Raw genomic sequence first — 71,169 nt, forward strand, 5'->3', positions numbered from 1 at the left:
GATTTTGTTCGGCAATAACTTTTAATATTGCTTTTAGTATTTTGACTAAATTCAAAGCATTACCTCTATCATTTACATTGTTCAGCGACATAATATTTATAATATTTATATTGAAGAGAAGAAGAATTACTTATTACAATATGTAAGAACTAAATTGCAGATTCAAAAAAAAAATATATAAAATTAGATTGGTATGTTCATAAAATGACTGAAGGGAATTCGAACCGCCACTCTACCCAAACTCAAAGGGTTGAGCAGAAAATGTTTGTTGTTCCATTTCACATCCATTGTTTGTGGTCCTAAAACCAAACATCTTTCCTATCGCAATACTTTAAAAAACAATTAGAAAATAAAAAAAAAATATGTGTAACATACGCGCTAATAATGCAATTCGATTAATAACTCCACTAATGTAAACTCATAATCAAAGCTCTCAACTATAGTCAACGCCACACACACAAAGCAAACTCCAATTCTTATTTTTATTTTTTTTTCAAATTCCTTTTTGTTTTTTTCTTTTAAAAACAAAAAATAAAATCACTAAAAAAAACATAACTATTTCTAATTTCAAACCTCCCCTACCCCAAAAGTCAACGCCTCCTCTCTCTCTCTCTCTCTCTCTGTACTTCACCTCCTCCTCTTCTTCTTCTTCTTCTTCTCTTCAGCCTCCTTTTCTCTCTATCTCTCTACCTCTCTACTTGGCCATGAAACATTACTGGAAGTGATTTTAGTGAATACCCAAATATAAAAAAATTAGCTTTTCTCTTTTATCTTCTTTTATTTTCAATGGGTAATGGGTTTGGTAAGCTTACAGTCTGTTTCACTGGAGCTGGAGAGGCTCGCCGGCGACAAGATATATCGGTGTTCTTGTCCGACCCACTGGATGAAGGCCTGGGTCACTCTTTTTGTTATGTTCGCCCAGACCCGACCCGTCTCTCCTCTTCTAAAGTCCATTCAGAAGAAACCACCACGTTCCGGACTATCTCTGGTGCCTCCGTCAGCGCCAACACATCAACGCCTCTGTCCACGGCGTTTATAGATCCTTATGTGTATAATACTATTGACAGAGCTGCAGCTTTTGAAAGCTCTACTTCTTTTGCGTCGATTCCTCTTCAACCAATTCCGAGAAATCTTGTCGGTTCAATTAATTCGGGTCCTTTGACAGGGAGTACGGGTATGGTTCCGGGTTCGGGTCCTTTGCTAGAAAGAGGGTTCCTATCTGGTCCAATTGAGGGAGGATTTATGTCGGGTCCATTGGATCGTGGGTTATTCTCGGGTCCGCTTGAGAAAGGTAGTTCTGATCAGTTTCAAAGAAGCTTCTCTCATGGCGGTTTCGCTTTTCGACGCAGATCGGCAAAGAGGTCACTGATTCGGGTATTGCAAAGAGCAATATCGAAAACACTGTATCGAGGGCAGAATTCAATCGTGGCACCTATAAAAGGCGGAGTTCTTAAAGAACCAGATTGGTTAGTGAATCCAGAAAAGCAACATAACGAGAATTTGACTGTAAGTAGCATTAATACTTTGAGTCATGATGGTAGTTTAGAAGATGATGATAGTTTTGAGAGCCAAAATCTTCATTGGGCACAAGGAAAAGCAGGGGAGGATCGTGTACATGTAGTTGTATCAGAAGAACATGGTTGGGTTTTTGTTGGAATTTATGATGGATTTAATGGTCCAGATGCTACTGATTTCCTCTCCACTAATCTTTACTCTGCTGTGCATAAAGAGCTTAAAGGATTGTTATGGGATGATAAATTTGAATCTGCTAAAATCTCTGCCCCTGTATCCTCCCCTGTTCGATTGGCTGATGCTAATCCAATTTCAACATTGGAAAATGGTTTACAAACTAGTGAAAGTGATAGAACTTGCGGAAATGATGGATGTTCAAGCCAGGACTCGAGTTTTGATTCGAGTTGTAAGAGAAAAAAGGGAGGGAAATATAGAGGAATTGCAAAGAAATGGGAAGAGAATCAAATGAGATGGAAGTGTGAATGGGATAGGGAAAGAATAGAGCTTGATAAGAGATTAAAAGAGCAATTGAATCGATCCAGGTCGGATAATGGAGCTATAAATCATACAGATGTACTAAAAGCTCTGTCTCAGGCTTTGAAAAAAACAGAGGAGTCGTACTTGGATATTGCTGATAAAATGTTAATGGAGAATCCAGAATTGTCTTTGATGGGTTCTTGTGTGCTTGTAATGTTAATGAAGGGAGAAGATGTGTATGTCATGAATGTGGGTGATAGTAGAGCAGTATTAGGGCAAAAAGCAGAGCCTGATTACTGGTTAGGGAAGAGTAGGCAGGATTTGGAGAGGATAAATGAGGAAACTTTACATGATCTTGAAGCTTATGAATGTGAAAGATCAAATTCAATTCCAACTTTGAATGCCTTGCAACTTACTGTTGATCATAGCACGAGCGTGGAAGAGGTATAAACTAGTTTGTGGTTTTTTGGTGAAAAAAAATCTATGCTTGAAAATTTTTTGACATTAGAGCTGCTTTTTTATTTGTTCTAGTGATTTGAGCCTTATTTGGTTGTATTTTTTCAGGAAATTCAAAGAATAAAGAGTGAACATCCGGATGATGTTTGTCCTGTGTTGAATGACCGTGTCAAAGGTTCATTGAAGGTCACTAGGGCTTTCGGTGCAGGTTTTCTTAAGCAGGTAATTTTATCCAGCCTAAACTCTCCAGCTCTTGATTGTTTTTTGTTAGAAGCTAAAAACGCAGTCTTGTGTATTGTTTGGAAAAAGTTCAAAAATTAATTTGGGAGTTCTGTTGATACAGCATGAAGATCATATGATAATCTTCGGTCATGATTTTAACCCCCTTGCTTGGTATAAATGAACTTCAAATGAATTAGCTTACAGATTATGTAATTTTGTTAAGTTATGTTGAATCCCATAAATTAAATTCAATAGAGAGAAATGAACATTCTCACCAAATATGAAAATATGAAATTTAAGTGAACTTCAAAACTTTTGTAGAATTCATTCGTACCAAACAAAACTGAAAATTTAACTATTGTTCAGCAACTTATAACCCTTTATCTGACTATCTGAGCAAGAAAATGTGTGCCGGGTTGAAATATTGTACAACAATATAATGTAGCTTATAACCAATTTCTGGCAGAATGGGAAAAGAAAAAAAAAAAAAAAAAGAAACTTGATTGGTTGATTTAGAAATAGCAATAGGAGTGATTAAAGGAGTGGATTGATGGGGGAAAAAGAGAAGCAATTTCAATTGGAGATTATTATAATTTACTGTTCTTGGCAAAAGCAAAATAAAATGATAGGCAATATTTTGTAAGTGAACTTTTACATAAAGCACCACGTACATTAGTAATTTTGAAGTTTGTATATTTTCTATCGAAGTAAGTGTGGTCCTGAAAACTTTATGTACAATAAGCAAATGGTTAATTTCACTTCCATTATCAAGGAGGGCAGAGCATTTGTGCAAATGTGTGTTTCTTTCTGCTCTTTTTTCAATTAAGTCTGCAAATTTCTTCTATCTTATGCTTGATTTCTAATATGCAGCCTAAGTGGAACAATGCACTTCTAGAAATGTTCAGAATTGACTACATTGGCAATTCCCCGTATATAAATTGTTTACCGAATCTCCGCCACCATAGATTAGGCCCTAAAGACAGGTTTTTGATACTTTCCTCTGATGGGCTTTATCAGTACCTAACAAACGAAGAAGCTGTCAATGAGGTTGAGCTTTTCATCTCCTTACAACCTGAAGGTGATCCAGCACAGCATCTGGTTGAGGAGGTGCTATTCCGAGCAGCCAAGAAAGCTGGTATTACTTAAATATCAATAAGAAAGCTTGTCTTTTCTTTTTTTTTTTAAGATATAAAATATCTAGAAAAATTACTGTATTGATCTCGGTATAATAATGCATTGCAGGTATGGACTTTCATGAATTGCTCGAAATACCACAGGGTGATCGAAGGAGATACCATGATGATATTTCAATAATCGTTATTTCTTTAGAGGGAAGAATATGGAGATCATGTGTATAAGTAGAGAAAAACCACAGATAGAAGAAATATAGACATCTGCAAGGAGGCGGAAAAATCAGGCATTTCCTTTTTGCCATTTTGTCTCGTTCTTTCTTTCTTTCTTTCTTTCTTTCTTTTTTTTCCTTGTCACCTCTGTAACAACAATTAAGTTTCCATGAAATGAGTGTTTTAGGAACTTAGTTGTGCAATGTAGTGGGTGATGAGGAGTGTAAAGTTGTAAAAGCAGTAGGTTCTTCTTGATGATTATATATATATATAAACTGTCATAGAAAATTGTAATTTTCTACTAATAAACGGCATTCCTTTTGAAAAGGGTTTTGTTCCATACTATCTCTACTTTTCACTTTAGGGATTGCCTTTCTTCTTCTTCTTCTTCTTTTTTTTTTTTTTTTCCTTTTAATTTGTACATTAGTCTCTTATGGGGTTGGCAACAATAGCTATCTTAGCATCTGCATCTTTAATCTTTTTATTATCTTTATTAATAAACACTTTTTTGGGCATATTGATATTGTGCTATGTGGGAATAACACAGGTCTCATTTTTGTTTATGTTGGCTTTCTCCTTTTCAGTTTAATAAAGATACATTGGTTGCCTAAAAGCTCATGATCACTTAAGACGTGTACCTCTAGTTCCAATGGCAACATGTTTCTTCATTTTTTTTTCCTTTTGGTAGACAATACCTGAAAAAATATAACCAAATGGGTTCGTTTAAGCCTCTTTCCTGGCTCATTGATTTGGTACACAATCACCGCAAATTTTAATATTATCTTTATTCGACGGTAACTTTTGAACTACGATTTAATATTTTGATCAAATCAAAATTCTATTTTTATTAATTGTAGTATTTAGTAATTTAATTTTTATTTTGTATAAAATATACAAAAGGTTAAACACTTCAGCTTTTAAATCAATTTTTTTTTACAATTGTTACCCATTAATTTTTTTCTTTCCAATCCAAGAATTATTGAGCTTGGCATTTGATTAGTAATTCAATGGCTAAGTTACTAACATCAACTGTTTCTTGGTGAATTAGCGTGCATCAAAAAGGGTATTGACCGTGCATTTATTGGAGTAAGGTGCAGTCATAAATAGGCTCCCACTTACCTAGAACCAAAGTCAAAGAAACCCATTACAGCCTTTTTCTTTCTTGAAATAAAAACCTGACATGAAAGAGCATTAGCATTAAACTCAAAAAGGTCAATCAAAGAATACTAGTACTATTAGTAACACTTTATTAGTACAATGTCTTTTTGTCAAAATAAGTGCCCTGCAACGTGAAGATCCTATAAAGGGTAAATGACTGACTGTGACTGACTGTGACTGTTACTTTAATCATAAATCTGCCCCAACTTCTAACCACTTCCACAAATTGATGGTAGTAAATGTTTTGCAGACTGCACTTAGTGAAGAAGGTGCGGAGGGTATCATTTATAACATGAACTAATAATTTTAATTCACTGTCTCCTTTCAATTCCTTATTTGATAGGTGAGAAAAAAATTTCTGATTAAGTTTTTTTTATCAGTAATCAAATAATTTTATTAAAATTTATCAAAATAGAGCGAAATTAAACCAATCCAACAGGTTTTTCTCGATACATTTAAAGAATCTAATGTTCAAAATTAATAAGAAAACTAGAGAACATCTATTGAAGTAAGAGATGAAAATTAGAAAAGAGTAAAATGAAAATAAAAAACCAATATAAATCCAAACATCCCGTCAATTAAAACCATACCAAAAATGGAAATTCAGCGCGAATACCTTTTTTCGCCAATAGAACAATGATTTCTACTTCTTTCAACATGAACAAATTTTTATTACATTAATCTGCAAAATAATTTGTTCATTCTCACATTGTCATGGCCTTTTATTTTTTTTTTTTTGAATTATCCAACAAAAAGCATTTTTAAAATAAAATTTCATGATCAATGAAAATATTTTAAAATCTGAATTCCAAAACATCTCAACTGTTGTGAAAATAGCAATAAATTCAATCTCATTAGAATCTAGAACCCCGACTAACCGGTAGAAAATACAAACAACATGACCAATATTGTTTCTTAAAACACCTCCCACAGCTGCTGCGCCGAGCTTGCCTAGAGAAGATCCAATAACATTAAATTTGCACCAACCTATTATGAATATACTGATAATGTTTATATACTTAGACTCATAATATATATATTTTTATTGATTTAGCACTTTTTAATGGATTTGGTGACTACGTACCGATACATCCTAATACGAATGGTATTATCTTTTGTTGATTTTATATTATTATTATTATTATTAAATTGTTAATTATATGAATTGAATTATTAAATATTAAGGGTGAAATATATCTACTATCTATAAACATGTAAGACTAAATATTTTGATTTTTAATTATATGTGATATTAATTTATTATTTTACAAATTAATTGTTATTTTAGTATTTATATATAAAAATATGGTGATAATTCCTTGTTAAATTTAAAAATTTATATATTAAAAAATGTCATAATGTATTAGATTTGTATTTGGTTAAAAAATTTGGAACTACCAAATTTCAATGAAATGGTATAAAATAAAATTTTAAATTCCAAAAAATATTTGGAATGGAACATAATACAATTTCAAATTTCAAAAACGAAATTGAAAGGAGGGTTATTTGATTCCATACGTACGAAATTACACCCCTAGCAGTAGGTAAATTAATTTCCCCATAATGCATGTCCTAATTTTCATCTCTCACTCTTTTTTGGACATGGTTTTAGTAAAAAGTGTGCGAGGCCCTTTTGACCAGCCATAGCACCAAGCCCATATATATATTTTTAAGGCAGAGATTTAAACTTTAGAAAAAATTTAATTGTAAGCCAAGTATCTTAGGCAAGAATCGATAAGTTCCCATAGAATTAAAAAAATTTCCGAATATAAAAATATATTATATTTTTATTTGAAACGTTTAGATGTTCTTAATTTTTAATTTGATATATTAAACATTTCGATCTATAAAATTGTTATATTAAACACTTAAATTTATAAAATCAAAATTATTAACCATAAATTTTTATATTTTTAATTATTTAATAAGCATACAAATATGCAATTCTTAATATTTTAAATAAATTTTTTTAAAAATATATATAAATGCTTAATACATTAAAATATTTAATAAATATAATTTCACAATTTACTACATTAAATAACTTAAGTTAAAAAATAAGAATAATACCACATTTTTGTAAAATATTTTTCAAATGAAGAGTGATGCTTTTACAATTTATAATCCACCTACGTCAAAGTTCTCAATGTCGAGATTTTCAAAAACCTAAAAGCTGGAATATTTGCACCCACGTAGCTATGTGTTTGACGTTTTGGTTGAACTTTGCCAAATCTTTTTCAAAAATGAAACAAAGACTTTGAATACCAATTACACTCAGTTCATTTTATTATTACTTTTGTTAAATTTTAATTGGTGACATTTCAAAAAAATAATTTAATCGATCACATATATAAATTCATCTATATATTTTTTTACGAAAATTTTTATAATATCTTAAATTTTATGCTCTTTTCATGAAAAAAAAAATATTATTTGGGGATTTTCTAGAAGGATTTTACTACCATAGATGTCCAACTCTTTTAGGTTACCATCTAATCTTTTTTTTATCGTATTTTATAAAAAATGTTGGGAGCGGAGACAAGGCATCAAATGATCAAAACAAGCCAAACTTGGCGCTCCTTGTATGTAATTTCCCACAGGATCTCCCAAGACTGGCAGTAGCAAAAACTATACTGTAAAAAGGAAAAGAAAAATTCAAATTCAAACTTAAGAAGTTAGAACCGGCACTTATATAGCCCTTCTAGAGACTGTACAGATGTTGACTTCGCATCCATTCTTTAAAATGCAAAAACAAATAAAGAAAAGAAACTAATCTTTCCCATTTATTGTCTTTCTTGAATTCATCGCTCTCACCATTGTCACTCTGTTACTTATAAACATTCTTTTATTCATTATTTAAATCTTTGTTTGAATCTTTCTCCCCATTTATGATCTCTAATTTTCTTTTTCTTATTTTCTTGATTACTATTTGGTAGAGTGTAGTAGGTTATAGCACACATTTTCTTTATTGATTGGTTAGGCTAATCTTTCTGCTTACCTTCTTGAAAAATCTGAAAACTAATTAGTAATTTTCTTTTCTTTTTTCTAAATCTTGTAATAGTTTCAAACTAAAATGTCTATCTTGAGCAAAGACAATAGCAATAGCAGCAACATGGGTACACCTTCTTTCTACGAGTTCAAGAAACAAGCTTCTTTTTTCTTTAAAGAAAAGATCAAGAGTGCAAGATTGGCTCTAACAGATGTTACACCTGCAGAACTGTAAGTTTATTTTATGGTTCTGACAAATTAAGTTTATATTTTGAACTTGGATTGAATTTTTATGGGTTTTGCTTGAATATTTTAAAAGATTGACTGAGGAAGCTACAAATGGAAATCCATGGGCACCAGACTCACGAACTCTTGGATCTATTTCAAGAGCTGCTTTTGAAGTTGATGATTATTGGAGAATTGTTGAGATTCTACACAAGAGGTTTGAAGTTTTTATTAATTATTGTTGTTGTTATTTTGTTATTAAACTTCCACTAGGTTCAAATTCAGAAAATCAAAATTCAAGAATAGCACTGAGCCAAAGTTAAATTGGTTTTTGATATGTAATTATTTGTGTATGATTTTTTCTTTTCTTTCGATTAGGTTTTTAAGATTTGAAAGAAAGAAATGGAGGGTTTCTTACAATTCACTAATTGTGCTTGAACACTTGTTGACTCATGGACCTGAAAGTGTAGCTGGGGAGTTTCAGAATGATGTAGAGGTTATTAAAGAAATGGAAGGCTTTCAATACATAGATGAAAAAGGGTTTGTGATTTTCATTTTTTGAATTTTTTTTCTTTTATTCTGTATTGATAGTTCTTGGATATTTAAATTATGACAAGATAAGAAAATTTGGTCTGCAGATTCAATTGGGGGCTTATTGTTAGAAAGAAATCAGAAAGAATATTAAAACTGCTTCAGAAAGAAGTTTTGTTAAAAGAAGAAAGGGAGAGAGCAAGAAAGTTGACCAGAGGAATTCAAGGATTTGGTAGCTTTTGCCAGAGATCACAAGGAATTCTTCAAGAATCATCTTCACACGGAACGTTTGCAAGAAGCAATTCTCAGTTTAACAGTCAAGATTCTCAAGAAAATGAATTATCGCTTTCAAATCAAGAAAATTTGATACAGAAAAATGATACATCTGTTGATGCCACTTCCGAGCAGGGCAAAAGAATGCAGAACTCCAAATCTGCTAATAGTTTCAGTAATGACTGGATGCTTGAGAGAACAGAAACAAGTTTCAAAGAAAATATGGCTCCTAAAAAGGAAGAGTTACATAACTGGAATATCTCTGGAGAGGATGATAATCCACTGTTAGATGACAAGAGAGATGAAGTACAGATTGTAGAAGAAGATCACCCATTTAGTGGTACCGAGAAGGAAACAGTCGCTTCTCTCCTTCCACTGAGAGAAGGAATCCTGCAAGGATGTTAGGGTTTGAGATTTTGTTGTAGCAGATATTGCATCTGCAAAATTTCCAGAAATATCTTATCAGTGGCTAAGATTTGTTGTTGCTGTCATTTTATGTTGCAGGTTTGATAATGTTGTCTTATTGTCCTAATGTATACTAAGACAAGGCTTGTATTCATGAACTTTTACATAACGTGGTAGAAAAGCCACTTCCTGTAGTTTGTTTTATATACAAAGATTAAGCAGAGATGGCTTGAATTCATATCTATACATACATGATTAACAACAATGTAATACATACATATACATGAATCAATTTGGATTTGTTAAGATTTGCAAAGCCAGTCCTGAATTGCGAGACGGAGCGCATGGTTGGGAGTAAGATTCAAGTGACTCAGCTTCAAATTAGTCATTGGAGATGTTTCATGGCCATTTTCCAACCATCCGCGCAAGGCTTCACCCTCATAGGTGAATCCATCAGCTGCCACTTGAGGATCATGCATTATTTCCTGAAAAAATTCATTAAATGCGTAAGCCACAAGGTGCAGAATGTAACAACTCCATCCCAGGCAAAGATGACCAGGCACCTGGGCTGGGCGTAATAAGTTCATCACCAAAACAAATTTAAGAATCTAAGTCAACCATACAAGGCTTATGCTTATAGTCGACCAGAAAATGATAAAATCATGCAGGGCCGGAAGAAGGGTATCTGCATATTTTATTGTGTGTGCCTCTGCCGTGTGTAGATACAGTATAGTCAAATTGTTATCAACTTTTTTTTGAAGAAGCATTTACGTCATCTACCTACCTGAAGAATGGGGCACAAGAAGAATGATGGCACTGGTCGCTCTTCTGACACATGCAACTGCTCCAATTCCCGAACCAGAGCAGGTGTCAACTCAGGTCTCTCCCTGCTGCTCAATTCACAGAACTGTAGCCCCAAGTCTACCAATCTTCTTGACACAAAAGTTGGCCATTCTCCTGCTGCAGGATCCAAAATTGAGGCTAATTTCCCGCATGACATCATTCTACGCACCTCACCTACCAACCCAACAGGAGGTCTTCCAGTGAGTAGCTGTAGAATGATCACTCCAAAGGAATAGACATCGGACTTGGTTGTTAGAACACCAACTCTATGGAACTCTGGATCTGTGTATGGAAAAGCACTCTTTGGCTCAGTGCCTCTGCGAAAACTTGGCGAATAAAGCGTATCATCTGTTACCAGCCTGGACATTCCAAACTCGCATATTTTGCAGCTCAGTTCAGAATCAAGTAGGATATTTTGTGGTTTTAGATCACCATGGACAATCTTTTCAGGTTTAGAAGAGTGCAAGAAGCAAAGTGCACTTGAGACTTCAGCTATGATCCGTGCTCGCACCTTCCATGTCAAGGGCGAAATGCTGCTTCTCCTAAATAGGCCGTCATGAAGGCTTCCATTGGGCAAGTACTCATATACAAGAGACCCTGCTTCTGAGCACGCACCAAGTACAGTCACTAAATGAGGGTGTTGTAATTTACCAAGAACTTGGACCTGCATAAACAAATAAGGTTCCTCCAGATTTATTATTACAGATAAGAGGAAGTAGGACATCCATTGAAAGCAATATGTTTTTCACCAGGCCAGTTGCACTCTGAAGTAATGTCAATATCACAATACACAATTTCTATTTGAAGTTTTCCATGCATACTTCAATTACCCTAAAAAGTCAAGGAAACCTAGATACTAGCATATGTTGCTAATCTAATCTTGTGCACAGAAGTTTTGAAGGTTCTTTCAGTAATCAATAAATGTAAATTAAAAGCTCATGTCCAAATCATAGTCAAATGTTCGGGGACACTCAAGGCCTGCATGTTGACGAACTAAAGGGTGACACTGACAGGTGAATTTTTTAAGTCTTTGCAAAGCAAAGACCTACGAGTAATGCTGTAACTGTCAGGCATACAAGCAATTCACAAGATAGTAAATAGGTACAAACTACAGGGTCCAACAAGCAGTTGAAAGATACAAAAATCTATGGCAATGTTTTCTTCCCCAATCATGCGAGGAAACCTCAAACTCTTAACCATCATTATGATATTAGACAGAGAGAGAGAGAGAGCAGCTAACCTCCTTTTGAAACTCTGATTGGCCTTGCGTGTTATGTGGATGCAGCTTCTTTATAGCAACAGTTCTACCCAACATTTCACCCTTGTAAATGCAACCATATCCTCCCTGCCTGAGTTTGAAGGTTTCAGAGAAATTGCATGTCGCAGTTTGTAAATCAGATAATGAAAATTCTGCCAACTCAGGCAACTCTTCAACTAAACCAAGAAACTCATTACAGTTTGGAGCTGCAACATGCCCACGGTTTTTCCAACGCTCAAGCCAATGCACAGCTTCCATTTTCTGCCGTCGGATTCTCTGCTTTTCCTGTCGTAGAGATGCAATGGAAGTTTGAATAAGTTTCAATTCTCCAGCAGCTTCATCCTGTCTACGGTTTGCTTCCTGTGCACGATTGTCTAGAAGAGCAACATTTCTCATAGTCCTTTGTAACTCTTTAGTTATTTCTTCTTTCTCATTTAAGAGTTTTTCTTCTTCCTCTATTATATTCCTCAGTGCATCTTCAGCTTCTACTCCACGTTTAACTTCATTTGCATATGCAGAATCGAAGGCTTTGACCTGAAGAGAACTAGGAATCAGACTTCTGAAGATAGATAAACAAGATATCTAAAAGTCAACTATAAGACATAATTGGAAAAACATATTGGCATGATCACTAAATATGTCTCAAATCTCCAACTAGGAAGTAAGATCCCTAAACTTAACAAATTCAAATAAATATGTACAAAACTTGCTGAAGCTAATTGTGAAATGCAAGAATAGAGGCATGCAGACAGAAAAAGAATGCGAATATCTCATAACTCGTACTTTTAAGGAATGCTTTCACCAATTGACAGAAAACATGGAAAAATAAAATTGAAACTCTACATCAAAAGCATGCTGATGTTCCAAGTGTTCTTTTTCTTTTCCTCCCCTCTTTTCGTCCCCTAAAGTTAAATCCTATGTAGATATGCAATGTCCAGACCCTAATAATACCGACAAACTCAGAAAGCATAAAACATTAAAACTTATTCTTCTGAAAATTCTGAAAGTACAAGGCACGAAAAGTGAAATGGACACCGTTATTGTCATCATAGTAGATGCTTTGAGCAAGTCCTTGAAATAAAAGTGTGATGCTGAAATCATGTTTTACCTTGCTGATAACTTGCAAAATTTGGGATTCCAATTTTTTACGCCTCAGTAGCTCTTCAAATGCTTTTTTCCTTGATGCTTCTGCTTCTATCCTTAATTCTGCAAGCTGACAATATAAGTGATCTTCCTCAACCTTTGAATCAGAATCTAAAGACACCCTTCTTTCTGTGGAAGTCCCAGAGCTACTACTTATAGTACCAAATGAATTCTGGATAGAGCGGGGAAAACATGTATTAGCAGAACTTGATCTAGCATGCAATATTGGCTCTTCTGGACAGGTTGACTCACTTTGTACCCAACCACTAATTCGAGCACAACTTACACCTGCTGTTGAACTAGATCGATGATATTCTGGGTCAAATGGCAATATGCTCTTACTATACCGCAAAGATTTAGACCTTAAAGTTTCGTTACTTGCACCCAGCGAGTGATCAGATGGTGGCAAAAGACTTGGCCTTTCACAAGCTTCTCTTGTCCACACATGTTTCCCTTTGTTGATAAACCATATTTCACAGAATAGTGGAGCATCTTTGGCTACACTATTCGCTTTATTGTTGCTCTTCTTCACCTTCATGCAACTGTATTGGGAAATTAGTATTTCACACAACAAAAACACAGATAAATAAGTAAAACAAACAAATAAAACTCTACAATATCTCTACATTAAACCAGAACAGAACCATCAGCAGAACCTAATGTAGATTGTATCTATTATAGTAACAGAAAAACTAAGGTTATACAGAAGATGCTAGTCTGCTGGACAAATTTTGCTTAAGAAGACATGCATTATTTAGATATCCAATTCCTTTTTATTTACATATCAAAACAACACCAAAGCCAACTTGAACAGTCAAGTAATAAACAGAGTCTTATCTAAGGAAAAAATATCAGACCATGAGAGAGCATTGTGTTGCAACCTTATATTATCTATTAATGCATGATATACAGATAAGCACGCAATTATAAACAAAGGTTAGGTGTTACACCATTGCAACAAAATTGGCTTCATAGAAGAAGAAAAAGATCAATCATACATGTTGTCCAGGTTTAATTCTCAAGCAGTAGCCTACTTGATGGAGATGAAGTATGAATGAAAGTACAGAAGATTTATAAACCACATACCTTTCTGGTACAGCACCCATAATTAATTTCCTAGCACCATGTCTATTTATCAATTCTACTATTCCCTTATGAACTTGCTCGCATTCAGTTGTAATGATACTTGCTTCAACCTGCAAAGTAACCATGTTCCCTGAGAGTGGTAGATGAATCCATCAAGAAGATAAATGTCTTGGAAAAATCTAATGTCTTCGATATGGAATTGCATGAGTAATGATGACTAGGCTGAAACATGGAAAATAAAACTAGCAAAAAGAGTTAATGCATAAGATAACTCTTCTTGCCAACTACTAAAAAAGAACAACCATTCCGTCAGATATCTCTTCTCTGTCGACTACTAAAAAGAACAACCATTCCACAAGAACCATTGGGAACTAGACCAAAACCCAAACTAAGCTGAACTATAAACAGATTTTTTGCTCCATCCAATTCTGGTTAGGACGAAAATTAACATTCTGATGGTATTATCATCAGTATCCTTTCATGAAAAAGGTGTGAGTAATCTACAATGACCACAATCCTACCAAACCCATCCCCTTTATCCATCCTAGATTCAAATCCAGCAGTAATCAGTTGGATACTAATGTGCCATGTATTGATTTCATTTTCTTTGTGAAGCAGAAAGCTATAAATTATTTGTAAGTGAAAAAATATATTCCAGGAATTCTGTTGAAATAATCTATAAGACAAGCACAAATCAAGACAATTATATCATTTCCCTACAATAAACAAACAGCATATTTTTTATAACCATACTAATCACGTAGGCCAACAAGAAATGTGGGATACAACTAACCTTGGCTTTGTGACAGATGGCCAAGCAATTCTCTAAAAGTTTCTTTGTCAATTCCCTTTCCTCCCGTCTATGTGCTGAAACTACTTCAGCATTTGCTTGACTTGCGGGTAGTTTTCCCACTGCAGTAAAAATCTAAGAATTAATAGAACTTGAAACCACTTAGGGAAAATACATTAATTAATTTAACTTTTTCTTTTCTCAAGAAATTTAAATTAACAGAAATCTAAACTTTTTCCAATAACCAGAAAATACAGCCATTTTTAAACCTTCAAAAAACAAATTTAACCAGGAAATTCTGCATTTCTATTTTCTTGTGGAGAATTTCTGTATTTATATTAACATATAACCAAATGGAGCAACATCCTTCAGTTAACATAAATTCAAAGACAAAACAAGAAAAGCTAAATTCCACGAGTTAGAAATTCAACCAGCATTTCCAAATTCAAATAGAACACATAATTAGGCGGCCATTGAAGAAAAGGAGGAGAGATAGAGAGAAAGAGAGTTACATAGAGTTGGTATAACAGAAGAGGGCTGGTGAACGTGAAGAATACAGATTTGTTTCTTCCCAAAGAGTTTAATACTCCATTGAAGCAAATCCACAGCTTTCTCAACAGATTTCCCCACAGCTACATACACTTTCTCACCACCACCTTCTTCCACAATACCCGGCAAGTGGGAACTCCTCGCCCGGTCATACCCAACCCGGAAACTTCCAGGAGAAGAAAACCCAGAAAGTGAATCACGGGTCGGGTGCACGGGTTCGAGAAGCTCCATGCTTACAGGGAGAAAGATGACAGCTTTGAATTGGCGACAGGCAAGATGGGTTTGTTTGTTTTGTTTTATTGCAATATAGTCGTATGTGGTAAAGACAGAGGAAGAACAATCAGAAAACTGAGATTTTGTGGAAAATTTAATGTGACAAATTAATTGATTTTCTTTTCCTTTCTTTTAATATTTTCAATTTAGTGTTTGGTTTCGCGGAAAAGAACTGCTTGACTTACTCAGGTTGACTTACAAGAGAATATCTTGAATGAAAGCTGTAGGAAACGGAGTTTCTGCTATGCTCTGAGGCATCAATACCCTCAACTCAAAATATATCACTTATTACAATAAGTTAAAAATAATAATAATTGGATTTATTTTCAATAAGTTTTTATAATAGTCTTGAATTTAGTAATATAATAATTGGGTTTCGCCCTAAAATAAAAAATTAAAGCAAATCATAAAAGGATAAACTAAATACTCACTCGAAGATTATTAAATTTATAATTCTCAAAAAAATATTTTTATTATGAATTATTTTTTTGAGAAAAATTAAAAATTTTTATCAAATCAATCTTAAAATTGTTAAACGATTCGATAAATGTAAAATTCATTGTTTTTTTTATACAAGGGAGGACTAAAACCCATAAAAAAAAAAAAAAAAAAGAAGAGCCGAATTAAAAAATAATTTTTATATGACATAATCCTATAACACATTAAATAGCTAATAGAAAAAATAAATTTTGTATGATATTTTTTTATATAGCAAGTTGTAATAAATTGGATTAGAAAACTTCTATACCATTTTTTTTCTATGAATTAAATTAAGATAAGTTGAAATAACTTATTCTTACTTCACATAATCAAATGGTACAATTTTTGAAACCTTAAAACACAATTTTTATGCCATTGATCAATTTTATGTTGCAAATAATAGATTTCAGAATAAATAACTTTTAGTGACGTTTATATTTATTAAATAAGTTATATAAATTGCGATAAATCATTTTTGTTTCACTTAATTAAATGGTACTGGAAGTCATAAACCCTCGAACACGTAATTTTTGTACCTTAAATTAATAAATAAATAATTTTTGTTCTCCATTTATCTTTTTTATTTTATTTTTTTTTTTGAACTTATATTATTTTTAGTTGTTTATTCCATAAATCTAATTTCTCTCATAAACAAACCTCTCGTTTAATTTCTTTAGTACTAACTAGCATTTCAATTTCTTAGGCACTAACATGAATTGAGACAAGTATCACAGCCACTAGTGTGTTAGATTACAGTTCACATCATTAGGAATTTTGGGTTTACCTAACCGCACATTATTAATTTTTTTAATAGTAATTAACGTCAAGGATAGTAATTATATTAATCAATAAAGTGGTATAGCAGATGAAGTAGTAGGTAGGAAAATATTGCAAAGAAGCAGTGAAAAGGATGAAACATACAACATGACTGTCCATGTAAGTTTGAAAAACTTTGGAAAGTTTGAAGTTTTTGGCCTTATATTGTGGAAAATTTGCTACTTATAGTTCTTTTTTTTGGGGGGTCAAGGGAGAAATTTTGAAGTTGGAAGCTCATTATTAGGTCAGGGACTAAGATTGTTAAATTCTTAAAGAATTAAAAAAATTATAAATGATCGGATTTAAAAGTAATTAAATTTTTGCATTGCATCCAAAAGCAATTTCTTAAATATAATGATTTTATTAAATAAGTAAACAAAATCTAACGGGCATATCAAGAAAGTTCTTTTTTTTTATATAATCAAGAAGTTCACTCTTTTCATGCAGTAGAGTTTAAATATTTTTTTATTTTTTTAATAAAATATACTTCTCAGAAAATTAGACTTATATCTCATTTTTACAGAAATTGAGAATCGAGTTCGCTTACATTCTTTCTGTTTTTGCTTTTGGCAGAGCAAGAGAGAGTCTTTGGTCAAGCAGTAATGTCCATGTGATGCTTGTGCATGGAAAATCATCTTTGAATGGAAAGTTTGAATTAGGTGTTGTTTTTGATTTCCCTTTGGAGACCATTAATTAGCTAAATGTTTGACCAACATCAACTTCCACAGCTCAGCCAATTGAATTTTATATAAAAAGAATCGACCATTACATCAGGCAGACCAAAGTGATAAGTAAAGATGATTTTGCCATTTGACACTTTCTGTACTATCATCAAAGTTTATCCCCTTGTCTTAGAGTTTGTGTTTGGGCTTTTTTAGTATGCATTAAGAGAAAACTTCGCTCTTATTAATAAGGTGTTGCGATATCGATATCGATTTATATAAAGTTAAAAATATAAATTCGATCTCTAAGAAATACGTTTTATTAAGAGGGCCAAATATGATAAGGGGATTACATTTTCTGATTATACAAAAAAAAAAAAAAAAAAAAAGCTCCAATCTTCTTATACTATTATTTTATACATATAATTTCACGGTTAGATCAAGATGATATTTAGGTAAAACCTTTTCAAACTTTAATACTTTAAATTTTAAACTCTTAACCTTTCATATGCAATCATTTTCCACTGATTCAACAATTGTTTACTGAACAAATTTATTTAGTTTGTTGTTTTGGCATTATAGCACACCACCGATCATTTTTTTTTTTTTAATTATTATCCTATAAAAACAAAAGCAATGAGATACAAAATTAAGAGAAACTGAAGCTATGACCAAAACCCATATGTGATTTTGGGTTTGAATTGTGGAGCCCAATTTTCTATTCCTCTAAAAAGGCCAATCGGGCCCATGAGCCCATGAAATTGTCCATTGGAGGTACCCGAATGCCATACTGTTATGCACCTATATTTAGGTTTACTCATCACTTAACATTTGAGCTTACGTAATATAATTATACATTGATATTTTAATAATTAAAATTAAAAAACAATAGTTTCTCAAAAACATATATATTACGTTAAAAAAAGAAATTAATTAAGAATGCTACTTATAAAACAAAACACAATTTGTAGCTATCACCTCATCTTTTATTCTATATGCGTGTAACGTGTGTTCTATCTAACCAATTAAAGAAAGAATAACGTGAGTCTTCGATTGATCTTTTGAAATTCCACAACACACATTTATAAAATTTATGAATAATCATATTATATTCTTAATCCGTAAATTTGTTATTCCGAGAAAGTGACTATATTCCATTCTTATTCTGCAAATTATGTATCACTTATTTAATTAATAAATAGAGAGATGCTCACTGTCATATTATGCCCACAAGTGCAATGTATTTGGGTATCAATTGATAATAAAGATTAACAAATAATAATCATGAAACTCAGATTTTTAATTATATATACAGATTTCCTAATCTTGCCGGCTACTGCAGCTGATTAATCCAAGAAAACCTCTGTTGATCCAGATCTACTATGTATGTATGCGGGTTAACCCTAGCTAAACCTTGAAGGAAGATACTATTATTTTATTAACCAAAATCCAATAAGTTGTAATTTCGAAAGTACTATATATATATAATTATAAATATCATCAATGATTTATTTATTAATAACATTCTCTAATTGTTTAAATTAAACGAAACCCTAGAGGGAGAAGTGGCGGGAAAATTAAAAATGTGGTAAAGAATAAGGAAAGTAAGGAGAAGGAAGATGGGGAAGGAAGAGATGATTGATAGAGATGGGGACATGATGATCAGAGATGGGAAGCAAAATGATTAAGCATGAGAATGAGAATGAGATGCAATTATGTGCCATGAGAGTGTGTGTTTTGGTGTTCACTTTTATTTTTAAGCAATTATATATTATTATACCCCACATAATATTATCATAACATTTCCCAATATCATACATAATTAACTTCATAATTACTGCACAAATCTGTCTATTAATTATAATAATCACACTTGTGCCCTCTATTTTGGTGTATTTCCACTTGTTCCCTTAATACCTTACCAATGTAATTGCAATTGATATCAATTTTTTTCTAATTTTATTTTCTAAATACTATTAATATTATTTCAAGAAATTCAACTTTTCAATATCTTTTTTTTCAATAACTAATAGAATGAATAATATCATTAATATTATTTTAAAATAAACAATAAAAATTTCAGGATTGTTTTTCCTATTATTGCATAAATTGTATGTTTTAAATTTTTTTTATATTCACTTTATATTGATAAATAATTTACTTATCTCAACTTTATACTATTAAGTAAATTATAAATTTTTAGTAGCATTGAATTCATCTAAAATACATAAAATAAAACTTTGAAATGCAATGAATATTCTTTGAATTCCTTATAATAATAATAATAATAATATTTCACATTTTGTGCAATTAACTTCTGAGTAAATGACTAGTTTAATAAGAAGAGTAGTCTCTCATACAATATTTTACTAATAAAAATTAATCTCCTCTCCACATGCCATTTTGTTGCTTGCTAGCTCATTTTTCATTACTTGATTTGCCATCATTTTTATGCCCATCAATTGCTCAACATTTTAGAAAATTCATTATAATTAAAAACTTGAATTTGTATAAAAGATTTCCATTTTCCTTTTTTAATTTTGTAAACCAAGAGCAAGAACTACAACAACTATGCTAAAATAATTACATTATATAATGACTTGAATACAATATAACACTACTTAAATCTACCTATTTCATAATTGAATTATTTCATCAAATTCGAGTTTGATTCAATTTACTAAAATATTTTACTAGTGCATTTTTTTTTGAAATAATTTTGCTAGTGCAGTTTGAATAGCTTGAATCTTATTGATAGAAAAATTATTCAGAATTGATCGAGAGTTATTTAGTCATTTTCAAAATAAATAACACTTGATCAGAGATTAACATTTATTATATATTTAAAGTTTGAAATTCTCGCTCGGTATTAAGTTTTTGTCTTTTACCTAGAATAGCTATAAAAGTCTATAAATACTTATACCGAGACTCAGAGAAGAAGCATTACAATCTTTTAAGAGTTTTCTTTGAATCAAATACAATTGTTATTTGCAAATTTCATTACTATCACTTATTAATAGATATTTTGAATTAAATAAAATTTAAGTTAGATAGTACTATTGCATATATAAGTGAGAATTACCACTCCACCAAAAAAAAAAAAAAAAAAAGAAGAAGAATTACCATGTGCTCAAGCAGAATTAGAAGGACAAATTGGGACATAGAGAAAAAAGAAAAAAAAAGTTGTAGCCCAACCCCAGGCCCCAGCAGTGTGGGAAACCTGCTAAAAAATGTGCAGAAAGCCTTATCATGTCCATCATGGGGTGAAATCCAAGCAATCCAAGAATAGGACCTACACACTTTCCTCACATCTATAGAAAAGAAAAAGAAAAAGAAGAAAGAAAGACATTCTCAAATCTTAAATCTCAAATCATCATCTCTATAAATAGAATATCATATTTCATTTCAAGAGAAGAAACATTACGTGTTACAATGGCTTCCTAAATTTTTTTTTAAAAAAAATTTCAATTTCTTAACAACTCCCATTTAAATTATAATCATAGACTAACTAAATTACAACAAATCTTGTTGTGGGAATCCTAAGGCCAAAGACTCATTGGTCATTAGTTAGTTCCTACTACAAGATGAATATAATTATTATTTATGGCTGGCCAGGCCTGTTCTTTTGTAGGACCCACTCATGAGAGTGTGTATTTGTGGGGGGGGGGGGCCTACATGCATTGGGACCCATGTGAAAATACAGCTTTCTTAATTGCAAAATTAGTGGATGTATTATCTGTTTTTGTATTATTAATTTGATTTATGGGATCTGATCTGAGTAGTTAGTGAAGATCAGAATATTGTTTTTTAATTTATTGAGATGGTCAAATTTGATCCGAAAATTTTACTTATTAGCTATGGAAAGAAGAAACAATTTTATGATAAACAAATTTTTGACTTTGTAATTTGATAATCTTCATAGGAATTATTATATTTTTTTCAAGAGTAAAAACAATAATAAAAATAATAATTAAATAAAAGAAGGTGTTATGATCCACATGGAAGTAACTTTTCGTATGCTTTACTCATAAACAAACTTGATTAACCTAATTGTAAATCTATATATAGCTGATCTGTTATTTAAAATGACATCACAATTATTTGTCTTATAATTAAATATTTTTAATTAATTAAACAAACACAAATATTTCAAAGTACAAAAATGATCTTGCAGGCTTCATCAAGAGAAGGCATGCTTAATAATAATATGGGCTCTCCATCAGGCAGACGCAAATAGATATTGTCTTTTTGCAGCCACTTCAAGGGACAACATTAGCACTCATGCACAAATCAATTTTTCTCTCAAAAGGCTTAATTAGGGTATAGCAACAGATCAAAATGGGAAAACAAAATCACTTTTTAATTTCTTATTTTCACTTCTAGTTAATGGATAATGTGCCTATAAAAACATACTTAAAATCCAAAAAAAAAAAAAACATAATGTATTTTTTCTAATGTGGATTCTGGGAGGATTGATGCACCTAATCTTTTCAAAGAGGCTAGTTTTATAGTTTGATCGATGGCTTATGTTCAAGTCGCAAGCAGAGTAATTTTATTGTTATATTAAATTTATAAAGTTACCCTCTAAAAAAATAAAAATATTAATGAAGAAAAAATAAATCAAGAAAGACACTTTGTTTCTTTGGGGGGAAGGGAATTCATAATATAGGTAGTTAGCTGTGTAAACGAGCTGAGCTGAACTAGAATGGCTTGAAGCTCGGCTCAATAGAATTTAATTAGCTGGGTTTGAAATTTGATGAGCCTAAAAATTTTAGATTTGAACTCAGCTTGAAACTCGAGTTTAACTCAAAAACAATTTTAAGCTCAATTCTCAATATTCGAATAAGTTTAAAATAAATATTATATATATGTATATACATATAAAAGTTCGATAAGACTCAATAAATTTTTGAGCTGAACATCATTAAACTCAAGTTCAGCTTATTTGCAAATGAACCAGCTCGCCTCCTTTAAACTCCTATCTATATTAGTCAAAATATCGCGAGAAATAGAGAGGGCGGTGGCAAATGGCAAATAGCAAATACATGGACATAGGTTAACATCAGATGGTTTTTCTGTAGTAAAGCACGTGAAAAGATGCATCAAAATGTGTAGAAAATCAGAGGAAAAGCGATTGGCATTGCTTAAACCAGATTTTATACTAGTTTGTTAATGCCCTCACCCATATGAGTGAGTGAAAGAGACTCTCTAGTGTCCTTAATTTTAGAGCAGAAGAAAAGGGTGAGAGACTTTTTGTTTATTATTATTTCTTTATATATATTTTTTTTAAAAAAAAAAAAAAAAAAAAGTAAAGAAAGTGACAATAGATGTGAATATATGTTGCCTATATCATAAGTCTGCATTGGATCCTTCGCCCAAGTGGGTTTCTTTCTTTCACAACACTCCTTATTTTCATTCTCTCCCATAAACAAACACTTCCATATAAGCTAAATTCCAAACAAAGCTTAAAGAATTTAAATCTTTGTGTTTCTATTTGAACATCATTTCTTTTTTCTCTCTTAATTACCTTAGCTCTTCTTGTCTGTTTGTTTATTCTTATATATATTACTAGTTTTTACTGTCTTCTTCTTCTTCTTCTTCTTCCTCAGAATTCTGAGTTTTAGGTTGATCTGTTGACTGTGTTTGATTATTTGTTACCGTTTCTTGATTTTTTTTCTTGATGTTTTCTCAATTAAAGCCGCTTTCGCTAATGGGGGTATCAAATTCTGAAATGCTTATATCCGAGAAGGATTTGAATTCCATGGAATTCAATTTCCTTGTAAGACCTTCATTAGAATTTGAAGAGAAGTGTGAAATTGCATCCTCACAAGACTGTATTAATGATGATGGTAATGATCTAGAGCTAAATCCAAAAGAACGAGAACAAGAACAAGAAAAGGAAGAGGAAGAAGAAAAAGATCGTAAATGCAAGTTATTGGTTTCTGCTTTAAAGATAGAATTGCCATCTTTAGAAGAAGTCAAGATCAACCAAGACGATGATGATGGATTCAAGACTCCAACATCTTTGGATCAAAAAATTCCAATTATCCTTCCATGTCCACCTGCACCAAGAAAACCTAAATCCCTGCCGACAAATAAAAGAAAATCTCTGGCCCCACCTGGCCGGAGAGTTCTTCTTGATCTGTCAAATGAGATTGAATCTTTGTTTCCTCCATCTCTTCGAGCCGATCTTGGTGGGAAGATTAAGAAGACTAGACAAGAGAATGAATTCAAGGTTACAAGTTAATGAAGTACATGTATTTTTCTTTTTATTTTTTTGTGAAGTTAATTAGTTAATCGTTAGTTAACTATGTCTTTCTTTAACTTCCATTTCTTGATTGCAGAAAATTCCCAAAAGAAATGCTATCCTATCTATGAAAATTTAACTTTCGCGTTTTGATTTCCAATTAACTTCCTATTTTTGGTTGAGAAATTTAATGGGATATTTTGTATAGGTTAGGTATTAAATTTTTACCCGTAAAATATGTACATAATAAATGTAGATGATAGATCTGAAATGTGTAATTCTAACCTACAATGTCGAAAAGATCAAGAAAACTAAGTACAAGGTTATAATGTATTTACTTATAGGATTCCTTATGGATGGACCCCATTAGAGCACTATGTTGTTCTTGATTAATAGACTCTGAATTCGAAGATTAAGCCAAGAAAATGGATCTCGAAAAAGGATTGCATTGACTTTGTTTTAGTCAAGAAATCAATGGTTTCATTGACTTTTCTAAAAGAGAAGCAAACATTCTCTATTAGTTATTTTGCCTGTCAGTGGGGTGAGTAAATCCAAGACGGACATCGGTAATATTCCTTCTATGTGTCAAGCAAATTATATGCTCAACGGTAAAATACACACACACACATAGTGTCCCTAACTTCGATGTTATGTCCTTTTATTAGTAGTACGTACGTACGCTTGTATGAAAGGGATCATATATGGTGAAAATTGATGACAAATTTTGCAATTATATGTAAGTTTAATCCTAATTAAAGAAGGATTAATTGATAAATATATTGATAAATGATCATTTAGTGCTTTCTTTGAATTTTAAGTTTATGTACAATGTAAGAAATATTTCCTTTCTCTCTCCCTCTAAATTGCTTATAGATCTAACTAGAGCATTTTAAATAGTGTTTAGTATTTTAACTAAGTTAAAAATACTATTTTTATTATGATAATTACTTGTTTATATCCGATTTATAAACCTATTATGCATCAAACCAATGAAAATTACTTTTTTTTTTTTTTGAAATCAAATGTATTTATAATCATTCAGTGGGAAAAAAAAATATAAAGCGAGAATAATTTTTAGAAAATCTCTATTACGATTGATTTGGTTCATGAATGAGCCGATAGACTAAATCTAGATATCTTTTATTTATACTTTTAAGTGGCATCGCGTTAGAATTTGAAAGACTAAACTATGAAACCTTATTCCCTTCTATGTTTGATGAGACACAAGTAAATCAGCTAGTGTTGCATGTGAGTCCAATTGGGTCAAGTTTTTAAAATACCCAATCTGTATATACATGTCAATGGTTTTTTTGACCCAACTCAATCCATTAACTGCGTGAACTCGCAAATTATGAATAAGTTGAGTTAGGTACAGATCTAACTTAACCACTCGGGTCAAAATGTACGATAAAGAATAAAAATAGTTTTAAATAAAATATAATTATTTATAAGGAATAACCATTAAAATTATATATACTTCAAATATAATTATACAACAATTTTTACAAACTGCAATATATTTTCCAATGATGACATTTAAAAATATTTAATAATAATAATAAGCAACAATATTTGAAAATTAAACTTTATAATAAAAAATATAACCAATAAAATTTTAAAAAAACTCAGTAATATATTATACCATAACTTTTAAACTATAATATGTTCCATTAGCAACATTTCAAAATAAATTTATATTTAAGAAAATAATTTTAGAGGCAACGCTACTAAATATTTACATAATTTAGTATTTATATTCAAAATTACAAACTAAATTAAATTAATTGAAATAATTCATAATTATGCTCACATATACACATATATGACATTTTTACGAGTTGGATTGAGTCTATGGATTTACTTATTGAACCTGTGATCCAACCCAATCCATAAATTATCAAAATGACAATCTATTATATTTTCAAACCCGTCGAGTTGCGCATAAATTATCAAAATGACAATCTATTATATTTTCAAACCCGTCGAGTTGCGCTCGGTTGGATCGAGTTGCTCAAGTTTGGTCGAGTTAGAACGGATTATATGCAGCCCTAAAATCAGTTGTTAGAACAATTAATAGATAATAAAATAACTAATTTTGCCAAACAATGTCTTAGTATATACACAAACAGTTTGTCTAAATATAAATATTAAAATTATATTTTAATATATTATACCCACGAGAATAGTTCAAGTGTAAAACATATTTAAATTTAATGGACAATTTTTATAAAATTAGTCTCATATTAAAAAAAATGTGGAAATTCTCGTGGAAATAAAAAAAAAGTCATCCTCTTTTGTAATTAGGGATGCCAATAGGGTCGGACGAGAATCTGCGTCCCCATGCATTTAGTTCAAAAACCTTTTATCTGTATCCGATGTATTTATCTACTGGTTGTGATATTGCTCAACGTGTGCGCGAATATTTATAAATTATTTGAATTATAAATATTATTATAAATTATTTTATTATTTCATTATATTATTATTTTAAAAAGTTTTTAATCTATAACTTCATAATTGGAAGTACTTTTGATAAAATGTTAGGAAATAATAATAATTAAAATTTTTCTTCAAAAAAAATTAGCAATGTTTTTAGATAGAAAATATAACTATTTTCATTAGTTTATTAGTGCCTCGCAATGGAGTAGAATATTAAGAAATAAATTATAAATTTTTTATTTGTATTATTTTATATTTATGGATTATTGTCAGTTGCGTAACAAAACATAATTTTTTAACATGAAAGACAAAAAAAAAAAAAAAAAAAAAAAAGCCTCATTTTAAACTTAATTTATTTTAAATCCATTTAAAATAAAGATTATAATGGTAAAGTTGTTATATTTTAATAGAAAACGAAAATCAATCGTATAGATATATGTTATAAAGAATCTTTTGTGTTATTTCTTGTTGTCTAATACCTCAGCACAAAGTTGATACCAAAATAAGAATTCAATGTAGGAAGATACCATAACATGAAAGAGTTATAAAAGAACTATATAAAATTCAAAATAACTGGATACAATTAATATATTTTGGATTTTATTATATCACTTATCATATTTATGATAACCTCTAATCCAAATATAACGTCAGTTTAAAAAATATATATGAAAAAAAAATATTTGAATATTGATATATTAATTTAAATATTGATATATTCATCAAATAACTAACTCAGCCAAACTTTTCATGATTACAACGTCAAAAGTCATATGAGCAATAAAAAAAACATAATTTGATTGGAAAATTTTCTAATAAAAGCTTGTTGAATCTCGTTACTACTGTCAGTTGACTTTCTCCATTGATTGTTTCTCGCAACTTACCCTTCCGAACAATTTTGTAAATAGTAGATCTTGTTACTACTGTCAATTGATGGCATTCTTCAACTTACCAAGAACATTACTGAAAATAGCGGCTGCTGGCTGCGTCCAGTTCACCGTAAAAAAAAAAGAAAATGAAATTCTATGAGTATTATGAGAAAGGTAGATAGAAATTAGAACAAAACTAAATAAATATAGAAGAAGTTAGCAAAACAATTTCGTTGATAGAAGCACAAAAATTAAATAAATTAGAAAAAGGAAAAGAAGAGGAAAGAAAGACCAAAAACGCTACCTGGAATATAATTGAGAAAGAATTTATATTGCATTCGAATTTGAGAAGTTGAGACAAAAAGAGAAAATTTGTATTGTATTTGAATTAATATTCTTGTTCCTATCTAACTATCACCTTCAATATGTTTAATTATTTATAAATCATAATTATCTATATTTACTTGTTGAAAAATATATATTCAATGAAATTGTAGAAAATTTAAAAAAAATCTAAAATTCTTAAAAAAAAAAAAGATAAATCCAATACTGAACAAAAAAAATGAAATATTGAATTATCTCTTTGTTTCGGCTTTTATATATATATATATATATATATATAATTAATTAAAAATAATTTCATAATTTAAATAAGAACAGTTTTAATTTTTATTGAATTAAAAAAAAGTAAAACAACAATAATTATTTAAAGGGAAAAGTACTTTTTAGTTTCTTAATTTTGACCTAATTAATTAACTCGTCCCTCTATTTTAATAAACTTTATAAGTAGTCCTGAGATTTAGTTCCGTCAAACTATTTCATTCTTTCGATCAAAAAAAGTCATTCCAACCGTTAGTCAATTTAGAAAAGTGCAGTCTAAAGTGAGAGAAGAAAATTAAAGACAAAATTAACCTCATATCCAAATTATACCTGAATCAGCGAGCCCCTAAACACCCAAATTTCAACCTTAGATTAAATCTCAACAAAATTTCCAATGATTTTGCTCAACCAACTTAGGTAATCAGTATTGAGAAAGAATTTGAAGCTTACCTTATCAAAAAAAGCTACCAAAATCTCTTGGTATAATCGGAGATGGATTGCTAATTCTTCACTCCCTGTTTGACACAAGAAGGATCAGAAGAAGCTGGTTTGTGGCGTGAAGAGGAAGCCGACAATGGGCTCGGGTAACAGAAACAAGCAACTAGCCATTGGTTGGTCGGGAATGAAGAAGTAGTTATTATTTCACCTCTTTAGTCGATTTCGTGTAACAAAGCGAGAGAAAATCGATTCTTATGTAAGAAATAGGAATAAGAGATCGAGGTTTTTTGGATAAAAGCTGATTTTGTCAAGTCCTAGCCAGAGAGGAAAACTGTTGCAACAATGACAGCTTTGGTCCTCTTAATAAAATGGCAACAACAGTTCAAAGAATAGAGAAATCGGTGAGAATTTTTTGTTTAAAAGGACGTAAAGCTTCAATTTGTAGATTGCCGTCGTCGATCGATAATGGAGGAGTGTGAAGTTCTTCTGGTTCTGCGCAATTAGGAAAAGAAGAAAATGAGAAATTGCGCTTTTCAAGTGAGGATATTTTAGTCTTTTCAGTCTTGTTTAACCTTTAAAGGATGAAATAGTTTAACAGAGTTAAATCTCAGTAACTATTTATAGAATTTATGGACACAGAGAGACAAATTAATTAATTAATTTAAAATTCAGGGATTAAAATATACTTTCCCCTTATTTAAAAATTCTCCATAAATGGATAGATAAATCCATAAATCGCATAGTAAATTTGAGTTGGCAGAGCCAGATAGAAAATCCTTACGAGTTGTCTATGCGGATAAAATAAGTAATGCATTCGCACTCCGTTACGTTCCCTTATTGAGTCCCGTTTCATTTTGCATTCGAAGTTGTGAACTTAGTAATACTAGTTTTTGGTACATATAATATTAACTTGCATATATATTTTTTATATAATTACATAACTAAGTTATACCTTAATATAGGTTAAACATAAAAAAAAATATCCAAAACTTTGCAAATCACTCTAACACGACGTTTATATTCCAGAAGTTTTCATTTTAAAACTTAAATATACCAGCATTCTATTTTCAAATTAAAATTAGAATTTAAAATAAAATAATATAAACATGCTACCTGCAATATTAACTCAAAGGCTTGCAAAGCACATCATTTTATGCCTCTTTCGTGCTTCTTCTCTCTCTCTTTCGTTCTCTTGTGCTGGGGTTTTAAAGCAGAGAAAACAACGTCATTGAGTAAGCAATAAATCCCAATTCATTTAAAATCATAGATCTTAAATTAATTCGCTCCAACTCACCATCAACATCAATTCCAGATCCCATATTAGAAAACTTTGAATGGAACCCGAATTTCAATGCGGATACTCCACCATCGAAACCAGAATTAGATCAGCAAAACCTTCATCTCCACCATCAACTATCATCTTTGATTTTTTGGACGAAAATGATTTGAAGGTATTTTTGCTAAACAATTGCTGCTCGAAACCCCTAAAGCCATTGCATCTACCACTCTAATAGATAATCAAAGCACGAATCTGAAACCGGTATTAATCAAGAAAAATCCTATACAGAGTTTTCTTTTGCTTATTATCTTCCTTTTCATCCTTCACATGCAGTATATTTCTTCCTTTTATTGTATTTTATTGTTTAGAGCTTTCTTTTATTTTATTTTATTGTTTAGAGCTTTCTTCGTTTGTTGACTGTTACCATAACAGTGTTTTTCCCACACTGCCCTTTTACTACCCATTAACTAGCCACCTGTAAGATTACTGTTGCCATAACAGTAATTTGACAATTTAACCATTTTATTTTTTTATTTATCCAAAGATATTTTCCCTTTTAATTCTTTTATTATTCCTTAATTACATTCTTACCACAATAATATTATTCTTATCACAATAATATTATGTTTTAATTACGTTTCTGTCCAACATTATTTTTCCACTAACTCTTTTCTTATTCTTTACTTACATTATTGTCATAGTTTTAATTTTGTTATACATTTAAAATTTATCAAATTAGTTTTTTTTTTTTTTTTGTAGAAATAAAGCTTAATATGAATTTTGCATTGCATTTTTTAATACATAATTATAAATGTGTTGAATAGTTATTTTTTTAATATATATAATTGATTTACCATAGATTTAAATATAAAAAATTATCAAGAGTTAACTTTGCTTTTATTTGTTAATTTGATTTATTTTCATATTTTTTAATTTTTTTAGACCAAACTAATCGATATGCAACATATTTTCACTCTTCTCTTATAACGTGGAAATCATTGAAATTCAAAAATTTTTAATAGTTCACCTACACACATATTACTATTAATGTTAAGTGTATGTGTATCTGTCGAATACTAACTATTAAATGTTAATAAATAATTATTCCAAGCAAATTAAAACTTGATATTTCAAACTTATGTAAAGCTTTACTAATACCATTTTAAAGCAATTTTTTTTTTATTAGTTCAATCAATAAAATAATAATATTTGACACCTTATTTAAGCCTAAAATAATAGTATCTATGTAAGTTTAATTTTTTTGTCTAAATTGACTCAAATTAAAATCTCAAAAATAAAAAATTAATAAAATTAAAATTTTATTTCATTTATATAAATTTTCCATTCTCATTTGAGAAATATTATATATATAAAACAGATTCATGTTAAAAGATTTTTTTTTACGTACATTCATATTAAGAGACTTTAATTGAATACTAAATGAATAGAATATTAATTTTTACATAAAATAATGAGCAAGTTACTTAAAACTAATAGATGCAACACTAATTTTAAGCTTTATTGTATATTTAAATATAGATGTTAATTAAAATACATGTAAAAAAAAAAATTTCTTATTGTCTATAATATTTCATGTATTTATTTTTCAATTAATTATGAATATAAATCTCTTGAATGATTATTTAAATTATAAATTAATGATGAAAATAATTTCATTAGTAATTCATTTAATTGTTATTCTTATTTTTTATAATATTTTAATATGATTTTATATTGATAATAAAATTGTACTGTTAAAAATTTTATAATAAAATTGTGTCAACTAAAGTAAAAACACACATATGGATACTGCGTGTATAGATACTATTATGGTTTCTTATATAATTATGCGTGCATTATGCCAATATGGTATTAGTTTATGAGTTGAATTATTATATACGAAGTTAACAAATGTGAATTATCGTATATAATATTATGTAATATTATAATTTATCATATTATAATATAATTTTAAAATTATATTTATAAATATATAATTTATAAATATAATTTATGATAATTAACCGTCAGATGGCTCTGATTACAAACTCTTTTACTCTGTGAGGTCCAAATTTGGGTAGTGGCCTTCAGGTATTTTGGCACATATCCTAAGAATGTCCCCAATCCATTAGTAGAAAACAATGGCATGCTTTTAGTTCAGAGCTCACTTGGGCTTTGTTGGGCCATTTAGTTCAAAACAGAAACAACTGCAGCCATTTTGAAACTATAAGTCCAACTTTTCCCCCTCAAGATGATGCGATTCTTGACATTTCTCTCTCCCAGTTAAGAACTTTTACTATTGAATTCAATGTATAAATTGCACCATTTTGGGTAATCCTTTTGGTAAGTAGTGACTATTCTTTGTATGTATTGTTTCTAATACCAATTGATAGTAGCAATTGATAAAATGGATGGAGCAATTAATGGAATGATCCGAGCAATTATATAGACCGAGCTTTACTCAAATCAATTCAAATAAATGTAATGCTCGGTCAACGAGTTATTAAGAGTAATTTAACCATGTAATTAATATCCAAGATTCTCACTCAACTTTTATGATCGGTACTCTTGCTAGGCATTTATATCTCTAGTTACAATAAAAAGCACGCTATAAATGTTTGTATCACATACCATTAGAGGGCACATTACATCTAATAGCAATTTCTGAGCATTCATGTTTTACCTCTATCACTAATTAATTTTGTTTTGTATTAAAATCATTTCTAAAATTATAGTGTTAAACAAATAAACATCACTTACATTAAATTTAAATTTTAAAAAAAAAAAGTAGTTGGATGACAATGAATTATTTGTTTTCTTTTTGTGTTTACCATATCTTCTATGATAAAATTGTTAAATAACATTATGATGAGCTGGATTTCTCGAAGGAGGAAAAGCATCCAATGATTTCGAAATTCTCTTTCGAAAGAATTGAACGAGGAGCAGTGTGAGGTGAAAATCTCATGTAAAAAACAGAAGAAAGCTTGGGCTTACACGCCAAAGGTCAAAAGAAAAAAAAAAAAAAAAAGGGTTGTGAAATGTGGACCAAAGGAAAAGGTAAAGTCATTGAGAGCAGGAGGACTTCCTCAATTGTTTAAATCCATATTGCAATCCACCAAAGCAAATACTTGAGGGATCCTCCTCTTCCTTTCCCTTCATTAGTTCATTGGATCCTCTTCTTCTATGTTCCTCCCACATCATCATTAAAACCCATGATTTTTTTTTTTTTTTGCTTGATAATTATCTAGGTAAATTTCATTTCTGATGCTTCAGTTTTATTTATTATGTCTTCACACTTTAATTGTGTTGTTTGAGTCCATAAACAGTTTCAATTTAAGGAAGTGATAGTTCATTCAAGGGGAAAAATAGAAATATTAAAAATTAATTAGAAATTTGTTAATGGTGCTTTTGAAAAAAACTGCAAAATGTCACTACGTTTCCATTTTTTGAAAAGTTTGTATAGAAAGAAAAATCAATTTTTGCACTGATCTCAATTTTTTTTTTAGGTCATTCTATTGAGTAATGTTATTTTCGAAATATAATTCAATTTTAATTTACTTTTGTCAATTTTTAGCTTATTCTTCATTTCTCTATTTTTCCCACTAATAAGTTCTCAATTCATCAATTGGAAAATTTGATGGACCAGTTCAATGTCATACAATTCATTAGATAAAACATAAAAGATTTTTAGGGATTTAAAAGTGGATTTTTTTTAACCATTTGGTACAAGAGGTGCATTCTCAATCAGCAACAAGCACGTCTACGAAGGGATAAAGAGTGCTCTCCAAATATTTAAAAGTACTGAAACTCAAAATTTCTAGTTAAAAAAGAAAACATCTCTATTATTTCAGCTAATCCTAGAGATTAAAAATGGATATTTCTTCTACAATACACTCAAAATAATTTCTGGATGTCTTTATTCTCCAAGTCCTTTCCTCTCACATGGCTTGAGACCCCTCATAACTTCTAATGGAAGGTTTGTAGTGGGGGATAGCAGGATTTGCAGGCCCTCAGTCAAACTGATGCTTATGGGTCCCGTCTCTTCCATAATATAAGGATTTTGACTCCTGACCTAATCATGCATTATTTAAGTACAATCAATATACAACCATATTCAGCAATAGTATTACATTTCAGCAGTCATGTTTAAAATTTAGTCATAAATAAATAAAACTCATGCATACAACTATATTTCGAGTGTCATTGATTTGAAAATTAGGTAAGACTAATCGATCATATTGGTTAACTAAAAATCGATTAATTGAATGGTTGAAACTTTAAAAAATCTTAAAGTTCAATGACTAGTTAGGTTTTAAAAATATTGGTTTCTTGAAATTTTAGTGATGAATAGTTCAATACAAATAGGAAATCTTATTGAAAAATTTGATGAATTGAAGAGAATGGTAGTTCTGTCATTTTAGTGCAAAGGTTGTGGCATATACTGGACCTTAGCCAATGTTTGTTTTTCTTTTTTTTTTTTTTCTTTTTTTTTTTTTTTTTTTTGTTGTTGTTGTTGAAGGCACAAAATGATTATGTTTGCTCTTTATAGTTAAAAAAAATTGGAGTAAAGCTAAGAAAGAAAGAGAAGCAAATGAACACAAATGATAAGGTCTTATTTTATCTCTTTTGACCCTTTTAACTTCCCTCACATGTAAACCAAAGTGAAGCACATCTATATTTAGAGTTTGCCCTTTCTCAGCTTCTCAAAATCTATCTCAACAAAACAGCACTTGTCTTGTAGAGAAGAAAACACCAAAGGAAATGACACTTCTTGCTTTCACATCTGGGTCCTGAAGCTGACCTCATTGTGACTTCTCCTTCTTCTATTGCTACTAAGATCAATCTCAAGAAAAGAAAAGAAAAGAAACATACATATGCATTATAACAAGTACTCTTCTTCTTGACAGGAGACATGGCTCAACAGGTATTTCTTTGTCTTCTTTTTCACTCTCTTGCATTATTCCCTCATGGGTTGTCTCTTAAACTTTCAATTTCTATTATTTATTTTGCTTTTTCTCTGAATTTCTGAATGTGGGTATGTGTTGCTTTTTGCTATAATTTCTCTGAACTATTGGGTCTAGCTTTTATTTGTCACATTGTTCTTGTTTTTTGATGATAGTACAACTTTTTTTTTTTAAATGTTTTTTATCTTTTCTGCTTGTGATGTTGAAAGTTCCTTTTTTTTTTTTTTCAAGTGATACACTGACCTTTGATTGGATTTTAGGAAGAAGGGTGGCCTCTGGGTTTGCAGCCCCTGAATGTGAGAATAGGTTTGCCTAGAAATGGTGAATTTTCTGGATCCGTATCATTCAATACTTTACTCACTGGTTCTCCAACTTCCTCAACAGATTCTTCATCAGATTTAGACACAGAGGTCAGTAAATATATGACACACGCGCACACACAAAAAAAATTTTATCTAAACATTTTTGCTTTTGGGTATCTAAATCGGTTCTATTTAGGATTTTTTTTACTTCCCGAAAAGACAGGATTAAGAGAGTACATTGTTTTTGTTTCTTTTAGTTTGTTTTCTTCGTGCCTAAATATGCCTAAATGTGGTTTCTTGATTTACTTTTGTTTTTAAACAATATTTTGGGCTCAATGGGATTAACAATGTATATAGACACTCATTTCAAAGAAAGACTAGTTTGGGTGAAAGGGTTATAATGAAACACAGAGAGATGATGGTTTTGACCTAAACTGTTTATCTTTTTTGTTTGCTCATGCACTTATTAACGATACATTATTTGTTAATGCAATTATTTGGTGTCCCTATCAATGCATTGTCCTAGCACTTAATAGTTTCTTTACTGTAGTTTTAGCTTCTAATATGGTCCTACTTTTGTGCTGATTATCGGAAGTATTAGTATGTAGAATACACATATAATGCGGACATAAGCAACTCACTCAAACAGTTTTGATTTGTATAGCTTTTGCACATTAGCCATTCATTTTAGAACATATCTAGTATTCTTGTTGTTGAAAGGTTCTATTAACAGTATATGTGAAGTAGATGGTCTTGAATATGCAACAAGGAAATATTACATACAAAGCAACTATGCAGAGAGAGATCTGGGATGGCTAGAAATGTTTATTGCACACAGAGCATTCGCTATATTTTCCATTTCAATTGAATTGGTTAAGAGAATCATGAACTTAACTTTCGTTCGATTAACTTGCTAAGATGCTTCTTTCTATTTTGTGATTGTATTTCACATCATAGAAAGGCAAATATAAGTAAACGTAAGCAAGGTTGATTGGCATATCCCTAAAGCCCTTGAGATATGAAGAGCAATATTTCTTATGCACGTTCTCATATAAAGCTAGCAAGTTGTGTTTTTCTAATAGAATCTAAAATAGTATTTTCTTGGCAAAGTAATTTCAACCTCAATGCTAACTCTTAGAACCGTCTTTTTGTAAAGCTTGGCTGATATATTCTCAAACTGTAACTTGAATGTCAAAGCAGATAAATTGAGTGTTTTATTTTGCTGAATTTTCTCTGCTATGCTTGATTTCAGTCTACTGGATCTTTCTTCCACGACAGAAGCATTACACTAGGGAGCCTTATCGGTGTCAAGAACATATTAGAGCTATCAAGTAAATCATCAAAAGTAAGGAAAGTAGAAGTACAGAAAGAAAAAAAGAGCAACAAAAAACCCAAAACATGGCTTTTCTCTTTATGTTCAAGAGACAGCACTGATGTTCAGAATGTGAATAATCCTCCATCTCTTGGCCACTTTCTTGCTGTGGAAAGAAGAGCAGCTAATGAATATAGAAGGAATAATCAAAGCCCCGATAATATTTATGGACTTGATGAAATTTCCTTACCTCAGCCTATACCAGAACCTAATTCACTATTTGTTAATGGTCATGTTGCTCCTCCAAGAAATGGAGGGTTAGAGAATAATGGAAATGGGCATGGAGTTCCTGTCCTGCTTTCATGCATGTGTGGACCTCTTAATGAATAAGGTTGTTCAGAACTTTCCATTGTGCTAGTAATTTATTAATAGGTTAGATGTTTATCTTGTAGTAAAGAAGATCACCATTTTAATTTCTGACATTTCTTTTTCCTTTTTTTCTTTTTAGTAATTCTTGATTGTTTGTTCTAAATTTTGATATGTATTTCAATAATTTCTATTTTACAAACTTGAAATCCATTCGTAATTTATACAAGGAAACATGACATACCCTCTATCCACTTTTTCATAGTCTATAATTTTTCTAATTTTCTTTAACTAAGGAAGTAATTAAATCACTTAAATTGCAATTCCATCTAATTACTATAATCTTAATAATTTTATCTCGAGAGAAACGGCTGGGATAACTAAGAAAAGTAGAAAAGTAATAAGATTGGTTTTAGGAAATGGTAGAAAATAATTTTTGCTCATAGATTTTGTATCAATTAAGTCTGGTTGGTTGGTATTCTGGCCAGTGTAAAGAGTGAAATGTCTTGAGTTTAAATCATTTCGACCATTAGAATTTTTACCGATTTGGTGAATCAACGATGAACTATCAGCTTTGATATTATTTCTTCTCGTTGACCAGATTTTATATCCATGGAAAGAGGGGCAAAGGCCAATATCCATAAGTTAGATTCTAAGGTCAAAAAGCATTGTGCTCTAACCTCTATATGTCATGAACTTGCAATTTTTTTTTTTTTTTTTTAAGAAAACGTATAATATTAAGATTTGGTTGCTTCTTGTCCCAAATAAATAAGAGGATGAGTTTCCAATCCAAAAATTGTGAGGCTGAAAATAAAATACAAGAAATGTGAATTTATAGTTTTAGAATTCAGACAAAATTGTCAACACAAATTGCAGGCTCCATGAGGAATAAGGTTAAGTAGCTAAAAAATAAAAAGTACCTCAACCCAATAGGGGGGGCAGTGTTTAGAATTTCAATAAAAGAGATTGCTTTTGGGTCTTTGGAGGTGTCTTTGGTCCTTAGCTTGTCCTTCAAAAGATGGACAGCATATTTTTTCACTCTTTGCAAGAGTTGGTCATTCTATTTATATTTCATAAACTTTTAAATTTTAACCTTAATCCTAATAATTTTTTACAAGCTTCATTTGTTTCCAAAAATTAACTTTTAAAAAATATTTTTCAAAGAAAAAATATTTCTAAATAACTCATTTCTATTGTTTAATTTTAATATTGAAATTTTAACTTATGAGACCATGTAAATTTTTATAATTATACAAATTTTGTATTTTCAAAATTTATTATCAAATATGAGAAAAATATTTATACAAAATGTAAATTATAGTAGTTATTAATGACCATTCACGGTGGCTGAAAATGATAGCTACAAGTGATTAATAAATTAGTAGATATGTGTTTATAAGGTTATAATAAGTTTATCAATATTTAAAAATATTCTTCTTTTGTTTACTCATTTTTGTAGCACCCAAATATTGGAAAATCTAGAAAATATTTTTTAAATAAATTATTTTTTCAAAAAGAAAAAGGAGCCTTAATAAACTATCTCAATATCATAAAATTTAATTCCACTCATTTGATTTATACTAGTATTCATATACTCAACTAAATTAAATAAATTGAAATTTGTTAATATTATGCAATTGTTGCCATAATTTCTACTTATTCTAAAATATTTGTTTTTTTAATTTTTAGAAATTAAATTTCAATAATCTTATGATAGCAAATATAAGAATTGACCAAATAAAATTAAATCGAATAAAATTTTTGAGATTTCAAAAATAACCCACAAACTATCATTCTAAAGTAAACCTTAACTTTCAATTAAAGTTTCCTGTCGGTGTCCAAACATTTTCAGCTTCATTCGATTAATATATATATATATATATATATTCTTTATTAAATTATCACATGTTTAACATAATATGAGAATTTGTTAAGTGAAATTAGTACAGAAAACTACAATATTTCATACTTTTATTAAAAGGAATTTATATTTTCTTTTTTCAAATATTTAAGTCCTACAATTTGTTTCCTTCTTCAATTTAAGATATTTCTGCTTGTGAAGTCTACATAAATAAATTAAATCCTTCTTTGGCTTATCCTGTATGACACGTTTTCAGGTTGATGTGCATTGTGAAACTTCCCCACTGCTTTGATTGGATTCCAATAGGAAAATTTCAAGCATTGAATTTTCTATTTCAAATAGAAAATTCTTTTAATAAAGAAAGAAACATCTTTTGTAGATATTTTGTTCTTCATTAAAATATTATTATAAGATCAGTCCAAAAATAAACAGTAGATGTAATCTTTTGACTCTCTGATAGCAATTGCTTCATTAAACTAATCAATAACATTTTATTATATTCAAAGAATTAATAAACACGTTATCCGATTTGTTGAAAAAAAAAATAGAAAAATGAGAAATTAAAAATTTGAAAAGTAAAAAGAAAAAAGATAAGATTTTTTAATAAATGTTGATGGTAAATTTTGACTGATTGATTGCAAAATTTCTCGGTTAATTAATTTATAATTAAACAACAATGAACACATGATACAAATAGAAAAGCAAAGTTCAAATTTTTATAATTAAAATAAAAGAAATAATACTTTCTAATACATAATTTTCAAGACCTAAACCTAATTCTTCTAAAGTACTATTAAACCATTAAACCATTGAAATAGTTCAATTTTTGTTTTTTGAGAAGTATTCGATTTTTAATTTTCACTAATATTTTCACTTTTTTTAATATAAAGTTAATTTTATTTTGAAATTATTGCATATGCCATCCACTTAATGTTAGAGAGCATGTTTCTTTGAAGATGGAAAAGAAAAACCTTTATTTTTGAATTATTTTTGGAAAAAAAAAAACTCCATCTAATAATTACAGCAAATCATAAAAGCCACAACTCTGTTTGGGACCCAAGAAAGAGGAAAAAACAAGAAAAGAGAAAAAGAAAGTGAACTGATATTAGGACCAAGGAACAGGTCAAGATTAAGGTGTCAACATCAGAACCAGGAAAGTAAAGAGTGAAAAAAGATATTATGTTGTCCGTGTATAATGTGAAAATAGTTATTTTATCTTTATATTTTGAAAAATAAATAAATAAAATTTGAAATTATATAGGCATAAAATAATAATTATTTTCTAATTAAAATAAAAAAGGAAGAAGAGATAAAAGCTACTTTGCATTAAAGCGTGTCTACACAGCAGAGACCACCGGAAGCTTACTTTTCTATACATACTCTAAATTCTAATATTACCAGATACATACAATACACCCAAACGGCCAGCCATTCTTGGGCCCCCACAACCAAGTTAGGTAAGCCTTATTTTTTCTTTTCTCTTTTGTAGGCCCATTATATCTTCCACGTGTATCTATCTTCACGTCAGATCATGTTCATTAGGTCCCACTCGTACTTGTTTTTTTCTTTTTTAATATATATAATAATATCTTTGCCATTATAAGTCATCAGCTGAAATTATGTTACCAGTGAATACATCATTCGTATATTCACACCAGAACCATCTCCCCTTCTCTCTCTCTCTCTCTATTCACAAACAAGTGAGAAAACCAACAGTAATTGACTTTTGAATTTTTTATTTGCGTTTCCCTTTTCAAGCAATTGCTATTTTTAAATAAAAAAGAAAATAACATCACATTGTAGAAATTAGTTGAAAGACTTACATTGAGTCTCCCGCGGGATACTATGAGGTCTCTTTCAGTAATAGTAACAGCAGCCATTAATCTAGAGAAAGTTGAAATATTTTACTCTGAAATGAAGAAAGAAAAGAATTTTTTCTTTGATTCACCAATTCAGGTATCTAACAATACTCAAAAATAATAGCCAATGCTACTTCAATCTCAAGTAAACAAAAGATTACAACAATATGATATGACCCAAAGCAACCATGTTACCAAACTTACCAACCCAAACCTGCAATTCACGTCTTTTGCTTATTTCCCAAATCTACATAGCAAATGGACCTCTATCTATATAGTTATATATATACCGATTGGGTCCAGCACCGACATTGATTCCTCTGATATTTTTGCTCTTCTTTAGAGCACAACTAAAGGAATCCTTGATTGCTACTTGGAATCTTTGATTGCCAAATGCTACATACTATCATCAAGGCTTATCGACCCACTCACTTTCTGCTGCGATTCTTCCTGAACCCCTGCCACCCATTTTTCCGAATGGACTCATAGCCGATAGCCCTTTGAAGCTGCTGCTTCCTTCGCTGCTGAAGTTGCGTGATTTCCTGGCTTTTCTCATCTTTGGTGAACCAATGTCTGCAATGTCCTGGTCAACATCTTCACAACTCTTGACTTTGGCAACAGCCAGCCGAACGATGGAACTTCGACAGAATGGGCACACTGGGGGATTGAGGCATGCAGTTGTTGGGTTCGGTTTGTTGTGGCAACAGAGTGCTAGTGTGCATTGTGCACACATTTGGTGTCCACATTCTTGTACTTCAATTGTGCAAACTTGTTCAAAGCATATGCAACACAGCTCTGTATCGCTCGCCTGCATTTTATACATAACATATTTGTACAACAAATATATTAGTCTCATGATTTTCTAGTCATCTGCTAAACTTGGTTCTTCAAAGGCTCCACAACCTAATTACCTCGGATATATTGTCTTCGGTCCCCACATCAGAATGCGAAGGAGATGGAAGTGAATAAGCAGTTCCCTTCAAGATGTTCTTCTCTCTCTCCCTGTTTGCATCCATTAAAGCACGTTCTAAAAGGTCTTTAGCCTCCTGATTAAGCTCACTAATGAACTTTAAAGGTGATGGCCAGACAAGAGGTTCAGCCGAAGATGGATTTAGTAGAGCTGCACAAGCTCCATGCTTATGTTTCAAAGCAACTATATAAGGGATTCTCCTGTGAAGGGAAGATTGTATCAATAACTGTTATTTTGCAAAAGATACTTGAGCCTAAAAGAAATGACTGCCAATTCATCTCTTACTAAACTAGAACAGAAAAAGAATTATTTCTTTTTGTTGGAGTAAATAATTTAATTAGACTGACTACATTAACAATAGTTTATCGGTTAACATATTCATCGAATAGGTGCAAGTAATGTCACGTTACTAGAAAAATACAATAAACGGATAAAGGAAAGATAGATGATTTAAGCATTTCTTGCCAAAATCATGGAAATATGAGAAGAACATTGAACTATACCCTGATGCATCTCTTTGAAGGCGATCAGCACCCCATGCCAGCAATTCGCGGATGCAATCTAGAGATCCTCCTCTAGCTGCCAAATGAAGAGGAGTACTTCCTGGGCAGCTGAGTAAACAGCACAATTTATCAATAAGACAAGACAGATCAAATAGTCATGTAACAGAGAGGTAAAAGAATACATTGGCGTGATCATTACCCATATCCGCCTGTGGAAGCACAGACAAGAGCTCCATTATCTAACAAGATACGCACACATTCAGGCCGTCTTTGACGAGCAGCTAAATGCAATGGCGCGGCTCCTCTACCATCTCTAATATTAACAAACCGTGCATATCCCCTAGATTCAAAGTTCTGTACGAGTTAGTACAGCAAAAACAACAATAAATTTGGAGGGAAAATTGAATCAAATCTTGGAAAACAACATATAATTACCAAGAGACAGCAACAGGACTAGATTGAGCAGCAGAGAGGACAGCTTGAAGACAATCAGAATGGCCATAGTAAGCAGCATAGTGCAAGCAAGTTCTTTCATTAAGTGAATCAAACTTCAAAATCTGATCAAATCACAAAGATCACTCTAATCAATATTTGGAACTAACATCTATTTACCTTTTAGCTATAAATAGTAGACTGAACATTTCTATTTGACAAGTACATTTGCTCCAGCTTCAATTAGCTTTTTTAGACAAGAGATTTTGCCATGCATTGCAGCTAGCATAAGTGGAGTCTGCAAAATTACAACCACCGTTAAGAAAATGGACAAGATCAAGCAATAGAGATTTCACATTCACAAATTATTTTAAAAAAAAAAAAAAAAAGGGAAACACTACCTGCTTGTGACGATTCACAACATCTGGATCCACAGATCGTTCTAAAAGCACAGATAAAATCTGCAAACAATTCAAAAACAAAAAGGCAATCAATTAGCATTGAACAAAATCACAAACCATTCACAACAACGACAAAATCCCACAAAAAAAAAAAAAAAAAAAAAAAAAAAAAAAAAAAAACTTTAAACACCAAAACAAAAACCCAACTCCTCAATTACCATAAAAAACACCAAAACTAAATTAAAAAATAAAAACAAGCAAATACTCAAAAAACCCACCTCGATCCGGCCATTGGCAGCAGCAATATGCAGTGCAGATTGACGATCATAAGCAGTAGTTTCGTGCAACAGAGATGGGTTTGCTAAAAGCATAGCCTTTACAGTATCAAAATCACCAGCCTGCACGGCACTAAACAGCCCACCATGTTCATGACTCGCTGCACAACTCAATCCTTGACCCATATTTTATAACTCACTCTAAAACCAGGTGCTGTCACCGAAGAGGCGCTGCACCTCCACCACCACCACCGTCGTCTTCCGCCACCTTCTCCGATTAAAGAGAGAGAAGAGGTGGCTAAGCTCTCTCCGCGTTTGCTCGCCTAAATGAGAAAAAGTTCCTGTCCTTAAGTAGTAGTCCTCTTAAAGGACAGTCTAGAGAGAGAATTTAGTGTTTTCTAGAGAGATAAAGTCTTAGTATTGGAGTTTGGAGCTGCCCGGAGGCTGCCCGTGTCAGTCATTCAGTCCGAGTGGGGGCAGCAGTCAGATATTTGTTCGGGCAGTTTTTAGATTCCATAAAACAGTAAACTTACATTTTCCTGTCCAAATCTGGGATTTGGATTCATCTTTGCCGTTGAAACTCGCGGTGGTTTTTTTGGACCGTTGGATTGAAAAGGGTAGAATGGGATTTTGATTTAGTGGATTATATTTTATTGTTTAGTTAGTTTTTTAGTGGTTAATTTATTGTTGAGAAGTTGGGTTTTTGGATGTATAAGCCCAATAAATGAGCGGCATGGGTTTGGTTTGGAAGTTTGTTTTACTAATTTACCCTTATGTTTTACTGAATATCACACTTGATGGCCTGTGTCTGCTAATACCTCTTACCAAGAAAATGACAGTGACACAGTGTCTGAGGTGGAACAGTACAATGACCATTAAACCCTCTCCGTAATGCATGTTAAACATAAATAATTAAATTATGTAATGTCTAATTGCATCTATGATGGCTGTATAAGAAATTTGAGGTTTTCCCTTAAAAATAACAATAATAAATAAGAAATTAGAGGTTTTATTTATAATTTACAGTATAATAAATAGTTTCTTCGTATAATTATTATTTGTATTCTTAATTAAAGATTAGGTATAAAATATTAATTAACGACATTCTTTCAAACCGAAAGCAAAGGCTGTTTTTGGTGGAAAAAAGGGAATTCAAAAATTTGAAATTGATGTTTTTGGAGTCGTAAAGGGAAGTGGATGCAAAAGCATAAAAATTAAAATCAACTTCAAAAGCAATACCCTGTCGATCGACTATAACTCAAACCTAAGAGGCCAAAATCAAAATCACACAAAGCTATTTCCTTTGGAAGAATTACTTCTTCCAGAGACATTAAGGCTTCTTTTTACTTTTTAGCAAACATTTGGAACCTCCCTTTCTATGTTTGTGATTTCCAAGCCAAAGCAAAGTATAGAATGGCTTCATCTTCTTTCTATCATCCTTGTTAAGGATCATAAATTATTTTCTATTTCCTTCTTCCAATGAAAATTATTGTGAATATTTTTTACTGTACAATGCCATGTATATATCAAAAAACATTTGGTCTATTTTCTCACATTCGAATGTTATATTTTTTTATTTTTTTATTGTTGCATTTATAGTCAATTTAAGCATACTAATCAACTTTGATTTAGTAATATCTGAATTGTATTTAGGACTATGAAATTAGAAAATTTCAACTTATTAGGTTGAAAATGAACTAAAATATCAATTTAAGCACATTCAATTAGGTTATTATTATTATTATTATTATTATTTTTGGCTCTCAAACATTCCAAATTTGGACTCGGTTTTCTGTTCATGTATTATTTATATTTACCACAAGACAAATATGTGTATACTTTTTAGCAGAAATTTAAGTCAAATTTCTTATTTATTTATTTATAATATATATTTTTGTATTTTTATTTGTACATTTAGTTTGAACGTAAATGGATGAGTCATTACATTAAGTTAATAATTAATTGTCATACATCTAAGTTAAATTATCATAATTTATTACTATTTATCTTTCTTTTTTTCTTAAATAAAAAGGGCACAAATTTCCTCATTTGCACTAAACTAGTGTTTTTAGGTTGACTTTACACCCTAAGTATAAATAAATTTTGATATCTATATAACAGATGTAGATAAATATATCACTACTTATTTGAGACATAATTGTGTGAAATAAATATGATTTAATTAAAAGATATTTATTCTTAGCACAAATCAAAATGATTAATCTGACATTTGAATAATGTGGAGATGGGGTAATGAGTCATCGAGAGGCAATTTAATTATTGATACCATAAAACTAATGGCTAAATGCATATTTTGGACCCTATTCTTTTTTAAAAAAATCTTGTGCTCCTTATACTTTGCGGGAGTCCTACAAAGTACCTTTAGTTATTTTTTTCATATTTAATAGGCACATATCCTAAGCAAATGAAGTGTGTGCAACTCAAATCCCCTTACCTAAAAAAATATAATGACATGTTATAGAGAGAGAGAAACACATCATACGCCACATCATACATTGTCATCTCCTCCTTCCTCCTCTTTCGTCTTCCTCTTCTGCTTCCAAAACCCATCAAATTGATAAAAAGAAAAAATGTATTATTAAAACCTAATATTATTCTAAACAATAATACTAAAGATGTATTATTCTAAACAATTTTTATTACTTTAATTGTTTAAACGGATCCCTATTAGTATAATTATTTCGTTATAATTATATTTTTTCACTGCATGTGTATTATTAATATTGAAATCCAACACCGTTAAGCTTTAGCCAAGCATCAATACAACATAAGTGAAAAAATGTCTGCACTCAGGCATCATTCGTAGCATCTTCAAATCTTTATACTCGCACAAATAGATCGAACAAGTAGTATTATTTCCATTTGCACTCCCATCCTTAGTGAAATGAAATTTCGAATTCGAATTTATTACCGGTTGATCAAGCCCAACACCAGAGGTTTGTAGGTCACGTTCTTGGTCATCCTCATCCTTAGCGATAAATATAATGCGAGGAAGAAGTATACCATTGGGAACAGAACATGAGGAGGAATAGGAAGAGGTGACAACATGGCAATTAAACAACCTTTCACTCTCTTCACACTCAAGTGGATACTCACGCATTGATTCCAGCATGACAAGGTACCTATTAAATACGAAAAAAATAAATAGAGGTATCTTATAAAATCCTCGCAAAGTATAAGGGGTCACAAGATTTTTTTTTTTTTTTGAAAAAGTACAAAGTCTAAAATATGCATTTGGCCTACGACTAACACTAGCACAATATATTATTTTCATAGGAAAGTGTGTATATATACGTTGAATGGAGTAAACAAAATCCTAAAAATTGGCATTATTCCCTTGCAAAATCATTGCCAAAAAAGTTAATCAATTATTTTAAAATTCTGAAGCAAATCAGATTCACTTTCATCCATACCAAAAGATAACTTAGTGCTATGTACATGTACAATATGAAAATATATTCATGTTCAAAATTTTCAAGCAAATGAAATTCACTTTTATGCACGCTAAGACATAAATTAGTGATAAGTACATATATGATCTAATAATAGATTCATGTTCAAATCTCTTTTTCCTATACTCCAAAAAAAAAAAAAGAAATTCTCTTCTTACTATTGTATTCATTCAAAGGCCTAACAAGTTGAAAAAATATTGTGCACTGCACAATAGGGGTAACTCTTCCTTTTGCTCACTAAATTGATAAAAATTTTTATAGTTAAGAGAGTTTGAATTTAAGACTTCTTACTCGCTATATAAATGAAAAAAAATAATAAGATAACGACTGATTCGCTACATATATATTATTTTGATATTTCAAAATCTTGTGAATATGTGATGATGATTTCTCTTATTCTTATAATGCCAATTTCCTAGGGAACACTTTGTCCAATCTTAGATTGAAAGAATGGTCATATGTATATATTATCTCAAACTTAGTGCATAACTTTCTCAAACCCTAAAACGAGTAAATTGAGACACATTGGAACTAGGAGACAAGAGGAGTTGGTTGGCGTTTGAAAATAGAATACTACAAATTATCAAATGGGTTCTTATACAAATCCTAGCTATTGTCAATTTTTATTAGTTTCCAAATCTCCACAATAGAAATTTAATATGGTTTGACCATGTCAACAGTCAATGAAAGCAAACTACAATGGTATTACACGGCAAATCATCACCAAAATACAAAGATTTTCTTCTTCTCTTTTCAAAAAATGGTATTTTTTTCTTCTCGTTTTAAAGTTACCATCTTTACCGATCAATTAACCGTTTAGGTCTTTGATTCTTTAATAAGAGGTAAGCCGTAAATCAATGTCTTTTTTTTCATACTTTTAATTAAATTTCTTTTGGGTAAGTGCTAATAACTTTAATATAGAGAGAGTGAAGAGTTTTATAATTTTTCTATTTACTTGTATAAATTCATTTTTTTATCTATTAAGTGCCTGAATGGACAAATATTTCTTAATTAAGTACATTTAATAAGAATTTATAACTAAAAATTTAAAATATTCAATTTTAATTACTAAATAATATCACACTTAAAATCTATTTCATTTGCACACTAAGACATAGCTTAGTGGTAAGTACATATATGAACTGACAATAGATCTGGGTTTAAATCCACCTCCCCCATTTCATTTTTATCTTTTCATTTGAAAAAAAATGAAATTTCCTTGTGATTATATTTCGTATTCTTAGAAAAAAGCATAAAAATGAAAAAATAAATAAAAAGATGAATAATTCAAAAAAAAAAAAAAAAAAGTAAACGAAGTAGAATGATGGGTTAAAATGATTTATTTTAGTACTCCAATAAGAAATTCCAATAAATTGTACTAAATGAAAAAAATATATCATCTTAGATACTTAATTAAGAAAAATAAAATAAAGACATTAAAATAACAAAAATGATAAAATTAAACTACTAAGGACTTTTTCGGCAATATTAGCTATTGCAGTAGCTACTAGTTGTTCTATTAGCGGTCAGATGTTAGCTATTAACTTTACTGATAGTTAGTTCTATTGCGGTTTAAATTATAAATACTCGGTAAAAATAATTGTCTAATTAGCTAAATTTGGGGAAAAAAATAATTGTCAAAACAATTAATTAATATGTGTGAAACTCTAAACATTAGAGTGTTTAACGTTCCTAACTCAACCTCTAAAAGCTATATTTTATTCAACAAAAAAAACCTCTAAATGCTATTATAAAAATATGTTACTTAACGGTACAATTAATAGAGATATAGTTTTCATTTGGTCATACTCTAAAAACTAGCTCAAAAATTATTGTCAAACAGGTCTAAAACTAGTGCTTCCTTTGTTAATTATAACACTCTATATACAGAAATTAGGCTTACCTAGACTACATCTATAGGTTCACCTATAAACCATCAAAATGGAATTTTTTTAAATAATTATTCTTAATTTATATTTTTTAGTGAACAATCAAAAATACATTTGTTTTAATGAAAAACTATTTTTATTTATTTAGTTCATGAGTGAGCTGATTAGTTTAGATCGGTGAATTCCATATACAAAATAAATGAGAATAAAAAAAAATGCTTTTCCCTTTTTGAGCTGCTGTATAAAGACTGAAAAGAAAAGTGAAAACGATATTTTTAAAATTAAAATCCTCTTTTCGACGAATATTCCTTTCTCTCATTCTTTCTTCAATTGGAATGCTTTATTTATTTCATTTATTTTATTTTATTGGGTATATGCTTTAATTATTTTATCTTCTGTGGATTGATATGTCGGTGCTGATATATTTTAAAGTATAATCTGTTAATCTTAACATGCAATAACATTAACTATTAGTTTAATGATTGAGTATTTGATTCTTAATATACTAAGAATGCTGTCATTTGGTTCTTGATGATTGTAGGGATTTTATTTTAAACATATCAAAAGTTCAATAATTTTTTAAATTTTGAGATAAAAATAATTATTAATAAAATTTTAATAGTACATCACATTACACTATTAAAATTACTTTAAATCATTAAGCAACTATAAATTAATCTCGATCGTTAATAGAAAATTATTGAGAGAGTTAAATATATAATGTGGTAAAGTTATCGGTATATAGTATTGATTTAAATGAATTAGATCAAATTAAAAAGAAAATAAATTATAAGGCAATTAATTATCTGATTATTCAATTTAATTATAAAGGCATATCTATATATAAGCCAAAGCAAAGAGAATCAATGGAATTGATCTGAGTGGAAAGGATTTAGATCCATCAAGAAAGAAATCAAATATCTAATTCTTGTGAATGAATGAAATTTCATTGGGAAGCGCTTTTTCTCTTATGGACTTGACATGGGACGTGTAAGATTAGAGTTCACGTTTCCATTTTTAAACTTAAAACCTAACTATTTTAATTTTTTAATAAATAAGTCTCCACTTTTTTATTTGCATTAATCATCACATCTTAACCCTAACCACTCAAAATTCTAACCTAAATATGGGTTTGACGTGTCGCGAGTAGGATTAAACTGGACGTTTGAATTTTTAAACTTAAAACCTAGCTATTTTACTTTTTCTTAACAAATATGTCTCCACTTTTTTATTTTGCATTAACAATCACATGACAATCCTAACCACCAAATCTGCTTTTTCTTTGGCCTACAACCATGCATCGTTTTGCATCTAGCCTCGCCTCCAATTTCCAAAGCCAGGTAACTCTCTCATGCCTCACAATTTTTAGTATGCAAAAACATTAAGCTTTGGTTGGTTTCAAGTAAATGAGCCTTTTTCTTTTTACGGTTACATAATATTATGAAATAATTTTCTCACATTGTATTAAATATATTCTTCTATTATTTGAATGCTTACATATCAAATATTAGAAATCAAACCAACCAAAAAGATAAATAAAAAAAAAAGATGAATTTGGATTACAAAACAGAAAATTCACATGTACTATATAGTTCAATACCCATTAGAGGCCCCCTAGTGAATTAAATTAAATAGAAGGAAGGAGAATTATTTCCAACAAAGTACTCCCTCCATCCCAAAATATAATTCATTTTTGGGAGATTATTTTGTCCCACAATATAAGTTATTTTGAGTTAATAAATGATATTTTTCAATATTACCCTTATTTATTAGATACAATAACTACCTTCACAAGTTGCTTGGTTTTGAGATAAAAGATAATCTGATCAAATAACATTTAGGGGGATTAGTTTAAGATTGTGTTAGATTTTAAAAGGATTGTTGAATTTGATAAAATTGAAGGATTTTCTAAGATTTCCACATATTCCACTAGAATTATTAGAGTTTTATGGAATTGGTGAGACTTTTTTTTATAGATTTTGATTGACTTTGATGAAATTATAATGATTTTTATATATCCTATCAAAATTAATTTTAGGATCTAATTGAACAAATTAAAAGATTTTTGTGCCTAATTGAAAAACTTAAAAATAATGAGGGACCAAAAAGCACGTCATCTTCTCCAAAATAGTTTTCTTCTTCTTAAAACCTTACCGCAGTGGACAGTTCAAAGGACTGCAATGGCCAGTGTCACCACCGGCGATCCTGTGCCTCCAGAATAGTCACAGGGTGACCAAACAGTTGTTTTGGTTCAAACCAAACCGAATTGAGATAGAAGAGACAATCAAAGGTTTTTTATCAACAGACCGAACCGAATCGAATTTGCCTTTTGAATTGAATCGAACAGAACTAAACCGGTCAGTTCAATTTTAAGCCCAACCAATGGATTTTTATGAAACAGACTTGAACCGAATAATAAATTTGGTTCAACCTGAACAAACCAACAATCGAATCTTTCTTGATTTAGTTGATCGAACTGAACCAAAATAAGTTGTTTCGATTTGATCGAAAAGTTTGCACACGCCTAGCAACCATCTCCTAGAAAATCGCAGTTTAAATATATATTTTTTAATTTAAAATGAAAATTAAAAAAAATACATCTAGCACTCAAAAATCCAACGAAATCTTTAGATTGTAGAATGGATTTGTAAATGACTTCTCTATTTATATCTAGCACTCTAAAATCCAATAAAAACAATAATTTTATAAAATTCATCCAAATCAACAATTTTTTGAATACCATTAAATTTGTGTAGAGTTTTAAAAAGTCATAATTAATATCATCAAATTTTTATGGTTTTTATAAGAGTCTGAATTGAATACCATAAAATTTGTTATAGCTTTTATAAGAGTCTGAATTGAATAGACTATTTTCTTAATTAATTAAACTATTTTCTTAATTTTGGTGAAAAATTAATTGTTACTATATAAAAAAATGGAGGGAGTAATAGTTAAAGATAACATTAATTACACTTTGATTCCTCACCCAAGAAGCCAATTCCTAGACGCAAATAAAAAACAAAAAAGAGATATTATATGGAGAATGGGCCCAATATTTGCATAGATTCTATTCAAATCCTCCATTTGGCACCTAAAGATACCTAAGGACAAAACTTTTGTGCCAATTAAAGTGACAAATTAGAATTTGTTCATCTTTGAAATAGAATCAAATTGATTCTCACATATAAGATTCTTTTAGTATCTCCATTTTTGTAGGGTCCAAGTATTTGCTATTGCGTACAAGCCATGTGTATCTTATCAATTTCCGCAAATTGGATTTGAGTTCTTCTTTATCACAATGTAGATACCGTTAACTTTCTTGAAAGTAATTACAATCTTTCAAGAACTAGCATATACTTGGCCAATGAACTTGCAATATGTGGGCTCTTGATGGAATCTATTTTAGAATCTATTTTAGAATCTTTAACAAGTGGTAGAATTTGACCAATAGAATTTGTAGAATTTGACCAATGGAGTGCAAATTACAACTTCCTTCACTATCCAACTTGTGTCTAATTAATTATTTTCTTATTTCTTACACTAGAAATGTTCAAAGGAAAATCTATCTTTGATATGCTAGTTGTTTTAGTGTTATCAAATCATAATTAATTATAAGCTTAGAGTATGAGTTGAGTCTCTCATTAGTCTTTTTCCCCCCCAAAATTGGGAGACCGAAAGTATGGAAAATATCATTTAAGAAAGAAAATTAGTTGAAACTATTATTTTCCATTTCAATCAAAAGAAAAGGAAATAATATTTATACGGGTATTGAGTCAAAGTGTTTACGTGTTAATACATAGATAAATATATTAATAATCAGATAAAGTATTAAAGAGGTCTTTAGTTCAGTTGATTCATGCAACTAATTGCATTTTTTGAAACTTTTGCCTATAAGCTACTAACCGTTTCATATTTGTATTGTCTTAAGATTTTATCAGTGATATAAAAAGAATAACTATTATTTTTTTTCAAATTAGTAATTTTATATGTTATTTTATTTTATAATTATTTAAAATAATAACCAATTATTAAATATGAAAAAAAATATTAATTACTCCCTCCATTCCAATTGATAAACATAATTTTTATTTCACAATAATTTAGAAAATTTAGTTATTTTAGTTAGAAATGTAAATTTGCACGTATTTTTTCTATTATACCCTTATTTTAATATAAGATATACTCATTAATCTATTATTAACTTTTTGTATCAATCAAGATTAATTAATTATCTAAGATTGCTCAATATACATTAAAAAGGGCTAAACCTAGTAAACACTCACATTCTCAATTTTCAAAGTGATTGTCAATAAATGAACATTGAAAAATAAAGAGTAATTAATAAAATAAAAAAGTTATTTTTAACGAGTAATATTAAATATGGGTATAATAGAAATTTAACATATTAACTAACTTACTAAAATGGTAAGCGAGCTATGATTTGGGACAAACAAATAAAGAAAGTGCGCTTATCAATTGGTGACAAAGGGGGTAATATTTTTTATTTACATAACACGTTAAAATAAAAAATAATGTATTTACCTAAAAAATTGAAAAAAGGTTGTATATGATATACAATAATTTATAAAAGTAATTAAATCTTTAATGACTATATAAATTTCAACAGCAACCACTATTAAAATTTTTCTGAACAGCCATTAAAATTTTTCTGAACAGCCAGTATTAATCAACTAATAGTTATTAACCACTAAACATCAGTGACTAGCTATCACTTATTAGTTAATGTAAACATCTAAACCAAACATACTTAAAGTCCATCTCTTTTGATCTTAAGAAAAAAAAAAAATTCAAATTTTCTATTTAGGCTAACAATTTTATAAATTAAAAAATAAAACTCATTTATCATTTGTTTCCAAAAGTCGAAAAATATTATAAAAAATTTAACTAGATTCAAGGAAAATGGAAATTAAACATGGTGGTTACAAATCAAATCTGGATGCAATTAATCTAATCTTTTAGCTTGTATGGTATAAGAGGCAGACAAACTTGTGTAAGCTAACGTGTGCATTATGAAGAAAATAAATAAGATATATTGATGATATTAATTATTGAAATATGGTGTCTAATTGTAACCACCAAAATCTAACACATACCTTGCTTTAAATTCAAAATCTAATTATTTGTTTTAAAAGAAAAAAAAAATTGATATAACATAAATATAAATATAATAAGTTCAAAATTAATATATACCTAATCTCCAAAAATATTAAAAATAAAAAACTATTTTGAAAATTGTTTAAGGTGGTTTGAAAAGTTGAACTATAAAATAAATAAATAAATAAAATAGGTAAGAGTGCGTGTAGAATGTGCATACGTAACCAATAATTCAAACACGCTTTATCTTGAATTTAATTTGAAAGCAGCCTTTAGGTTTGATTAATTTGTCATATGAAATAGTATTATTATTTCTTTATTTTTATGTACCCACCTGTCCTCTGCTCTCTGCCTGCAGATTAGTTAGCCTCAACCTTCTCTTTTTCTTAATTGGGAAATCCATATTTAATAACCCTTCTCTCGTTTTTCAGCTACCTATTCATTTTCAGGGATGACAACAAATAAGGTATTTTATGTCAATAATGTCATTTTAGGAGTTAAATATTTTTTTATATTTTAAATTTGGTCCTTCACATTTACTATTTAATAGCATAAATAACATTATGGTTGAAGGATTTAAATGGTTTAACGGAATGAAATTTCAGAAATTGATCAGTGTGTTACTAAATAAACATTAGATGATGTTGTAAGCGGTCAAACCTAAAAGCTTAAATAGTTATTTACCATATTCTAATTTTTGATCTCAATATGTGGGGTATTTTTTAAATATATAGTATGTGGTAGGTGTAATTGTTGTGACCAAAGTATAAGATAGTCTACCAAAGGTCCAGCACCTTCAAGAGGTTGAAGTATGCGGTTGGTTGCCCAGTCACTCTATCATACTAAAACAGCTAAAATTATTATTAAGAAGAATAGAAAAATAGGAATTTGATGAAAATTTTATTAACAACAATTTAAGAAACATTTGATATTGCATTGCTTATAAAAAAAATATTTGCTTTTTTTCTGAATTCAATAATCTTTACATTAGAAACATAATGTAAAATATACTTTAAATCACACTTGAAACAAATAAAATAAGTTTTCATTAAGTTGGTTGTAATTTTGATATTCATAAATTGAAAATGCTATAATCAATAAAACATTGGAAGATAATAGTTGTTGTAATAACAAGTAGAATAGCAAAGAATATAATAATTGAGACGAACCTACAACACATATATGAACAATAAAGAATATAAAAAACTTTAAATAATATATTTGTCATTATTAACAAGTTGGTTCAGATCTACAAGTTTATTTATCTAATAAATTTATGACCTAATCCAATTTATAAAATTTTAAAAATAATCGATTTAATTTAATTTAATTCATTATATTTTCAAATTTATCGAATTGGATCGGATTAAATTGAATGTTAGAATTTAATTGAATGTCAAGCACTAGCAATAAGTGACTTCAATATCACTTCATAGAATTGTATAACTACTCATCCCTATGACACATGAATAAGACTAATGTACTGTGTGAGAGGGTGAAGGCTATGTTAGGCAAAATGTCATCATCCAATCAATAAAAATGACAAAGAAGTTTCCCTTATCCATTGACACATGACACATCGAATGCTCAGGAGGCATGCACCTGATTTTTTATAAAAGCTATAAAATTTGATCCACTTGGCAATACATTTGGTTTAATATCTATTTAGGTATAGAAATATAGCTATATGGTAATCACTGGGTTGATTTTTCTTATATTAAACTTTTTTTTAGAGAATTTAATTATTTTAATTTGATTGGTTTCCTATTTTTAGGAAAAAATTGAGTAAAATCTCGAATTTTACAAATATGATTAATAGAAAGGACTTACTAATTTTCGATATATGGCTCTAAATATACATCAAATCAATAAAAATAAATTTTTTTAATTGTAATGAAAGTATTTATAGTCATTTACCGTTGTATTTGAACCATGTAACCTAGAGGAAGAGGTGAGAAAAAATAAAACGGTAATTATTTTTAAAAAATCTTTCATTTATTCATTAAAGGGCTTGAAATTTTTGATTTCTGTGAACCTAATATAAAAATTTTGAATAGTTGATGACCCATTGAGTGGTGATAAACCCTCGTGAAGGAAAAGTGAAAAAGGATTCTTTTTTAAGTAAGAAGCTTTTGATGTGAACCAATTGTTATGGATTGATCCTTTGTTGAGTAAGTAAGCTATCTCAAATCAACTTCAATATTCTAATTCTATTCACCACATCTCTATGAAACCATTGGTTATGACTTTTGGACTGTTTGGAAACTTGGCTTTCCCTATTTTTGGGTGATGTGATTTTTGGGATTGACTCTATATATTCCTAAAATAGTCAATTCTCTCTCTATATATAGGTTTATATAATCTCCTAATTAAAGCCATTGCAACCAAACTTGGTGCATGATACTATAGGATTCCAAAATGGAACCCTCTAGGTAGTTATAATTCGACAATTTCTTTTCCTTTTTTTTTTTAATTTTTGGCCAAAATTATTCCATTCTTATGTCAAGAATGATAAAATTGCTTATGGTTTTATTTGATTGAAGTGGTCCTCTTCCATTATCATTACATTACTAGGGTTGATCATCTATTTCTCAGTGAATAAAAATTCACAAAAAGTGATGTAATCATTCATCAGAAAGAAATAATTCTCCGTCCTATTTTGTTTTCATGATTTGACATATTAAGTCAATAAAAGTTATTTTACATTTTTTTACCCTTAACTTACTGAAGATATTAATAAAAGTTCTTATTTAATAAATGATCATAAAGATTATTATGAGAAAAATAATTATTTATATGTCTAAATTTAAAAACCTTACAAACATTTTGAGACATAAAAAAAAAAAAAAACAAGCAAACAAAATGCGATGGAGCCACTTTAATTTGTTTATGTCCTCATGCTTGATTTTAATATAAAGTTTTTTTTAAAAAAAAATATTAATTAAGATATATCAGCAATTAGCAAATTATAATAATTAATAAGCAATAGTGGAAATTTATAAATATAGAAAGTAATTGGATTTATTTTTTAATTGAATTCAGTACATTGGCAAGTTACTGAATAAAAATAAATAATGGTTTGAGTTCGGCATTTGAAAGCATTATTGATCCATAAGAAAGATACAAGTGTCGTTATCATATTTTATAGACCTTCAAAAGCTGCGTGTGAAAGAAAAGGTGCTACCAATTACTGTTCATAGCTTTTATTGCCAACTGGATGAAGTCATTCACTACCTAGAGGGCCAGGGCCCAACAATAACCGAATAATAAGAAGGCTCGAGTACATCAAAGTGCTTAGTAGGCCCAAAGTCAAATAATTTGGGCTTTCTATGGACTTGGAGTTGCATGTCCTCCGTTTCAAGATCACCAACACAATCCCAAGAAGCATAGGCCTGAGGGATGGCCACCGGTTTGGTTCGAACCTGAAATCGAACCATACTGTAGGACAATTGGATTTGGCGGTTTAAAATTTTAAATCGGAATCAGTAGTTTAAGGATCAATTAAGGTTCATGTGAATGTTAAAATATGAACCGAAACTGGCAGTTCTGATTCGGTTCGAACCAGAAATTTTCTATTTTTATTTTTAAAATGATAATCACTTAGCCTATTTTATACATCTCTAAAAGTCTCAATAATATTATACTACATGATATACGTTACTTAAGATTTTTTTTTTTAAAATACACTTTACTTTAAAAGTTAAAAATCTAAAAAGTAAAATGGTAAAAAAAAAAGAGAAATATTTAACCTAAACTTATATTATTTTTATTTTTTTTTTACTCTTTTAAATTGTTTGCTAAGTTTAAAATTATATTATTTTGAAGCATTTTTCAAAATTTTCTTATAATTTATTTAATTAATAACATTTAAACAAAATAAAGTGATAATTTATTTGATTATTTTGTAAAATTAATTAATTTTATTCCTATACGAGTATAAGCATTCTAAAATTTATTTAAAATAAAATTTATCAATATTTTTTAAACTCATATTAATATGTATGAAAGAAATATGTAATATTAAAATCGATTTTTTAAAAAAATATATATATATCGCCGGAAATCATTAATGAAACCGTCAATTCATCGGAACAGCACAGAAACCGAAATCCGACAGTTCAAAAGTGAATTTAAATTCAATATTTTAAAATTTTGAACGCCCGAGTAGCTGTCCGAAAATGCTATTACAATTTCTTGAGACATTATTATGCGGGTGTTAAATGATTGCAGGATAATATCTTCAGGAGAGAACAAAAAATCTCAAATTTCGAAGCATAATTGATGTAATTAGACTATAGCTCTGATTTTTCTTTTCTTCATAATGTTTTTATCTTTTTGAGATGCATTCACCGTCTTTATGATTTTGGGCCCTCTCCAATAATCATCCACTTTGCTTTACATTTTTTTATAAGCAGAAGCTTTAGATTTTCAGGTTTTATGGAGTTATAAATTGAGTTTTTATTTTATTTTTTGTTAATTATTATTTTTATTATTTGCTCAATTTTGTGTTGTAAAATTAGTTAGGAGATTTTTTTTTTTTTAAAATTAGAACAAGATTCATGTATTAGGATCATAAATTATTCAAAAATTTCATTTAAAATCTCTCAAATAAAAAAAAAAAAAATGTAGCTCTATACACATGGAATGATTATCATAATGATCTAGATCTTTACGTGGTATAGTTTGAGATCCTCGTTATGTTTTGACCTAAATAGAAAATGTTGCTATCAATTCAAGCTTTATCTTATGCTTATAAAAGCTTTATAAAAAGCAATATGGAGCCTCATAAAGCAATCATCGGTATTTCCTTCGTAGGGGGGCAACATATTAATCAACCACCACCCCTTAATTATTACTAAGATATCTATATCTATCTATTTATACAAATATTTGAGTCATAAAAGTTTATGTTGCATCATTTTAGAGTATTTAAATACTTATGTGGTAATGTTAATATATTGAATTCAAAATAATTTTTATATTTTTTAAAAAATATTTTTAATATAATTAATAGAGAATTTAATTAATATATTTAATAATATTTCTAGTTTTTAAATAATTAATAAAATTAATAATATCATTAATATTTTAAAAACTTTTCACTTCCTTTTTACAAATAATTAGCAATGTCATTAATATTTTTTTTGAAAAATTATTTAAATTAAAGCAACATAAATATAAATTAAAATAATTTTTTTAAAAATTACATTTAATTTAATTTAAAAAATATAATATTATACAATCCATGCATCACACAGGTTCAGAACTAATTCAAAATAATATGAAATTTATTTAATTAATCTAAAATTTCATCATATACATATAATAGAGATTATGCATGCATGCATGTATCATGTGTGAGTTCAATATGTGATGATCAATGGCTAATACATAAATTTCTTCACGTTTCGTTAAAATAAAATATCTTTATACACTTATGATTTTATCCTTTTACATTTTATCTTGACAAAATAATAATTTTTATTAAAATGTAAAATTATAATATTATTATAAAATTTTTAAAATTTAGGTAATTATAAAAGCAATTATAATGATAATCGCTAAAAATATAAAGATAAATTTATACATTCCGCGGATGATAAGGACAATAAAGCGATTGCACAAGCAAACAAAAAATTATTTATCGTAAACCTCAAGAGGATGAGGGCTTATGTGTAGTGCAAGAATTAATGTAAATGGAAGGTACAGAAATACTCTGCAAATTGCACCAGCATAACTTTATCGTACCATTTTCTCTTTACCAAAAGCTAAAGAACCCTAATACCATTTTTCTCTTTCGGTCAATAATTACTTTCCCAGTACCCTTTTCACAAAAGTACATCAAGACTCTCATCTTTGAAAGAATTGAGAGAGAGCCCAAATCCATAACCCTAACATCAAATTAAAAGCTTGTCAATTTAAACCATATAAGTAAGCATTTGTAGACCAAAGTTGAAAGATAAGCAAGAGAACTCATATTACATACTCTACCATGTCTTCCCTCTCAGGAAACGGAATCAATGTCAACATAAGATTGAAGCTTCTTATAGACAAGAATTCAAACAAGGTATTATGTGGAGAGGCAGGTAAAGATTTTGTAGACTTCTTGTTTGGGCTTCTGCAATTTCCATTGGGTTGCATAGTTGGTCTTCTTCAAGAAAATAAAGCTCTTGTATCAGTTGCCTTTTCCAATATCCTCCAAAGTGTTCAAAACCTAGAAGATAGCTTTTTCCCATCTCCTACAGTTAAACAATCTCTATTGGAGCCTGGAGTGGATTCTTCTCAACTTGACTTTCATCTCCTTTTCCCAAAGTTTAAACCTTTATACCATTCATCGCAATACTTTGGGAGTCCCAGTCAAAATCCAACGAAGGGGTATATTAAAGAAGATAACGCCAAGTATATGGTGATGGATAGTTTGAATATTACTCCATGGTCTGATATTTCTCTTCTTACTCTTATTAATAAGTTTAATATCAGAGAGTTTAGCTCTGTTGAAGAGAAAAATGTCGTCGTTAATTTCAACAAGGTAATTAACATTCTTCTATTTAACGACTTCTCTTATATGTTGTATATAATTGGTGACGTTCTTTGTGCATTTTGTAGAGCTTGGAGTTATTGAAGGCATCGTTGGAGTCAGAAACAGTTCTGACTGATGTGTTCCTTAGGGAAGAATGATGCTCCATTTGTGAAATGAAATAAATAGTCAAAAGATGTTTAGGTATAAGTTCATCCTCGTACGTGTAATATGTGATGATATATGTATGTGTGTGTGTGCGTGTGCGTGTGTGTGTAATGTATTTTTGGTTTGAATGCTCTTGTAGCTTTGCGAGTTTATACATAAATTAATCAAGTCATTTCCTTATAATCTTCTGGGTACATATTTCTTTTCAATAATTATGATTTAAATTTTTTTTTTAAAAAAATCATTAAATTAAATGGATCGTCATTTCTAAAGTCCAATTTGTTAGACTTGTTTACGTGCATTAAAAAAAAAAAAAAACAATTCTTTTACTTTCAGATTCTTGTTGGAGACCAATTTTAGCATATGGTTACAAGCATGAGTTGAGTTCATTAATTCAAGACTTCTAGTATTGATAAGTTAATATATCTAAAAATATTCTAAAATTATTGTAACAGGTTTCAGAAATTCATTATAAACACATAATCCAGAATCCAAGTAGAACCTAAAGTACACATTATTAAAAACTTAAAAACCGATAATCCAATATCCCTTGCTTCTAGGGTTGTAAATGAGATGAGATCAAGAGGTGCTTGAGGCTTTACTCAATAAAAGCTCGCTCGAACTCGTTTTCGTTTGATAAACTTATCAAGCTAAGTTCGTTCGAGCTCGTTCCATGAGCTTACCAAACTGAGGTCATTAACTCGCGAGCCAGCTTTATAGTGCCAAGCCGAGCTCACGAGTTAGTTCAATAAGTTAAAATTAATTAAATCTATATTAAATTGATGTTGTTTTGGTTAAAGTCATACATGGTTAGATAATAATCAATGCACATAAAGTTGCAGGCATAGCAACTCTCATCTCAAACTACAGTTGGAAATACAGAAACAGGAATATAATATTTCAAGTCCAATTCAACCATACATAGTTTATTAGAGAAGGGATTCTTTATTTTAAAGATGCACTGCAATTCATTTTCTTTTCATATCTTTTCATATGAAAAAGTAGAGATACAGTGTTTATATAAGATTTTTAATCTGTTCATAGAGAATTAAATTGGTATTAAAACATAAAAGTATTTTCTTTTTCCACACCAAGCAAATATCTATTTTGGTTTAACAATGTCAAGCTGTCAAGAAATAGAATTCCTCTAAGAATTCTCTATTATTCCTATACAGGTGTCCTTTTACATGAACCTAATTAATTTAAACAGAAGGAGGTTAGCTTAATAAATATGCTTTTTTAGCTGAGTTAAAAAAGTACCAGTGGTAACTAATTTAGCTGAAATGTATCTTCCATTCACCAACTACAGGCCCCTTTGTCACAAAAAACAAAGATTTTGGATATGCACACAAGTGAAAAAAGTGAAACTACCATGAAATGTTGCAGAGCAAAACATGTGCAAGTGCTATCAGTCTCCAACTGCAAAAAACTCCTTTACATTTTGAAGAATACCTTTATCGTATGGATTCATAAACTGCATTTGAGCAAAGCTTCCGCCTGCTTTGGCCAAAAATACCAAGATTTCGTTTGTGACATTGATGCTATAGATAATTAGCAACAAAAAATACGGTGGAATATATTTACCTGATTGGGACTGAATAATAACTTGGAACTCTGAGTATTTCTTCCAGTTTATCTGGAGAAAAAGAGTGTGTTGCTTAGAAAATTCGATATTGCAAACTCAATCTGCATGTTTATAGAAGATGACATTTTTCCTCACTCTTAATGAAACCTGAGGCATGGATTGACCAGTTGTTCAATAGAGTATGTTCAAATTATATGCATATAATAAAATACTCTTCTATTCTCTCACATGAATACTCACATACATTTGGCACTCCCTCTTAATCCAATTATCACTTAGGAACTTACCCACTCATCAGTCCTGATGTTAAAGCATATGCAATATATATGCCACGCCATAAAAACAGCCTAGTCACAGAACAGATCAATATTAGATACTCTGGCTCTGAAGAAAATTGTAGAAATTGGACATTAAGCGAACACAAACAAGACCTGCCACAGTACTTGGAGAAGGGTAAAAAGCATTGTGCTAATAACCAAACTTCCACCTAGACCATTCTACAAAAAATAATATACAGTAATTAAGGGGGAAAAAAAGAATGGCAGAGAGATAGAGAGTATCACTTGTACTGTAGAAGCACAAGATATTAATAAAAAAAGTTAGTTTATAGCACAGAATCGCCTACCTCAAACCTAGTTCCGTCAAAGATATGGGAATCTCTTGCAACTGGAAAAAACACATGAACACGAGATTTAGTTCTGTGGAATGTGGGATGTTCAATGAGTACTCAACCATAAGGAAATTTAAATGCATAAAGTCTACTTCGTGCATCATTCAAAATCTATAATACCAGAAACAAGAAAACCAAGATGTATCCTTCAAAATCTAGAGTCACATTGTAAAGAAATTCTAACTATTAATTAACATAGCCTGGAATATTGCTGTCTACATCAAACAAAGAAAGATCAACAACAGCTAGATTGAGAAAGGAAAACACATGAGAGGCAGGTTAAGCTTACACTGAAATGAACACAAAATGTAAGAAGCCTCAGTACTGAGAAATCCAAGTAGAAGAACCATGAAGAGAATATGGTTATTCTGTCCTGCACAATGCGGATATCTTAAGTATGTGAAATGGCCATTTACAAATGAAACCTGTTGGATTTGATCAATCTCAAATAGGGAATTCTAACATAATAGTCACCTATACAGTTCCCAAAAGCAGGACAATGGTGGTCAAAACCCTTTATATATGCCTTGCAGATCTTACAATATCTAACCCGCTTCAACTGGAAAGAATCCTGCGAAACAATAAAACATTAATGACTAATCATATTACGAAGAAAGCAAAGCAAGCAAATGAAAATATACAAGTTTAAAAAGTGGGGAATAAAGAGGATAGAAATTGCTAATGGCTTGAGGAGAAGGTGAGGAAAAGAGCCAGAGATCATAGCAGACCATGAATAATACAGATATCAGCCGCATGACAGCACATGAAATTTAAACTCAAGTGAACATTAAGCTGGCAATTTGCATGCAACGATTGCGAAGCACACAAATTCTAAAGCCAAAAGAAGGGACCCCTATGCTTAGGTTGAAGTGTTAAGCATTCGTTGTTGTTAACAGAAAAACTTAGCTGCTAATTCATAATACCAACAAGATAGAAACAAAAGAAGTTTAAAATTGTATGTAGCTAACATGCATTCAGATCAAAAGCATAGTGTTAGCTTAGCTTTGAGTAAATTACATTTAAACATACAAAACTATTAACACTTCAAAGGGTAAAAAAAATAATAATAATAATTGAAGCCGAAAAGCCTTGACTAATTAGCTCAATTCAAACCCACTACCTCGTTACGAGCTTCAACTTCAAGGGCTTTCATTTCATCACAATTATCTGAATAGGAAGATCCATAACTTACAAAACCAGGATCACTTGATAAGATACTGCCAGCAGGAACATTTTGCTTATTAATATATAGATGACAACAAAGCAACAACATCCTTTTTTCTCAATGCCCAACCGAACAATGGGAGAGATTAAACTACCTACATAAACCAATGAACAGCATGACAACCTCTCCACTGAACACAGCACTAATTAGATGTGGAATGGCTGCAGAACAGGTAAGAGTGTGAAAGTCATTAACACACAATAATGACTTGGAATTCTAAGTTTCTAAATTTCTAAATTTATGTAACCAGTCATGCTTGAGTAAAATTTATAACAAAATAAATACAGTATGCAAATGAACTCCAAACTTAACAGAGTACAAGCTAATAAAGCCAGATATTCAAAACTGAATTCTATATTTAATCCAAACATGGATATTCATTTGCAAATTTTTTAAGACGACATTCAATTTCAAATGAAATGAGTTCCATGTTAATATAGAAAGCAATCCCAAATTTGAATAATTTAGACAAGAAACAAAATATTATGAGCTATGGAGAATGTAAATACCTCGTCGAATGACAACCCAATAAAGGCCCCAAACGAAGAGAATATTGAAGAAGACGAAAGCTGGAGCTGATGCATAGACTCCAAGAATCAGCCTAAACCATCTCCCAAACACCAAAACTAGCAGCAAAACCACAACTGTATAATACAAAACACTTTATAGCAAATTCCAAAAAACTTGACGGACAAAAATTGAAAAACCAAAGAATGGAGATAATTGAGGAACCTGAAAGAGCGAGTTGGAGGAGCAGGGGGGAAGTAGAGAAGCAGCGAGGGACAAGAGACAGTGTAAATTGAGTAAGCAATACTAACAACAAAGAAACTGTACAGCGACAGATTAAAGTTAAAAATGGCTCCTTGTTGTTCTTCTGATCTTGGAACTGTTGCATTTTCCTGCGCCAAAAACTGCTTCCAGAGCTCTGAATTTGATTCTTGATTTATTTTTCCGCTGACTTTGATGATTCTCTTTCTCCTCTCTTTCTTTATTTCTTTCCCTTTGCTTGTTCTTCTACTTCAGCCCATTTGAGCCCAATAGACTGGAGCTCTAAATCATCAAGAAGCCTCTTTGAAGCCCATGTCAATATATGTGATTCTTTTGGTTTTAGCCTTTTAGGGGTCCCAAAATAACAATAATTATTATTATCTACTGTTTCAAAACTAGTACTCCCTCTCTTATTCTCAAAAATTTTTTAATTTTGGGAGTTGCGGCTTATCATAATTGGCATTTTCTCTAACTGTTTGGTTAGCCTTGCATGTGTAAATTTTTAAGAATTTTATTTTGTTTTTTATTTTTAAAATAACTAAATACAAATTATTTATTACCTAAAAATTTATAATTAAAAGCATATGTCCAAATATAAAAATATCAAGAGAAAATAAAATTATTTGTATACAAAACGAGTAAATAAAATCTTATAATAATAATAATAATAATAATTTATCTCATCCCTAGGATTTTCCACGTTGTTCTAGTTGATTGAGCAACAGAACAAACAAAATTTTTGCATTTGGGATAAATACAAATAATCAATTATTGGATTAATGATAAGGAATAAACTTTGATTTGGAAAACTTATATCTTAAGAATATTATTGGTTGCTTGTCTTGAAAAGGCAATAATAATGCACCAATAAAATATTTGAAAAATTCCATTAATTAGAGGGCTGCGCAGTTGATTGTTTTGAAAAAAGAAAAATCAATAAAAAAAAAAAAAAAAAAATCAGATTGAATTGTGGAAATTTGGCCGATAGTTGTGTGTGTTTATTGTCAAATTTGAAAATGAAGTGAAAGGTGATGTAGGAATAGGATGCAGACAATTTGATAAAATATAAAGAAAAAGCTGAGTCAGATATTCAAATAAAGACAAGTATACAACAAGAAACAAAAAAACATTGCCACGACTGACTGTGTCATTTAAGCTATACATATTCTATTTGACTTTGTTGGAATGCAGAGTCACCTGGAAAATTTCAATCCTATACTTAGCCTCTGTTCCAAATAGACGATTTCTTCTCATTTCTCAATTTCACATTTTCCTTTTTCTGAGTTATCAACTTTTCCGACCTTTTATTACTTCTTATCTCAAGAATTTTTTTTATACTCTTCGATATTTTATTTGCTTGTTTTTTTATGTATTTCAATATCAGATTTTTTATTTAACTCTCTCCGGTTAAGTTGGGTGTTTTGGAAAATCTATTAGTTTGAAATTAGACTCCGAAGTTTGTTAAATTTTTTCTTGATTTTATTAATAATAATAATAATAAAATATTTATTTTCTGTTCCAAAAAAAAAAAAAAAAACTTTTCCAACCTTTTACATTTAAGTTTTGGGCAGTGAAGCAAATAAATCAAGCACTTCGTCAACTATTCAAAACTTGATTCAATAAAAATCGACTCAAGTCGTGTTATCAAATTTATTTAATAAACAAGTAGAGATCTTTAGCACGCAAGTCAACTTTATCGAACAAATTTGTGAGCTAATTTGATAAACTAAAGTTTAATTAAATTTATATCAAAACAATGTTGTTCTTTAAATTGATTAATGTGTTCTTACTAATTTAATATATCTCGAACTTGAACTTGAGTTAGGTTCATTTATGATCATTGAGCTAATCTAACTCACCAAATTTGAGTTTGGAATAGCTTCGTTCTTTACAACCTAGTTTTGAGGTTTATAATAGTTTTCTAATAGTTTTTTTTATTAATCTAAATGAATTCTGAAGTAAAAATAATTTTAAAAATAGATCAAATTATTTTTTATTTAAAAATAATTGGTAATATTAAGATCTAACGAGACTATAACTATAAGAATATTTATAAAATTTGATTACAAGTTCAATTTAATTAAATTAAGTTCTATAAAATTAAATTTAGAATGCTTTCAAATTATTTATTTTTAAATTGAATTTCACCTTTGTCAAGTACATTAACTTTTGAATGTGAGAATTGATAAAATAAAATCAATTAAATTGAATTTTTATAAAATGTGTGTTTTTAAACAAGTCTTAAAATTTTTTTTATTATTTAAAATTCATGATGTTATTAAAATCAGATTGATTCATGGCTCTAGATAAATTTAGTTTCATTAAATAAAAAAAAAACTAATCAAATATTATTCTTAAGAGTTAAAATCAATTTTTTTTTATAGAATTAAAATGTATTTCTCTATCTCTTCAGCAGAAACTAATCCATTTTGGAGCTATAATTTATAAATATTTTTAATCCTCTCAATAAGTACATGTAGGAATTAAATCTGTCTAATAACGTAAATTATAAAATATGTGATTAAAGTCATTTATCATCTCGACCAATATATTATTATTAGAATTAAAATCAAGTTAAATCTGACTAAATTGATTTTAATATGACTCAATGAGGAAGAAAATATTAATATTTTTCAAAAATTGTAATTGTAAACTTTTAAAATAAATTACTTTATCTAATTTTTAAAATTAATTACAATTATATTTATTTAATCAAAATTAAAATAAAAATAACTTATTAAAATTAAACTTATTTTTTTTATTTCTCATCACCAAAAATTCAATCATAGCATTTTGATTTAAATGATTTGACTCAAAATAATTAAATCAATGTTTATTTAGTGAAGATACTCAAAAAACGAAGACAAATTTAGTGAAAATAATTAATATTTTATTAATTTTATAAATGAAAAAAAAGTGTAGAAATAAATTTATAATTGTAATGTTTTGTTTTTAACTTTTGATGTGTGCTCACGTGCAATACAATTATCGTCAACAAACAAGTGAAATTGTTAGTTAAACTCACCTGCGGGTGACGCAATGGATTCTCGCAAATTGAGCAAACAATGTCGTCTGTTACGCTAAACGCCGAAACTTGAACGAGAGTGACAAAAGGAGCAACCTGAACTGTTCTTGCGGCGGGTCACATGCACCTGCATCATCCGCTGTGATTGTCTTAGGTCCCACAAATAATACGGGACCACAACATCCGACGGTGGATTTAATATACAGCAAGACTTTCTAGTTTCTATTAACTTGGGATGGCAATTTCAATTCAGCTGGATGCATTTAACATGCTTTTTTTCAAAGATGGAACATGCCATTTTCCTAACCCAAGCTGCATGTTCATTTCATATTTTACGGGTAAATTATTATTTAATATTTTTAATTTGATAATTACTTTCAAAAAATCTTTTTAATTTGATAAATAACTATTTAGTCTCTATCTTTTAAAAATATATTAAAGTGTCCTTATAGTTTATTGATTGAAAAGTCATTTCTTTGAAAATATATAATATTTGCTGTTACTTTTAAATAAAAAGACTAAAATATCCTCTTTTTTTTTTTTGGTTATTTCAAATGTACTTCTTGATATGAATTCTTTTTTAATAGTATGATCATTCTCAACAAAAAAAAATAATAATATGAATAATTGATTCATATTATTAAAAACTAATATTATAAAACAAATATTCATATTATTAACAAATTTAATTTTTCGTTTAGCACGAAAAAATATTTATATTGTATCTACTATAAATATATTTATATTATAAATCTAGTTAATTTGAAAGTTTATTTTTTGGATGTACAAAATTCTTTGGCTTTTTTACGTCCTTTAGTTTATTAACTTAAAAAAAGTAGGATTGAGCATACTTCGGTTAAATCGCTGAATCAAATAAATTCAATTCACTTGATTTTTATATTAAATTAATTTGATACCTAATATATTGTCTTTATAAAAGTTTTAATATCAAAATATTGGAATAAGGTAGCCTATCATCTATGATTCTCAAATTAAAAGATATGCTTAGAAGAGAGTATACAAATATAAAATTATATTATTTATGTATAAATAATGTTTTTACCTAAACCATCTCCCTTTCTTTTACAAAACATTACAATGCTAATACAAATATATAGTGGTAACCTCAACTATTTCCATTTAATAATTAACACAAACCTATCAATATATTTAATTACATATAATCATAATCTATTTATATACTAAAATATTATCACATATTTATCATTTTTTTAATAAATATTATTTTAATTTATACTATCTTCATCATAGTTATTAAAATCACTTGTTTACCAATAAAATATTGGTTGACTTGGTTAATGACCTCAATGCCCGTAAAGATGACAAAAGAAGTTCGATCACCGAAAAATAAATTTTGCTGAGAGAATAAAACTTCTTTTGTCATCTTAATTATATATATATATAAAAAATGACAAAGGAAATTAAACTTCTTAATTATATATATATATATATATATATATATATATATATATATATATATATATATATATATATATATATAAATCACTTGTTTGACCTAAACCTAGAAAAGTGAGAACAAAATCGAATCATAAACTAGGATCATAAAATCATGAGATTTTACATATAATGAAAAATAATATTTAAAAAAAAATAATAATTTAAACATAAAAGTTATGTTTAATGAAAATAAAAATAATATTACAATATCAGGAAAATCGTAAACGTGTGAAATTGTAAAATCTTGCATATTATAACTTTTTATCACATGCTTAAACATATACATAAATCCCTTTAAAAAAAAAGTGTATATATATATATAATCACATATTTATCACATGCTTAATGTATAATATTTTAATTTATACTCCCAACACCATGTATGGTAAATTCACATACCATCAAGCCAATAATTAATTGCTATTTTTAAAATTTCTTACCATCAATTACTAGTTTATCCACTTTTTCTAGTGAAAAAAAAAATGATGTCGTTATTTATCTCATGTATTTTTTATTAGATCGACTTAGTTTATAGATGAAATCCAAATACCAAATATATGTTTTTTTTTAAAAAAATAAATATTTTAGCACTCTCAAATATGGAAGATTTTTATTTTGATAATACATATATCTCGATGCTCATACATATCTCAAAGGTATGCAATTTTAATTATTAGATATTTTAAAATTTATGAGGTATGAGACTTAATTTCAAATTCCTTGTTCACAGGTAAGAGTTAGGTATACTCAAATGTGGTTAGTTAATTAAAACTATTAATATTGCGAATAAATAAATAATTTGGACTGAACTTAAAGAAAAAAAAATCTAAAATTGGTTTTTCTTATACGGAAATTTTGGAGTCTCTTCACTCAATTGAGCTCAATAAAATTATTAAACCATTACCATATTAACACAAATTTGCAAGTTGATCCTTCGACTTAAATGTGATAAGAAATAAATTAATTAAAAAAAGAAATATTACCTTGCCCAATATTCTTAAAACGACTACGAGCCATACCGTTTTAGAGTTATAGTTAAAAGGAAACCGGCTTGGCTATATTGTAAAAGGGAGCCGAGCCAGAGCCGATTAGTGTCCTCCCTAATTAAGACACAAGTCACAATCGAAGAGGAGAGAAGTGACCGGCTATCTTCCCCTAACCCACCACCACCCACTCCGTGCATGTGGCCCATGTGCATCTAACAATCTCATACGCCTGCCCTTTAAATCATCGGACGTCATTGAGCCTCTCCACGTGTACGCTCCGGATCAATTCAAAGTGTGATAAATATTAAAATGAAGTCATTTCATATTTAGTTCTTTGACTTTTTCTCTTTAATTTCTCACATATTTAATCGAAGGGCATAGGAACCTCTGGCCCGACCTTTAATTTTTAGGCTGTATTGTTCAATGGCAATGCCACTTAATTTGTATCATCTGTCTCTTAAGATTGCTTAGCTGTGATCAGTATAATGCTTTATTTGGGAAAAAATATTTTAAGATTGTGCATTACCAGAATTAAATAAAGTTAATGATTTTATATTTCCATCATATTTGAGTTTAAACTCTTTAATTCCACCTATATGTTAAAAACAACTTTTTAAGTATATTTTAGTATTTTGACTCAAACACTATTTTTTGAAAAATGTTCGGTAATATAATATTTAAATTAATTTTTAGAGATTAAGATAGTATTTTCTAAAAAGTTAATATTTAAAATTTAACTTTTAATATTTTATAAAAAATTATTTATACAATTATTAATTATTTAAATAGCTGATTAATGCTAAAACAGTCAATTTCAACTAACATACCCCATAAATAAAGTTTATGGATGTAATCCACTTTAGCTGATGAAATGACTAAGCTTTTCTTACATCATTAACGTTGGACTACCTCACTTAATGGCAACTTTATAGTCCTTGACCTTCTGTTTGATTAGACTTGGCCACGGTTCCGGTTCCAGAAAAGCTGAAACCGGAACCGAACTGAAAAGATCCCATTCCAGTTCTGGTTTAGAATCGTCCAGTTTCAGTTTCGGTTTCGATTCTGATCCGATTACAAAACCGACGGTTCCGATTGGTTTTTCGGCGAATCGCATAATTTTAAATTTTAAATTTTGAATGCCGGTTTAAAAAAAAAAATTATTTGAACAAAAAAAATTAAAAAATACACCTAAAAAATTTTAAAATTTGAAACCGGTTAAAAAAAAAATTATTTGAACATAAAAAATTAAAAAATACTTCAATTAAATTTATTTTTTTAAAGACTTGAATTGTTGAGTGTTGAACATAATTATTTTTTTTTAAAAAATTTCAACTGAATTTTTTTTTTTTAAGTTTGAACATAATTTAAAAAAAAAAAAAATTGGGCTTGAACTGTAACGTCCCGTTTTTCTATTGAATCGGGTCGTTGTTTAGAGTCGAGTCGGGCTGATCCAAAACCCGGTTCGATCCATTAGATTCTAGAGTGGGCTAGAATGGGATGAAATTGAAATAAGGAAAAGAAGTGGACCTACTTGAAGGAAACAAAAGATCAAAGTATAAGGATTAGGACTTGATTTCACTAAAGTGTAAAGTTGAGGTATTGAGTTGTAGCCTTTGTACACTTGAGGTACCAATTAGATATGTTACACAGCCAACTCACTTC

At 29.6% G+C, this 71,169-nt stretch overlaps 8 protein-coding genes and 1 long non-coding RNA gene across 15 annotated transcripts; 5 read left to right on the forward strand and 4 right to left on the reverse strand.

The window, feature by feature from the left end:
- The first annotated feature begins 562 nt into the window (after positions 1-562).
- Positions 563-4,350, forward strand: LOC105628255 (putative protein phosphatase 2C 4). Its single transcript, XM_012209638.4, has 4 exons — positions 563-2,433; positions 2,554-2,667; positions 3,538-3,802; positions 3,910-4,350. Exons 1-4 carry the CDS (start codon positions 787-789, stop codon positions 4,023-4,025), a joined length of 2,142 nt encoding a protein of 713 aa, XP_012065028.1. The 5' UTR covers positions 563-786; the 3' UTR covers positions 4,026-4,350.
- Positions 4,351-7,900: 3,550 nt separating this feature from the next.
- LOC105628254 (ENTH/VHS family protein) lies at positions 7,901-9,832 on the forward strand. The gene is made up of 4 exons (XM_089719713.1): positions 7,901-8,387; positions 8,476-8,598; positions 8,760-8,921; positions 9,020-9,832. Exons 1-4 carry the CDS (start codon positions 8,242-8,244, stop codon positions 9,588-9,590), a joined length of 1,002 nt encoding a protein of 333 aa, XP_089575839.1. The 5' UTR covers positions 7,901-8,241; the 3' UTR covers positions 9,591-9,832.
- On the reverse strand, positions 9,736-15,779 carry LOC105628253 (U-box domain-containing protein 33). The gene is made up of 7 exons (XM_012209636.4): positions 15,223-15,779; positions 14,714-14,832; positions 13,921-14,030; positions 12,800-13,376; positions 11,674-12,225; positions 10,375-11,097; positions 9,736-10,075 (listed from the first exon to the last, which is right to left on the reverse strand). Exons 1-7 carry the CDS (start codon positions 15,488-15,490, stop codon positions 9,893-9,895), a joined length of 2,532 nt encoding a protein of 843 aa, XP_012065026.1. The 5' UTR covers positions 15,491-15,779; the 3' UTR covers positions 9,736-9,892.
- Positions 15,780-22,835: 7,056 nt separating this feature from the next.
- On the forward strand, positions 22,836-23,897 carry LOC105628252 (cyclin-dependent kinase inhibitor SMR1-like protein). Its single transcript, XM_012209635.4, has one exon. The coding sequence runs from the start codon at positions 23,171-23,173 to the stop codon at positions 23,735-23,737; it is 567 nt and encodes a 188-aa protein (XP_012065025.1). The 5' UTR covers positions 22,836-23,170; the 3' UTR covers positions 23,738-23,897.
- Positions 23,898-26,845: 2,948 nt separating this feature from the next.
- On the reverse strand, positions 26,846-29,699 carry LOC110008847 (uncharacterized). The gene is made up of 4 exons (XR_002283645.3): positions 29,378-29,699; positions 29,197-29,280; positions 28,096-28,575; positions 26,846-27,159 (listed from the first exon to the last, which is right to left on the reverse strand). It is a non-coding gene; the product is annotated as an uncharacterized LOC110008847 (long non-coding RNA).
- A 4,238-nt stretch (positions 29,700-33,937) lies between these two features.
- LOC105628251 (uncharacterized protein At3g17950) lies at positions 33,938-36,447 on the forward strand. The gene is made up of 3 exons (XM_012209634.4): positions 33,938-34,286; positions 34,587-34,736; positions 35,881-36,447. The coding sequence occupies exons 1-3, from the start codon at positions 34,275-34,277 to the stop codon at positions 36,328-36,330; spliced, it is 612 nt and encodes a 203-aa protein (XP_012065024.1). The 5' UTR covers positions 33,938-34,274; the 3' UTR covers positions 36,331-36,447.
- A 3,635-nt stretch (positions 36,448-40,082) lies between these two features.
- On the reverse strand, positions 40,083-42,929 carry LOC105628250 (putative E3 ubiquitin-protein ligase XBAT31). Its single transcript, XM_012209633.3, has 8 exons — positions 42,611-42,929; positions 42,333-42,392; positions 42,158-42,229; positions 41,935-42,056; positions 41,699-41,839; positions 41,500-41,607; positions 40,938-41,196; positions 40,083-40,834 (listed from the first exon to the last, which is right to left on the reverse strand). Exons 1-8 carry the CDS (start codon positions 42,791-42,793, stop codon positions 40,436-40,438), a joined length of 1,344 nt encoding a protein of 447 aa, XP_012065023.1. The 5' UTR covers positions 42,794-42,929; the 3' UTR covers positions 40,083-40,435.
- A 15,839-nt stretch (positions 42,930-58,768) lies between these two features.
- On the forward strand, positions 58,769-59,952 carry LOC105628249 (uncharacterized). The gene is made up of 2 exons (XM_012209632.4): positions 58,769-59,613; positions 59,691-59,952. Exons 1-2 carry the CDS (start codon positions 59,077-59,079, stop codon positions 59,760-59,762), a joined length of 609 nt encoding a protein of 202 aa, XP_012065022.1. The 5' UTR covers positions 58,769-59,076; the 3' UTR covers positions 59,763-59,952.
- Positions 59,953-60,822: 870 nt separating this feature from the next.
- On the reverse strand, positions 60,823-64,227 carry LOC105628248 (uncharacterized). 7 transcript variants are annotated; one of them, XM_020676982.3, is made up of 11 exons: positions 63,982-64,227; positions 63,759-63,893; positions 63,344-63,410; positions 63,145-63,241; positions 62,499-62,595; positions 62,314-62,397; positions 61,980-62,020; positions 61,798-61,851; positions 61,642-61,701; positions 61,354-61,405; positions 60,823-61,266 (listed from the first exon to the last, which is right to left on the reverse strand). In XM_020676982.3, exons 1-11 carry the CDS (start codon positions 64,142-64,144, stop codon positions 61,178-61,180), a joined length of 939 nt encoding a protein of 312 aa, XP_020532641.1. In that variant the 5' UTR covers positions 64,145-64,227; the 3' UTR covers positions 60,823-61,177. The 7 variants fall into 7 exon arrangements, with proteins under 7 accessions (XP_020532641.1, XP_012065021.1, XP_020532643.1 ...); XM_012209631.4 differs by having other exon boundaries at positions 61,786-61,851; XM_020676984.3 differs by lacking the exon at positions 61,798-61,851.
- Between the last annotated feature and the right edge of the window lie 6,942 nt (positions 64,228-71,169).

Source organism: Jatropha curcas, chromosome 1 (assembly GCF_041381405.1).
Source record: "Jatropha curcas cultivar XTBG-Jc1 chromosome 1, XTBG_Jcur_1.0, whole genome shotgun sequence".
Classification (NCBI taxonomy): domain Eukaryota; kingdom Viridiplantae; phylum Streptophyta; class Magnoliopsida; order Malpighiales; family Euphorbiaceae; genus Jatropha; species Jatropha curcas.

Excerpts from the sequence above, each read along its gene's own strand:
- LOC105628249 (XM_012209632.4), top strand. The coding sequence starts at position 59,077 with ATGTCTTCCCTCTCAGGAAACGGAATCAATGTCAACATAAGATTGAAG. Across the intron at positions 59,614-59,690 it reads TCGTCGTTAATTTCAACAAG|AGCTTGGAGTTATTGAAGGC; the intron begins GTAATTAACATT and ends TGCATTTTGTAG.
- LOC105628253 (XM_012209636.4), bottom strand. The coding sequence starts at position 15,490 with ATGGAGCTTCTCGAACCCGTGCACCCGACCCGTGATTCACTTTCTGGG. Across the intron at positions 12,226-12,799 it reads TTTTGCAAGTTATCAGCAAG|GTCAAAGCCTTCGATTCTGC; the intron begins GTAAAACATGAT and ends AGTTCTCTTCAG. Across the intron at positions 11,098-11,673 it reads AATCAGAGTTTCAAAAGGAG|GTCCAAGTTCTTGGTAAATT; the intron begins GTTAGCTGCTCT and ends TTGTTTATGCAG.
- LOC105628254 (XM_089719713.1), top strand. The coding sequence starts at position 8,242 with ATGTCTATCTTGAGCAAAGACAATAGCAATAGCAGCAACATGGGTACA. Across the intron at positions 8,388-8,475 it reads GATGTTACACCTGCAGAACT|ATTGACTGAGGAAGCTACAA; the intron begins GTAAGTTTATTT and ends ATATTTTAAAAG. Across the intron at positions 8,922-9,019 it reads CAATACATAGATGAAAAAGG|ATTCAATTGGGGGCTTATTG; the intron begins GTTTGTGATTTT and ends TTTGGTCTGCAG.
- LOC105628250 (XM_012209633.3), bottom strand. The coding sequence starts at position 42,793 with ATGGGTCAAGGATTGAGTTGTGCAGCGAGTCATGAACATGGTGGGCTG. Across the intron at positions 42,057-42,157 it reads TAATTGAAGCTGGAGCAAAT|ATTTTGAAGTTTGATTCACT; the intron begins GTACTTGTCAAA and ends TGATTTGATCAG. Across the intron at positions 41,197-41,499 it reads CTTCAAAGAGATGCATCAGG|GAGAATCCCTTATATAGTTG; the intron begins GTATAGTTCAAT and ends TTCCCTTCACAG.
- LOC105628252 (XM_012209635.4), top strand. The coding sequence starts at position 23,171 with ATGTTTTCTCAATTAAAGCCGCTTTCGCTAATGGGGGTATCAAATTCT.
- LOC105628248 (XM_012209631.4), bottom strand. The coding sequence starts at position 64,144 with ATGCAACAGTTCCAAGATCAGAAGAACAACAAGGAGCCATTTTTAACT. Across the intron at positions 63,411-63,758 it reads TTGGGTTGTCATTCGACGAG|CCATTCCACATCTAATTAGT; the intron begins GTATTTACATTC and ends CCTGTTCTGCAG. Across the intron at positions 63,242-63,343 it reads CTGTTCATTGGTTTATGTAG|TATCTTATCAAGTGATCCTG; the intron begins GTAGTTTAATCT and ends TCCTGCTGGCAG.
- LOC105628255 (XM_012209638.4), top strand. The coding sequence starts at position 787 with ATGGGTAATGGGTTTGGTAAGCTTACAGTCTGTTTCACTGGAGCTGGA. Across the intron at positions 2,668-3,537 it reads GTGCAGGTTTTCTTAAGCAG|CCTAAGTGGAACAATGCACT; the intron begins GTAATTTTATCC and ends TCTAATATGCAG. Across the intron at positions 3,803-3,909 it reads CCGAGCAGCCAAGAAAGCTG|GTATGGACTTTCATGAATTG; the intron begins GTATTACTTAAA and ends AATGCATTGCAG.
- LOC105628251 (XM_012209634.4), top strand. Across the intron at positions 34,737-35,880 it reads CATCAGATTTAGACACAGAG|TCTACTGGATCTTTCTTCCA; the intron begins GTCAGTAAATAT and ends GCTTGATTTCAG.